This window comes from Schistocerca piceifrons, chromosome 3, assembly GCF_021461385.2.
Source record: "Schistocerca piceifrons isolate TAMUIC-IGC-003096 chromosome 3, iqSchPice1.1, whole genome shotgun sequence".
Classification (NCBI taxonomy): domain Eukaryota; kingdom Metazoa; phylum Arthropoda; class Insecta; order Orthoptera; family Acrididae; genus Schistocerca; species Schistocerca piceifrons.
In genome coordinates, this window is record NC_060140.1 from 627,491,390 (window position 1) to 627,563,478 (window position 72,089).

The following is a 72,089-nucleotide window of genomic DNA, read 5'->3' on the forward strand; positions in this document are numbered from 1 at the left end:
ATTTTATGTGGTTTTATGTATGTACATATTCCTTGAATACTATGTGGAACAGAAAAGTAACATTTAAACATTACATTGTGCACAAATAATCTCTACCAGACTGCACATGGTCATGCTCACATACCATAGAGCTGACTCCTTACCACATCACATACATGATGTAATGAGGGTGGCGGATGTGGTGCATGAAAGGCGCCATGGATAGCATGTGACACACGGGTCTTTTTTCTCATCTTTGAGTTATACAGGCGGCACATTTATTCGATTGCTGAGTCTAGTGGGCTACTAAGAACAGTAATTTGAGTTGCGATTGCCTATAATATTGAAGGAGGAAATATGTGAAGCATCAGCAGATTTCTAAGTGCTAAATTCTCCAAGTTCATGTGTGCAGGACACTGTTAGTCAGAGGTCTACTGGAAAAAATTGGCAAGGACGAGATGTAATACCAGGAATAAACAAATAATATATAAACATCTCATTAACGTCTCTAAGAGAAACGGTTACGACTTTGTTAGCTGCGCAACTTAGTTATACACTACTGGCCATTAAAATTGCTACACCAAGAAGAAATGTAGATGATAAACGGGTATTCATTGGACAAATACATTATACTAGAAATGACATGTCATTGCATTTTCACGCAATTTGGGTGCATAGATGTTGAGAAATCAGTATCCAGAACAACCACCTGTGGCCGTAATTACGGCCTTGATACGTCTGGGCATTGAGTCAAACAGAGCTTGGATGGCGTGTATAGGTACAGCTGGCCATGCAGCTTCAACACGATACCACAGTTCATCAAGAGTAGTGACTGACGTATTGTGACGAGCCAGTTTCTCGGTCACCATTGACCAGACGTTTTCAATTCATGAGAGATCCGGAGGATATGCTGGCCAGGGCAGCAGTGGTGACTTTTCTGTATATAGAAAGGCCTCTACAGGACTTGCAACGTGCGGTCGTGCATTATCCTGCTGAAATGTTGGGTTTCGTGGGGATCGAATGGAGGGTAGAGCCACGGATCGTAACACATCTGAAACGTAACGTCCACTGTTCAAAGTGCCGTCAGTGCGAACAAGAGGTGACCGAGACGTTTAACCAATGGCACCCCATACCATCACGCTGGGTGATACGCCAGTATGGCGATCACGAATACACGCTTCCAATGTGCGTTCACCGCGATGTCGCCAAACACGGATGCGACCATCATGATGCTGTAAACAGAACCTGGATTCATCATAAAAAATGATGGTTTGCCATTCGTGCACCCAGGTTCGTCATTGAGTACACCATCGCAGGCGCTCCTGTCTGTGATGCAGCGTCGAAGGTAACCGCAGCCGTGGTCTCCGAGTTGATAGTCCATGCTGCTGCAAACGTCGTCGAACTGTTCGTGCAGATGGTTGTTGTCTTGCAAACGTCCCCATCTGTTAAATCAGGGATCGAGACGTGGCTGCACGATCCGCTACAGCCATGCAGATAAAATTCCTGTCATTTCGACTGCTAGTCATATGATGCCGTTGGGATCCAGCACGGCGTTCCGTATTACCCCTCCTGAACACACCGATTCCATATTCTGCTACCAGTCATTGGATCTCGACGAAAGCGAGCAGCAGTGTCGCGATACGATAAACCGCAATCGCGAGAGGCTACAATCCGACCTTTATCAAAGTCGGAAACGTGATAATATGCATTTCTGCTCCTTACACGAGGCATCAAAACAATGTTTCACCAGCCAATGGCGATCAATTGATGTTTGTGTATGAGAAATTGGTTGGAAACTTTCCTCATGTCAGCACGTTGTAGGTGTCGTCACCGGCGCCAACCTTGTGTGAATGCTCTCAAAAGCTAATCATTTGCATATCACAGCATCTCCTTTCTGTCGGTTAAATTTCGCGTCTGTAGCACGTCATCTTCGTGATGTGGCAATTTTAACGGCCAGCAGTGCAGAAGATCGGAACCTACAGTTATAACTACAGAATGGATGCTTGTATTGTATTTAACATAGTTCTACGATCTGAGTACTTGGTCAATACGAATACATAAAAGTTGATATGAGTACAAATAATCCTCCAGACAATCAAGACCGAGGAAAGATGGTAGCGTTTTGTCTGAATGAAGTAACTGTTAACAGAGGCTCCAACAACAACACGAGTTTGATGTAAAAAACAGCCAAAGTTGCAAGAGTCAGGTTTTTATTTATTTGATGACAAGTTTAATTAATGACTTGTATGTTTGTCCTGCATCTCCTTCCAGATCTAATCGGCAGTTGAAATTTGGATGTTGACTGCGTGAAATATGAAAGTATGGACTGGCATTTGGGGTGCGTTCCTATAGCTTCAATGGCTAAGAGAATGCAAATGACAAGGGAGAAATCCGGGTTCGAGTCTCACTATAACCCAAATTTTCATTCATCAGCCACAAAATGATGAAGCGAATGCATTTCCACAATATGTGAATCCATTTTATATGTGAAATTTTGATTACTTTTCTTTTAGTTTCTTGTGAATTTTTTGAGTGTTTCCTTTCATTTACAAGTTTCAACTTACACACCAGAACTCAATGTAGTCGATCAAAGTAAACTAATACTAACACTTACGAAATTTTTTAGAAAAATAGTAATTAGAGTTTGTATTAAAATTGTAGGCTTGACTTCCAGTAATGAAAAAGCTAGCAATAGACACCTGACGTCATTCAGTGGTTGGGTCGCCTGACAAAACGCCTCCAACTTTTTTGAAACGTCCAAGACATTATGTTCGTGACTCAATTATCGTAAAGGTAATAATAGGTTAACTATTTGGCTGATATAATACAGTTCTCAATTAAACACAACGATATTAGTCATAAGAATAGTATAATGTGGTGAACTTACATCTGTAGCGATTGGTGTGGAGAAAGGAAAGAATAAGTAACAAAATACAATCGAACAACGTTAATTCTTTTTTTACACACAAAATTATTACGTGAAAAGATGGCTGACATGAGAACATTGTATTTTCGACATGTTGCTTTCTTACAACTGGTTAAAGTAAGTAACTTTACAATGGTTTAAATGAAAATGACATCACGTTCAGAATACATTGAATAATAATCAGTACAAGCAGCTCATAAACAGGAATTTGTGTAATGATACTATTCATTAAAGTATCTACACCAGACAGGGGGGGGGGGGTGAGGGGAGATTTTGATAAAACATACGATTCAACGTGCAGAAAGTGTTGGATCATTTGACATTTGCTACATCAGACGATACTCGAAAAATATATTTATACGCATCCAGTCCCATATGGATTTCCATGAAAAGTGTGTGGTGGACTCAACATTGAGCATCTAATAACTGGAAAATCTTTTTGAATATTTCGAACTGATATTTTAACTACATATAACAGTCATATGGTAGAATAACTAAAATTCTATATGCTACAATATGGGAAAGAGTCTGCAGCGTTTATGAGTTCACATAACAAAATAGTGACGTTTTCGTGACACCACCGCTATCTCTCTGTGACACTGGTTGACAGAAAGAAATCGAGCAGCTGCCATTTTGATGTGTCTTTAGAAGCCCATGTGTCATACTGGGTGCTATTATTTGAAATACTTGTGTATTACTGAAATACGGAGTTCAGTTGATGGAATGCGTTAAAATTCTCAGAAAAACACGTCATTTTCAATATTGTAGGGGCAGAGACGCCGACCATTATGGTTTGTCGTGATAAAGTGTTGGGAAATATGATGCTGGCATTTCATATTGCAAATTAGGTCCCATACCATATAGTAGTCATTTCTGAAAAGGAGAGGAGATACATTCTGTAATCGTTGTAGAGAACCCTGGCACCACTGTTGAAAACGGTACTTGTCGCAGCCTTGCTCAGTATGGCAACCACGAATTGCAGCTGTTCAGACATAATACTGTGTCAGAACTTTATGGAGTTCCAGGATGTATGGAACTTTTATGAATGCCAGATATAGTTTTCTAGTGTAGAACACAACCTGATATGTTGTTTTGTGGGGGGTATAATTACTGAACAAGCCTTAAAAACCCTGAAGTGAATTGTACACACAGTTCCTTGAATATTATATGGAATAACACATGCAGTCCCCGCATCACAGAGATTACTGTCACCAATAGTCACTGTCTCTTCGTTATAGCAGTGCTAAACTACAGTATGTAGTAAGTAAACTAAGCGATCACAAATACTTTCAGATATAGCAATGCAAATAGTACTTACTGATTTCAAGGATGAGATTGTTTTAACTTCAAATATATTTTATCTCAGAATTTCAAAACACGAAATAACGCTACTATCAGTTTGCGACACCCACAAGGTCAACAGATACATGCTTATGTGCATACTGCACGTAATTGATAACTGAGAATATAAAAAAAAGCCAAAAGAAGTTGATAACAATCGTTGTGTCACTTGTACTTCAGCCTAATTATGCAATTATTTTGATAACGGAGCGTACAACGTATAATTTGATCAAAGATATATACCGTTTACAATGCAGTGGAAATTACTATTGTCGGTAAAGGATGATAAACACTTCATACTAAATGATAAAGTGAGTAAAGCAGCTTGGGGATAGGAGTTTTGCGTGAGCCTCCAAATCTAGACGGCCACCATTCATCAACTTTTACAGCGTAAATTTCCTTGGTACATAGAACGAAGTATGAGAACAAGATGGCAGGGCAGGGAGTCACAGACCGAACTACCATGGTAGTATACTTGGGCGTCTGAGATCGTGTATGATAAAAGTGGTAGAGCAGATGATTGGAGACAGAACTGTCAAAACCGAGATGGTGTGCACAGGGTGAGAGATTGGATTATCAGAGCATGATGGTGACTTGGAAGTAGACTATAAACTACGAAAATAAAGGTAGTGTAGCATGGGTCAGAGATCGAAGTTCTGCGATTTTGGTGGTAGGTGGCGTATATAGAGCGAACTACGAGAAAAAAGATGGTGGAGCACATGTAAGAGATCGAAATAACAGAGCAAGATGGTGACTATGGGACAGATACAGACTGGCTTGCTGTAGAACTTTATGTTGTGATGTTGGGTGGGTATGTGCAGAATGTTGGTGCAAGCGTGCGTGTGTGTGTGTGTGTGTGTGTGTGTGTGTGTGTGTGTGTGTGTGTGTGTGTTTGTGTGTGTGGTGTGTGTGTGTACGTGTGTGTGTGTGTGTGTGTGTGTGTGTTAGGGCCAGCTCCCATCCCACTGCTGTACATGCCACCTCCTGCGATAGACTAAGGAACAACAGAAGCGCATTCTTCGTCTTCCACTGTTGGATGTATTCTTAGCATTTGAAATTGTATTAGGTAACTGAAGGTAAACAAGAAAACTTCTTTTAACGAACAAAGGTAATTTATAAAAACTATGATATACTCCTTCTCTATTGCCTCCATAGAAGGCAGGATGTCAAATAGTAGTCATCCTTCTTTAAAGAAGATACTTACTGTAAATATGGGCTAATACTCATTACCTTTTTTAATTGTGTAGGAGTTCCAAGTAGTTGTCTTCCGACTTTTAGTGGAAAATCACGGTATTTGTTACTTTTCAATGGGAGGGAATGATGTTGGGATCACGTATTTACTACACACTTAGTACAGCTTTAGTAGGCCATTAAAACAACATAATGTGCGGGTAGGAAAGTGCACTGCTCTGGTAATTCAGAGGCAAATGCAACGGAAGTTTTACGTGGATATTAGGCATAAAAAAGTCTGTGTGAAGGGAAGCATAACAAGAACGTATTGTAGTCACGTGGAAAGCGTTCGCTCGTGATAAGGAATAATAGAATAATAAACACACATGATGAAATTTGACACACGAACAATCAAAGAAACCAATCTGAAGGAGGAGTGGGAAAAGGAACCAGCTGACTCTTGGGAAAAATTTCGAACAAAAATTACAAAGAAGGCAAAAGAACTGATCCCATTGACAAAGAACACAAAACACCCCTGGTGGGACTCTGGATGTGAAAAAGCGCTGGAAGGAAGAAAGAAAGCTTTTCTGAAGTATGTTGTTGTTGTTGTGGTCTTCAGTCCTGAGACTGGTTTGATGCAGCTCTCCATGCTACTCTATCCTGTGCAAGCTTTTTCATCTCCCAGTACCTACTGCAACCTACATCCTTCTGAATCTGCTTAGTGTATTCGTCTCTTGGTCTCCCTCTACGATTTTTACCCTCCACGCTGCCCTCCAATACTAAATTGGTGATCCCTTGATGCCTCAGAACATGTCCTACCAACCGATCCCTTCTTCTGGGCAGGTTGTGCCACAAACTTCTCTTCTCCCCAATCCCATTCAATACTTCCTCATTAGTTATGTGATCTACCCATCTAATCTTCAGCATTCTTCTGTAGCACCACATTTCGAAAGCTTCTATTCTCTTCTTGTCCAAACTATTTATCGTCCATGTTTCACTTCCATACATGGCTACACTCCATACGAATACTTTCAGAAATGACTTCCTGACACTTAAATCAATACTGGATGTTAACAAATTTCTCTTCTTCAGAAACGCTTTCCTTGCCATTGCCAGCCTACATTTTATATCCTCTCTACTTCGACCATCATCAGTTATTTTGCTCCCCAAATAGCAAAACTCCTTTACTACTTTAAGTGCCTCATTTCCTAATCCAATTCCCTCAGCAACACCCGACTTAATTAGACTACATTCCATTATCCTTGTTTTACTTTTGTTTAACAGTAAAAAATCCCCAGAAAATCTAGATAACTTCCACAACACCAGAAGACAAGTAGCAAAAACAATCAGACAAGTCAAGAGGAAGTACCTCAAGGAACAGTGTGAGTCTATTGAAGAAAATTTCCGAAACTATAATGTACGAGACTTCTATAAGACCTTTGCTGGGAGAATCAATGGATACGGCTCACGAAATCTATGTTTCAGAAAACCAGATGGAAAACTAGCGCTCACAAATCGAGAAAATTGTGAGGAGCTGGCAAGATACTTTTCCGGACTCCTCAATTGCCCTGAACCTTCTTCAAGATTCCCTCAAGAAACTGCTATCTACACAAATCCAGAATCCCCACCACCTACACTAGAGGAGATCCAAAGACATATTCATAGACTGAAAAACAACAAGGCATCCGGAGAAGATAATATCACTGCAGAACTACTTAAAAATCTTGGACCAAATTCCCTCAAAGAACTCACTCAAATCATCACAGACATTTGGCAGACAGAAAAGCTACCAGAAGATTGGAAATGCGCCCTAATTCATCCACTGCATAAAAAGGGAGACATGGCAGATATACACAACTATCGAGGAATCTCCACTCTCCAAGTCACTTATAAAATCCTCTCAGCTTGTCTTCTTCAACGAACACAAGAACAACTCGAACACAGTATTGGTGAATACCAAGCTGGCTTTCGCCCTCACCGATCCTGTGCAGAACAAATTTTCAATTTGAAGACAACACTAAAATACAAAGCAGTCAGAAACAGTACGATCATTTGTTCCTTTGTTGATTTCGCAAAGGCTTATGATTCAATCGATAGGCAATCTCTCTTTATTATCCTTGAGGAGCTAGGACTCGATCCGAAAACCCTAAACCTTATCAAAGAAACGTTCACAAACACAACTTCTAAGATAAAATTCCTGGGTGAAATATCAGAGCCCTTCCTGATCAAAACCGGCGTCAGACAAGGTGACGGCTTGTCTCCACTCCTCTTCAACCTTGTCTTAGACAAAGTCATCGGAGAATGGGAAAAAGAACTGAAGAATCAAAATTACTGGAAGCCTATATAACTAGGAAGATCTAAAGATGGTATTAAAATTTCATGCTTGGCATTTGCAGATGACCTGGCCATTCAAGCAGAAAACGAGGCCACAGCAATTAAACAGATAGACATTCTCAAAGAATGCGCCGAAAAAGTTGGGCTACAAATTTCCTTCCAAAAAACCAAATTCATCTGCTCAAAATTTGAAACTCAAAAACTGGCTACAAAATATGGACAAATTGAGAGAGTTCCATTCTTTAAATACTTAGGCGAGGCCCTAGAACCCACAGGGGGAGAGAAAACTGCACAAAACGTTCGACTGCAAAAACTGAAAAGAGCATACTGGAAAACCCACAACATCTACAATAAAAAGTCTCTCTCCATTCACTCAAAAATACGACACTACAATACAGTAATCAAGCCCGAAGCACTATATGCCAGCGAAACACTCACACTCCATAGAAAAGGCGACCTGGAAGGCATCCTGAAAGAGGAACGCAAAATTATCAGCAAGATTCTTGGCCCAAAAAGAACGGAAGATGGGTACAGGTTAAAGTCTCGGAAAACTACAGAAAAATTATCTAACCTCGCCGCAGACATCCGGAAAAGAAGACTAAAATTTTACGGTCATCTCCACAGACTCCCAACACCCAGACTCTCCCACAAAATTTTAATATACATTGAAAAATTGAAAACCATGCCCTGGATACAAGAAACCAAAACAGATCTAGCAAATGCACAAATAAATTCTTCAGAAGTTATAAACAGAAATGTATACAGGCAAAATATCAATAGTTGGAATGTATAACCCGAGAATGAAGTTTGCAAGAGACAGGGGACAAAATGGACAGAGGAAAGAAAGAGAATTCACGGGGAAAGAATGAGAGAAGTTTGGAGAATTAAAAAATTGAATCGGAAAAGCTTTGCGTGATCCGTATGGGTCCAATCGCACATAATAATAATAATAATAAATGAAGCGAAGGTTCAAACCCCGCGAACACAAAATTTTCATCACTGGTAATATTATTTAATTTATATGGCATAAAAACCACGTCTATTTGCATGATGTTTCAGTTAATGTTTTCCATGTCTGTATGACAAATAACATACTGCAACGCGTATGTCAAGAGCACATGCGACGAGTAATTGTACATTACTCTTGTACTCTTGGCTTGCTATACTACTGTTTGTGAACAGTGTCATTCGTATCACTATTTTACAAGGTTTGACTTGGGTTTTCCAAGCCCGTCCATCATCCTTGAATATTAAATAGTCAAATAACATGTGAAATTCACTGATACTATTTATGAATACACGAAAGGGTATTTTTCATAGTATCACCTCTCAAGTGTCATATAAATTAAATAACGTGGCCAGTGGTGAAAAAATACAGATAAAAGAAATGGACTGCCCAAATCTGAGGTCAATGGAGAATTGTGAGTGTGGTACAGGTGATGTGATAAAATGATGCAAAATGGACTGCCCGAATCTGAATAATAGGCAGCAAAAATATGTAGTGATTTTTCTAAATATTATTGTGTGTTTTTTTTAGTAAGTAAGGAAATGGACTGCCATTCAATGCAAGCAGCAACAAATTGTCTTATAGTGTATATAGATATTTGTGTTTGCTTTTGTAGTTAAGTGTTTGTGTTCCAGATTTTGAAATAATTTCTTTGAGAAATTTAGTAAAAATGAGTAATTTGCTATTTAAATCATGTTGTGATAGGAGGTTGGGCTGTGCCAAAGGCACTTAAGCCAACGATAGGTAAGTGTTCTTGATATATTAAAAAATTATAGACCTATATAATGTGAGTGAAAGGAAGTTTGTGGTATAATTTTTTTTGGGACATTCACACAAAGATTCAGAACCACTGTATGAATATAAAAATTAGTGTTCCCATCAAATTTGCACTTAGTGAAATTTACTGGAAACAGGGGCATGTGTAACAACAACAACTGTACATATAATAATTTTTTCTTCCGATTTTCGATAAATTAGTGTAAGCGATGTTCTGATCTCATTTCTTTTCGCTTTTCATGTCATTATGTTAAAGAAACTGTAAACAAATTTCGATGTGCATATTAATATTTACGTCAAATTTCAAGCAATGTTATAACAGAATTGAAATGTAAGAAACGTTGAAACTATTGTAAGATGTCAAAGTTGTAATTGTTCGTCTGGTCCATACGTAGACAATGTATTAGGATATGTAGAATGCAAAACCATTGGTGAATACCCTGTCTGTAGGGGAGCGGTAAAAGGTGGATGGCAGGCGAGCGCGGGAAAATACACACAGGCGTGGCGCGGCATAACGGGCTCAGTAGTAGTAGTCGGAGTTGGGCAGCGGTCAGAGTAACAACGTTCTGGATCGAGGAGGCTCTCCTGGAAAACGTGATTTCGTTGAGCCTCGGATGTGCCCTTTCCGACGCCTATACAGCATGGCAAAATTCCATAGGCACTAAATGGAAAAATATTGCGACGCTATGAAGAAGTAAGGTGCCGATACATCAAGAGCCATAGCTGTGATTGTATGTGTGCTCTGCGCTTCGCCATCTCGCCGCCCGCCAACCGCCGCATCGATACGAACAGGTTGAATCTTTTAGCACTGTATTCGTGTGGACCAGTGTTACTTTTGTTCCTTACGATTCAATAACAACTTTACTTTTACCAGAGCTGTCCTATCATTTAATTATCCTCATCACTAACCTAGACAGGATCCTTTCCACATGTTGTGCAATCCGAGTGTCCCGAGGTGAAGATTTAAAGTTTATGTTAATAATAATTTCCTGCAGACCTATCTAAGTTAGAATGATGTTTAAAGAACTTTGTTGTTAATGAATATATAGGCAAATAATATAGGCCTGACAAAGTTGGAAGATAATGTTGAAACTGGTTTAGTAATAAAGTTTAATTGAGTTGAGACAAAATTAATGATAGTTAAATGAGCAAGAAATAAGACAAAAAGAGTAGTAACTCTTGAGTGCTTGGAATTGGAAATCTTTAGTGCTTAACGACTTCGATAATCAAAAATTTCAGTACAGTTATCATAACAGTTTCAGGATCCCCCCCCTCTATTTTCTTTTCTATTCATTCTAATTCTGAAGTGTACTGAACTGATTTGACCAGCAAAGCTAAAGTCAATATAAAACCAAAATTTATTAGTGTTTTACCTTTTTCAAAATTGACATTGTATATACATTTCGAAAGTACTATTTCTAGGGTAACCTATGCCCGATTTTAATCAGATCAGTAGACAATACGAAGTTTGTAGTGAACATTATAGTGTATTGTTGTGTATTTATGGCTTGTTCATGTTAGTACAGGAAGTGGAATTATTAGTTTAGTAGATTTTCGGGTTCTAAAATTTACCATAATATGCAGTGTTATTACGTGTTGTTTTGTGTGAACGTACATCAACTTGTACTGGGAAGAAACTCAGTTAATGCCTAATCAGGCTGGCGACCGTATTATTTACAATTTGGTAGCATCTGCTGTGGTGTTTCTTGTCCGTCCTAACGTGTAGTTGCACTTCAGACTTGCTAGACGTATCATTGTTGTTACTGAGTGGGTGAAAGTCTGACATTGCCTCCATTCAGATACACGCGGTCAACATATATACCAAAATACTTTTTTTATAAGGTGAAGCCCATCAACTTACCATAGTACAGGCTTTAATAAGTATCATGCACAGTAGTGTAGAAAGAATATTTTCTTAATTTTTCAGAAAAAAGTCTTAGTGATTCATCTGAAAAAGTTGTTGAAGGTTTAGTAAAAATATATTCAGATGAATCAGTAATTCATGCTGACGAATTAGCGTGGAATAAAATTACCATAGTCAAGAAACTGGAATTGATCAAATACCAGAAAATGAAGTTAGTCACATTATAATTAATTATCCAAAAGGAAATCATTACTTTTTGCGATTTTGAATAATTCACCATATATATTTTGGGAAAGTGAAAATTATGAAAGAAGTTTAATTAATACTTTAATTAACCATACTGGAAGAAGTATTAGCTAGAAGAGACCTAGGAACTAATCCATTAGTTGAAGCATGTGAGGAATATGATGTTTCTTATTGAGATAATAAAGAATTAGGAAAAAGATATGAAGCTGATAAAAAACTCCAATTAGCTGCAAAAGAGAAAGTATATGCAAATGATTCTTCATTAGGAGAAAAAATAACTACTACTGCCATTAGAGGAATAAGGTATGGAAAAAGAAAATTAGGAATAGGTTAAAATTTTGATAAAAGACAATGGGGCTTATATCGTTTCAATCTATATACATGAATATCTTTTTGATTGATTATACTTTCATACCCCATTGAAAAACTAAATTAAAATCAATTGAATTTAAACTTAATAATGAATAATTAAATAAGGTTTAATGATTTTAACTGTAGTTGAAAAAGAAAGACAAAAAACTGGTGGAAATTAACTAGTTTCATTAACTATTATTATTGTTGAAAATATTGTTGAACATTTAAGGAACCAAAATGAAACAGAACATGAAGGTGAATTTTTATTATCATTGTTAGTTACATTACATTAATTAGCAACAGTTAATTCGCTTGCTGCTGGAACTGCAGCAGGTCCTGCAGAAAGTGTCATCACTTCTGTCTCTATGCTGTTCATTTTTGGAACACAACCTACGACCAGTTTAGAGACAGAAATAATGTCACTTTCTGCAGGACCTGACCATCATTTTGCAGAAAAATGCTCAAGCACGTACAGTGCAAGCTGTTACTGATTTTTTTTTACTGATGGAGCTGCTAAGTGCTATATCACCTACTGCACTCCCCTGATTTAGGCCCTCGTGAGTTCAACTCGATTTCCAAACTGAAGTAATCATTTCACAACATTCACTTCAGAACAGTTACAAATTCGTCGGGCAACAGACTGCTCCTCTCAAACTGTCAACACAACTGGCACTGCGACTTCCACTTCGATGGTAGCGGGTTATACATAGTGCTGGTGATTACTTTGATGGTTATTAAAACTTTGAAACACGTATCTTTATGTATGAGCTGTATATAAATAGTTGCCACTGTTAAAGTTTCAACCCTCATATAAGGATTGTTAATAGTAGCGACCCACTTGATGACTTGGATGCAGGTAGTAAAAGTTCTTCAGAAAAAAGACTTTTACAACCGAAACAATAATATGTAAATGTGTTAAAGAGTTTTATAGTTATTATTCCAAGAAAGATACTGAGAAAGTTTTATCAAAATATTTCTCAAATCAGATTTAACTCCATACTTAAACACTTTAAGTAATCTTGAAGAAAAAGTATGTGATAAAAAATTATTGAATTTCTTTTTATGACTGGAGTTGAACAGAAAATGTAAAAATTCAATGAATAGGATTTTATACTTAAACATTATCACCCCTGGGAGCTCAGTATTCATTTGTTGGGTATGGGCTTGGCGACCCTGGGTTCTTGAGCTGCGGCCTGGGAAGTGCCGCCAGCCCCTGTCACCGTAAGCTCTGGGTCTGCTTCAACGACCACCATGCGGCTCTGCGGTGGAACGTTGTGTCTCTCAGGGAATGGGGATCTTGGCTTGACCGCCTGGATCGCTAGGATGGAATAAACCTATATAAAAAACGCCCAATCTCAAGGTGTGCTGTGCACTGATGAGATGCATAGTCATTGAGGTGGAACAGTCGATACTGGGCAACCTCTGGGGAACTTGCGGCACCTCAGTTGTATAAGGCTTACACAGGCAAGTGGGGCTCTGTCTGAGCTGACTCTTACTGTCCTAACTGCTCGTGGAACCGAAATGGATCGTTGGAAATCCTTTTTTCCTCCTCCCAGCGGAAAGGGTGGGCCACTAGAGGGTTTTAACAACAAGTCTCTCAAGAGCGCTCGTGTAGTCAGTCCGGCTGACTCCAGCACTTCTTTAACGATTCCACTCTTTACTAACAGAACGCACTCTTGTACTCAGAATGTGTTTCTCATAGTGAAGGAGGGTAGTTTCGAAAAGCTTTCGCCTTTCTGTATACAAAAGGGTATGGAGGGAATCCATGGCTTTTTAAAATTGGTGAAGCACTTGCACAATGGGACTTTGGCAGTGGAAACTTTCAATTCCAGCAGGCAGTTAACCTCCAAACTGCTAAATGCCTTCGGGAATATACCATAGACACTGAACTGCACAACACCTGGAGTTGTAGCAAACGTGTTGTGACACGCCAGGATCTAGTCTACATTCCCAAGGAGGAAGGTATACTTGACATGCAACGTATCATGAAGAGGGCAGACGGTAGTATTATAAAATTTGACTCCTTCATTCTGACCTTCAGTAGCACGAAAGTTCCTGAGCATGTTAAGACTGGCTTCCTTCGACTTAGTGTGACACCTCATTTCCTAACGCCAACATTCTGTTTTAGAAGCCAGTGTTTTGGGCATAGTGTGTAGAGGGTGTAGGGTGTAAAGGCGAAGCGACTTCTGGCAACTGTCGTAAGGATACTCATGAATGATTTGGCAGCTCGTCTCCAGCCAAATGTATCAATTGCTCTGGGAGTAGTGACTGCCGAATATTGTTAGAGGAATGCAAAATCCTGGAAATAAAAATTGCCAAGCGTATCCCCTATGGTGAAGCCTGAAAGATCTACAAGTCGATGCAGCCTCCCACATTTACTACATCCTTTGCGTCAATGGTTCAGAAGCCTACTCCAAAAGTGGATGCCTCTACGCTGATGGAGTGGTGACTGTTGCCAATACCAGTAGCAGATGTCAGTGCACTTGAAAGGCAGCAAGTGTTTTAGAGTCAGTAGCCTCTATTTGAATGGCAGACAAAGGTACAGTGGCCAACTTCTGCCAGCCCCTGGCGCTTCCCACAATTGAGGCTCTTCAGAAGCCCAATACTGCCATTACTCCTCCCACGTCGGCTCCGCCAAAGCCCACCAAACCAAAAAAAGTTCCTATAAAGCAGCAGCAGCAGGTCAAATCAAGCGGTAAACCATCTGACCGTGTCGTTGTCATTTTACTTGATGCTTCATCCGACTCTTCCCCAAAGCTGATGGAGTATGACGTATGTGTGTAGTGTAGTCTCCACACCCCGTCGGAAAGACAGGATAAAGGTGTTACCCCCGTCATAGATTGCTCCCATACTTAAGTGGAACTTCCACGGGTTCAGGAGGCACGTAGAGGAACTTTGTCTACTCTCTCAGGGTCAAAAACGGTGCCTGTGTCTCCAGGAGACTAACTTCCATCCACCGTAAACCCCAGAACTTCGAGGCTACGCACTCCACGAAATGGACGACCTGCGTGGAGAGAGAGCTAGAGGAGGCATAGGTAATTTCTTCAGGATGGACAATCACTACTCGCCTCTCCCACTTACAACTATCTTACAAGCTGTTGCTGGGTCTGTGCATGTGCGTCATCCATTTACTACGTGTTCCCTTTACCTCCCCCCATATGATGCACGTGCTGAAGAAGCCCTCAACCGACCTTGTTACACATCTTCCAGAGCCTTTCATTATCTGTGGTGATTTTAAAGCCCACATTGTGATTAGGGGCACAGCAATTATCTGTCCCAGGTCTACAGCAATTTAGAGGCTTCTCCTGTCATTGTGTGCTTAATTGCTAAATGTGGGACAGAGCACTCACTTCGTTATCTGCCATTGATCTTTTTTTTTTTTGCTCTCCAGCTCTTGCCCATAGTGCTCAATGGGATGTGGTCGGTGACTTGCATAGAAGTGATCACTTCCGGGTCTGGATTCACCTGCCAGATGGCGTTTGTTCCGAAAGGAGACTGCTGCAATGGGTGCTCAGTAGAACAAGACTGGACACGTTATCGCCAGTTGGCCCAGTTCGAACACTGTGCACATGTAAAGGCATGGTTGGATCATATTACCAAAGTGGTCCACCACGCCACTGCGGCATCCATTCCACAGTCCACGGGCCACCAGATGAGGCAACCTGTCCCTTGGTGGAGTGTCGAATGCCACTCTGCGATAAGGACCAGGCGTGCAGCTCTGCGTAGGTTCCAGTGTCGGCTAACGTCTGAGAATCTTGCAGCCTTTCTAATGGCAAGGGCAAAATGTCGTCGAATTATTCGAGAGAGCAAGAAGAGGTCGTGGTAACAGCTCCTGAACATCATTAATCGTTCCACCAAAAGTTCCATTGTGTGTGAGACCATCAGGAGAATTTCTGGGAGAGGAGGGAGGTGCCCTATGGCTGCTGTAGTCAATAACGACACTCTTCACAAGGATCCACGAGACACTGTCCACACTTTTTTATTTGGTCATCAGTCTACTGACTGGTTTGATGCGGACTGCTACGAATTCCTTTCCTGTGCTAACCTCTTCATCTCAGAGTAGCACTTGCAACCTACGTCCTCAATTATTTGCTTGACGTATTCCAATCTCTGTCTTCCTCTACAGTTTTTGCCCTATACAGTTCCCTCTATTACCATGGAAGTCGTTCCCTCATGTCTTAGCAGATGTCCTATCATCCTGTCTCTTCTCCTTATCAGTGTTTTCCACATATTCCTCTCCTCTCCGATTCTGCGCAAAACCTCCTTATTCCTTACCTTATCAGTCCACCTAATTTTCAACATTCGTCTATAGCACCATATCTCTAATGCTTCGATTCTCTTCTGTTCCGGTTTTCCCGCAGTCCATGTTTCACTACCATTCAATGATGTACTCTAGACGTACATCCTTAGAAATTTCTTCCTCAAATTAAGGCCGGTATTTGATATTAGTAGACTTCTCTTGGCCAGAAATGCCTTTTTTGCTATAGCGAGTCTGCTTTTGATGTCCAGATTATGGCAGCGAAATTTGCCAGAGTTACTGCAAGAGCCCGTCAGGATCTGGGTTTCTAGCGCCTTTGAGCGGTTGCTGAGAGGTATAGTTTGGAATTATAGTCCACCTTTAATGAAGTTTACAACCGCCCATTCTCCATGTGGGAACTGGATTCAGCATTGTCTGCGGCTCTTGACAGATCCCCTGGTCACAACAGGATCCATTACAGCATGCTACAGCGCATTACAAGGCGCAAAAAAGATATCCTCCTCGCTCATTTTAATGCCATTTGGGCGTCAGGTCGCTTTCCTGACTCGTGGAGTGAGGCTGTTTTAATTCCGCTTTTAAAACCTGGAAAAGACCGCACATGCCAAAGTAGTTACCGTGCCCTCACTTATTGCATAGCTTATACCTTGGAGTAGATGTTCAGCCGCCGCCTTGTCTGGATCTTAGAATCCTGGCAACATCTTAGTCGTTGTCAGTGTAAGTTCAGGCAGTTTCGTTCCACTTTTGATAATCTTTCCCTACTGGAGGCAGCTATACAACAAGCTTTCCTACGCCGTCATCACCTTCTGGTTGTATTTTTTGATATAGAGAAGGCCTACGATACTACTTGGAGGTGTCTCACTCTGGAGCAGCTTCACAGATGGGGCTGGAGAACGGTGTCCTCCAACGCAGTGCCTTAAGTGTTGCTGTCTTTGCCACAGCTATTAATAGTATTACATCAGAGTGCAAAGTCCTGTCAACTGTTCTTTGTTTGTGGATGACTTCTCTGTGATTATCTCCTCTTCCAGCATTGCCACGACAACATGTCAGTTGCAACTCACTTTTTGACGTTTGGATGAATGGGCTTTTAAGTTTTCCACCGAGAAGTCCGTGTGTGTTGTTTTTGACCGTGCTCATTTGATTTTAAACTCTCCTGAGTTGAGGATGATGGACACTGTCCTTACTTTTAATAACACAATGAGATTTATGAGGATATTTTTGACTCCAAGCTTACTTGGTTACCACATCTTAGAGAGCTGAAACAAGAGTCACTTAAGGCTTTAAATATGTTAAATGTCTTAGACACACTACATGGGGAGCAGACAGTACTTAACAGGGCATTTGTGTGATATCGGCTCGATTATGGGTGCATGGTGTATGGATCTGTAAGACCTACTTATCTAAAGATGTTGGATGTTGTGCACCATGAAGGGATTAGGTTGTCCACTGGGGCATCCAGAACAAGCCCACACCAAGCCTCTGTGCAGAGGATAGTGATCCACCCCTTCATATGCAGCGATGGCTACACATGGGGGGGGGGGGGAGGCATATAAGACAATGTCCACACCATACACACCTGCATACCATACCATTGCTCAGCTTCCTCTGGCATGGCTTTTTCATATCTGGCAATGAGCAACAAGGTGCAATGGGATTCGCTCACAGGACGGCCTGTATATGGCTGGTCTTAATGCTTTACGTCATCGTTGGAGCAGATTTCCACCTTGGCTCCTCCAGGAACCCAGACTATTTTAGATTTCACTAATTTGAAGAAAGATAGTAAACCAGACTTTACATTCCAATATCTGTCTTTTAACATTTTAGATGTGCATCACATTTTTACCATCATATACACTATTGGCTCCAAACAAGGGAATTTCCTTGACTGTTCTCTAGTGTTCCGTGATCATGTGACCAGGATTAGCCTGTCTGTTCTATATACCGTTATCGCACCGGAGCTCCACTCAATGGAGCAGATGAATCGTATTGGGGCAGTCGGTTTCTCATCAGCTGCGTTTCGCATAGTGCCTTACAATCGTCGCTCACTCTGTACCCAGCCGAGGAGTTGGCCCAAGTGTACTTGCCCCAACGGTGGGGAAAGCAGGTGTTATTCTGCTGGGTGCCACGTCATGTCGGAATATCGGGCAATGAAAAGGCCTTTGGGCTGCAAAGTAAGACTGCAGAGAGAAGGATGTGGCACAGTGTCCTATTGCGTTGCAGCCTGTCATTCAGCACTCCACAGGAAGTACATGCAGTTGTTGGAGGAGGAATGGCTGGCGCTGTCGGCGAATAACCTGCGATTGGTGAACTCAACATCTCACCTGTGGGGTTCCTCCTGCCAGTTGCTCAGGCGGGAAGTATTGACCCTCACATGTCCTCAGATTTTGCACTGTCCTCTAAAACATAGCTTTCTTTTATGGCGGGAGGATCCCCTGTTTTGTGCTTCTGGTGGGCGCACTCTGTTCGCCACATACTGACAGAATGAATATTATACCGTGATGCAAGGGCAGAAGGAAAAATTGGTGGGCATCTGCACTCTATTTAACTGATGATGAGACAAGTGTAACTAGGGTTTGAAGTTTTCATAAGTGTGTGAACTCTGGCCTAAGCTTTTAGGCTGGAGGTTTTGGTGTAATGCAGAGTGGCTGACTCCTCCATTTCTTTCATTGTGGTCTACCAGCCACTACCATCTGCTATATTGTTTTAGCTTCTTCTACCACTTTCTTCCTGTGATGTCCATGTTTTACTGCTGACACCATGCTTCATCCTGTGATGTTGGTGTAAACATAAATAGAGATTTCACATTTGAAGATTCCCATATTTCTATGAGCATTGTTGAGAAACGTTACAAAATAACTGGAGATCCATTCAGTGAAAATAGTTTGTAAACCAAAATCTGTAGTTGTTACATTAAAAGATTCTGTTAAGACTCTTCCAGTTGATGTAAATAAAACTGTATATGGAGAAATAATTGAAGTATTTTGTATTCATTATAAATGAAGTATGAGACTCATATTTACTGTTAAACATGCAAAAAGTCTACTGAAACAATTCATACAAAGAGATTAATGATTAAAATTTAGAAAACAAAAAAATAGAGGGAATTAAATAAATTTTTAAACCTAAAAAGAGTATATGCATTAAAACATTTTGTAGGTAAAGGTCTAAATATAAGTGAAGAAAATATTAATGAATTACATAAACCAGTTGAAAAAATTTTGAAAGTAACAATGTAGTTTTTTGGGAATTGTTGATTTATGGCAATATGAGTTAGTCGAAATGGATTCTGGAAAGTTTAAAGAATTTCGAAAATAAACCGAATGTAACAGCATCATCGAATGTAACAGGAAGAGGTACAAGACACCATATTATGACTTATCTGAGCATCCCAAGTGTGGCAGCTCTCCTGCAAGGCAGGGCATGCCACACCACATGTACAGCAGATGGGGTGCTACCGTTCCAGTCCATGTTGAGTCGGTGATTGGACTCTCTGAGGCCAATGTGGGGCATCCAAGTGTGGCAGCTCTCCTGGACAGCGAGGGTGTGTCACAGCGTTTGCTACACACAGCAGCAGATGGAGCACCAGCATTCCAGTCCTCAACAGGTCGCTGGCTGGATTCTCTGAGGCCGACTTCGGGTATCTGTAGCCATCCAGCAGCATGCAACGCCACGGCTCGCTAGTACGGGTAGTTGGCTTGGTCCCCATCATGCACTGCCGACAACCAGGGAGAGAGCCACAGATTCAGATGCCAGATCGCGGGCGCTCGTTGTCGCCCTGTTCTTAGCCACACCACCGAGAGAGCACACCATGGGTTGCCTTGCAGCGGGCTGCACTGAGGCGGCAGAGGCAAAGGCTGCTGATTAAGCCACCAGTGTATCCTGATGACGAAACAACTCTGCAGTCGTACAAGGCCGTCACACCACAGGGCGTTGCAGGGGGCACTGAGGCAGCCATTCTGTGTCAAGCTGGTGCCTTCTACCACTTCCCACTACATTTGGTGTTGCTGTTACAGTCGGTGTCAGAAGCTGCCACTGCATTTGGTAGAGGTACTTGGAGCAGAATGGCTGCCTCAGCAACCTGTGCCCACACTGCCGTGTGTCGGCCTTGTACAGCCACAACATCAGGATGTGCTGACAGTCAACTCAGCGGTCTTTCCTCCTGCTGATCCAATGCCACTCTCCGGGAGGCTCAGGTGGCCTACTGCACGATTCTTCACCGTCATTCAGATCAAGGGCGACAACAAGCACCTGACATCTGACGTCAAATTGTTTATATTAATTTTTTACAAACTGTTTCTGCTCCTTTACTATATAAATCAGCAATATTATCTTTATTGACCTTTAAATAAAAACATATTTTCCTGGGTATTATAATGACTTCTAATTATGCTTCAAAATCCATATATTCATAAGGATAAACTGCATCAATACTTTACTGTCAACTGCTAATAATTTATTAGACATATGAACATAGCAATTTGTTAAATTCTGAATAAGACTGGAGGAAAAGTTGCATTTTTATTATTAATATTGCAATCTAAATGAACAACACCTCGATATTTACCTGTTAAGTGCCAATGATCCCTTACTTTCTTTTTACTAAGAGTAAATTCCTTTTCCCAAATATGAAGAGTGTCTGAAGATTTATAACTGATTACATCCTCTTAAGTCTGTTGTGTTGTGCATATATTATAGCTGCTTGTCTTGATTCTTGTCTTAACATTCCAGATTGATCTTAATCTGTAAAAGAAAGCAGATTTTTTATTTCCATTACAATATTTAACATAATAAATGAATGAAATGGGTAAATATTTTTGAAAATTGTTAATATAATTTTATCAGGGATTGGGTGCCGAATTTGAATTCTGCGTAAGTTACAAGTGAAACTTGAGTGAATTACTATAATTTCTAAATTCAAAGATAAATAATTCCATTAATCAAGAATGATTTTTCTCCAACGGTAGTATAAATTATTTTATTTCAAATTAAAAGAAGAGAACTTGTTTTAGGAGACTATGTTGTTTGGCAAAGAGGCTATACAATAATATTTCCTTTTCTACGTTTTTTCATATGCATCAACATCAGTTGAATATATTTCATTATAGTTTTGGAAAATTTGTTAACTGAACAGGAAAATATTTCCTTTTTTTTATAAATTTCATCCAATTCTAGTACAATATTTTTATATTTACTAATTAATTTTGCACCACACTCTGTAGGATATAATGCTCATTTTATTGAGTAAAGAAAACATTTTTGATCTACATTTTTAGATTAACTACTGCATTTCTATCTTTAATTAACTCTGGTAAATCAATATAAAGAGAAGCAAAAACTGGATTTTTTCTAAAATTTAATTCTACATCATCCACATAAAGTAAAGACGACCAGATTTTTTCCTTTGCCATTCTTTAATATCAATTAATAGTTTTTTCATTGGCTTTCGAAATTTATTTTCTACATCAATAGTTCTTAATAACATTTGATTAGTTGTTTTAAATATAAATCTTGCATTTCTATTTGTCATTGAAAATTACAGTAACAGTTCATGTTAACTTCAGTTGCTCTTCTCTGAATTGAAATACTTCTACCATTTGATTAAAAAGTTCTCGTGATACACCTATATTACATTTATTATTAGTTCCATAAGTTATTATTCTTGTTTTGAAAGTAGAATATTTCTGCAAATTCATTTCATTAATTTGAAGATATCTTCATTATCTAGAAAATTTAATCATGGTAAATTTTCCTGGTAAAATTTTTGCTTAATTTCTTGATATTTGTCCAATACTAGTTTTTGAAAACAATTCTCTTTGTAATTATTATTAATATATTCTCATTAACATTATTATTAATTCTGTTCTCAGATCTATTGAGAAAATTGATTAGTTGTTGTTTATAGACCATGGAAAATTTGATATAGTTTCTGTTTTATATATTTTATGAATATCACTTAAGGATTTTTTACTCAAATCATTGTCACTGTTAAATTTACCTTTAGATGTTGTGGCAAAATCTGTTAACTATGGTTTTCTAAGTTTAGAAATATATTTAATTTTCGTTCTACAGATTTGATGAAGTTCTTTTAAAGGCTTTTTATTCAATTCATGGCCATTACCATTTTCATTAATATTCTCATTTGGATTGGTAATAAGATTGGTTATTTTTTTGGAATGATTCTCCAGATTTTCTGTTCTTGCAATTGATCCAAGTTCTTTCAAAATTTTGTATTTTAGTTTTATCTCGTTTATTTCTTTATTCATTCCTTTCCTACTAAAATGATCAGTAAATTACAACAGGCCTGTTCTACTTCCATTTGAATAAGAATTTTTGATGCAATAATTTTCTAAATCTCTGTACCCAGTCCACACTACCATTAAGTATAATCTTCTAAGTTTCTAAACAGTTCATGCTTGTTTGTCATTTTTGTTCTCACTGTATCTATATACAATGAAATTTGCTTCTTTTATTTTTTTAATCGTTTTTGGTTTAAATGTACCATAAGGATTTTAGATTTGATAGTCCTTAATTAGAAACAACAAAGGTAGGAGACGAGATACTGTCAGAAGTAGAGCTGTGAGTACTGGTTGTGGGTTGTGCTTCGATAGCTCAGATGGTAGAACACTTGCCCACGAAAGACAAAGGTCCCGAGTTCGAGTCTCAGTCAAGCACACGGTTTTAATCTGCCAGGAAGTTTCATATCAGCGCACACTCCACTGCAGAGTGGGAATCTCATTCTGGAAAATTTATTTTATTTGAAAATTCATAAATGAGAAAATGAGTAACTACTATTTTTCTGTATAGGCAAATGAGATTCGATGGTTCTTATTTATATAAATTAAAATTTACCATATTTGAAAAACTTTTGAATGAGAAAATGAGAATTTGGTAGTTTCTATATAGGCAAATGAGATCCTTCATTTGGGGAAAACTGCAGCGTTAGATTCTGGTTCTGCAACTTGGAATTTTTACTCCAAAATTCTCTTTCTGCCAGATGTATCATAATTATACTACTCTGAAAGTTTTATAGTTTACATGTTTCTGGTCATGTATAAGTTGTGTTTGTCATAATTGGTGTCACTGTTATTTCGATTTAGGGATGATCATTTAGTTTCTGTTTGAAGACCCTCTAACTGCTAGCATAAATGTTAATACTTACATACTTGCACTGTGGTTGCAACAGGTCGCTTGTATGCTGCAGCTATGCACTCAAACTGAAACTTTCTGATTCTTGCTTATACAGGGTGTAATGAGTGTAAGTGCAAGTCTTTCTGTTGGTGACTGAGGACAGTGTGCTGAACAACATTACCACATTACATCGTTATCTATGTCATTTGCAGACAAAGAACTATAGCTATTACAAGATATATGCAATTAGGGTTGTTAGTACCTCCAAATACATGTAAAAAGAGGAAGGTTTTACTGCTTATTTGTAATTGGGTAGATGATGAAGTGTGGATGGGTACACACAAAATGTTTTAATCTATGCTGACAGGCGTAGTACAGTTAGTTACACAGTTATGGCAATGTAGAGGTCATACAGTTTCTGATGTATGTGTGCAAGACGATCCAAGACTGAGAGAGGAATACCAATACAATGATGTGTATGTATATAGAATTGCTGTATGTAAAAATATCCGCTGTTAAACTCATTATATCTGTACATTCTTTCCTCTACATCATTTCCTGTTACGATAATTTTCGCTTTTGCTGCTTGTTGTCTAATCACTTTTCCAACTTTCGTACTGCTGGACAATTCAGTGTTAGTGTTGTTAAATATTCATCATTCGCATCAATTCTGTGTTTGCTGTTAAAACTACAGGATGCCAGTTCTGCCATTTATATAAAAACTGTTTCTCTTTGTTACCCAAACATTTTTCATTACCTCTGTGCTGTCTTCAGTGACTTTTGTTTATTGAAAACCTTCAAAAAGTGAAATTATTTTAGGTTGTAATCTAACAAAATGAGGTCCAAAGTTGAGTTCTGTTCGTTTCTGTTTTTACCTTGAGTTTACATCATATTGTTTTTGCCAATCTGTCTGTATGGTGTTCAGCACTGATAATGTGTCATCTGCAAGACAGACAATGTAAAAGTGAATTTTATCAGAGAATCAACATGTCCATTTTTTTAAAAACATGATTTTGGTGTAGCAGAAAGTTTTGAGCATATATGTAGAATAAAAGATGGATTTTTAAAAAAATAGTGTGAATTTCCTTATTTTCCATGACTTATTTTGAGTGATCCTTCTTTCGTGATATGAAGGCACTGCAATCGAATGTTGGGTGTACTTTGTGTAATTAGAGCTTTACAAACGCTTTTTTGCTTCGCATAACGCCATGTGCACAGTGTTCTTTGTGTCCTAGCCTTGTCGGCGTTCATTTGTTCACAAGTGAGCTTCGCGCAAAATTTGAATTTTGTTAACTTTCATCACTCTTCATGTGTGTGTGTGTGTGTGTGTGTGTGTGTGTGTGTGTGTGTGTGTGTGTGTGTGTGTGTGTGCATTTATGTTACTTTAGCTTTCTGTATCCTTTAATGTGTTTAACAATGTGTCTTTACTGAGTTTAGTTCATTCATTTAAAGCTTGTTGGCATTCTGCTATTTTTTCTATATGTGTAAGTTCTCTTCTATAGTAAGTTTGTCATATACACTGTGGGTGGATTTTCAGTATTTGTAAATCCGTTGCTAATGTAGTTTGGTGGTGGTTACAGTCTATAAGATGGTCAGCAAATGTGCTATTAGTTCTCTTACTTTTTGGAGCTCCAATGTGTTCTGAGTATGTTGTGTTAAAGTTCCTGCACATATATCCTATTTATAGTAATTGGCTGGTGCTGCATAAGAGTTCATATATTCTTGATGTGTTGAAGTTATCCCTGAGTGCCTCCTGTGTTCTGAGTATTTTTCTTTGTTGTGTTGTCCGATGTGTATCCTCATTGAAGTCACATTTCTTCAACATGTTGCCTATTCTGTGACCGATTTTTTATTGCAAGTGAGTTTATTCCATTTTGGTTTGTACATGTATTGTTGCACTGTTGTGTCTTGGATTTAGTCATTTTTTGTGTGTTGTGTTCTTCTATATTGTGTAAGGTTTTGTATGTATGTTGTGCATTCATTTCTTTTCCATTTACCAACTTGTTGGTTTAATTTCTCCATGAAACGGAGCTTGTAACCATTTTCCTCTGCTATTTGTTTCACTGTGTTTAGTTCCTTTGGGTAACAGTGTTTGCTTCTGGGTGTTCTTTTCCATCTGTGGTGCATGAATCTGATACTTGCTTTCTTATGTGCCACAGGGCAATAGATTATGAATGGCAAGGTTCATGGTTCTCAGTTTCCTGAAACTATGGAATCATGAGTGTTGTCTGTTCCTCGTATGGAGATACCCAGAAAAATTTTTATATTGTCTGTTTCTATTTCTAATGTGAAGTGAATTTCGTTTCTGTAAATTGTTCATATCATTGTGTACCTGTTCTATGTGTATGTGTGGTTCAACAATCAGGTATATTATGTCATCACTCTTGAACTTCAGAAATGGTCCATCTTACCACCTAGCCCAACATACACACAAATTGCTGAAGGAAGTATACACTTTTGAAAACAATGTGAACCTAGAATAGTAAGTGGCACTAGTAGAGATTGACAACTACACAGACTTACCAGATGCATTTGAAGTCACATTAATATAAACTTGCGTTCAAATAAATGAAACAATCAGCATCATCATATAAAGACTAAAATCACAATGAAACATACCAGACATACAAAAATGAAATACAAATTATATTCATAATAATAATAGCACAGAACAACTTGTTGTTCAACTAAGAACTTTATTCTGACCATGAGGGGCAACCAATGTGATAATCAATTAGTGGCCTTTTGACCAATATCTTCATGGACAGCATGCAGACAAGATCTTCACACACATATTGAAACCAAAACGAAGCAAAGTTCTATACTGGTATTGTTATGTTGAAGACATAATATCTGTAACTGATGAGAAACACGCACACATAGAACAGCTACACAATGAAATAACCAAAGAAATTAACTTTTATTAGAAACATAGGCAGACAACTCACTAAATTTTCTGGATCTCACCATACAACAAGAAACAACATCCATAGGTCCATAATATTCAGAAAACTGACAATGTTGAGCAGTACCATTCACAATGTATCGAACTATTTGGTGGTGCAGAAACGAGCAAGCTTTAGATCCATACTCCGCAGATTCAGCAGAGCACCGATAAGGGAATACAATCAGACACAGAAGCTAAACAAAATACAAAATTTGCTGCGGAATATGTCCACAGGCCCCATTTTACAGAAAATTAAACCAGCGAATTTATAAATGGACAGGAAACGAATGCTCAATACAAATCAAAAAATATTACACAGCACTTACGAACACAATACACAATCAGTGACCACATGCAAGACAGCAAATATAAACAACACAATAGCAGAAAACAAAATAGCACATACTCACCAAACTGTCCCAGAAATAGGCAACACATTAATGAAACAGGGGTTTGAAGTGCTATATGCGACAGACAACGCAACAAAGGAAAAACTCTGAACACTGGAAAATTTAGTCATGGGTAATTGGAGATCGAGAGTAGGAAAATCGAAAGATGGAAATATAGTAGGTGAATATGGATTGGGGGTGAGAAAAGAAAGAGGAAGCTGTCTGGTAGAATTTTGCACAGAGCATAACTTAATCATAGCTAACACTTCATTCAAGAATAATAAAAGAAGACTGTATACATGGAAGTATCCTGGGCATACTAGAAAGCATTAGATAGATTATATAATGGTAAAACAGAGATGTAGGAACCAGGGTTTAAATTGTAAGACATTTCCAGCTGCAGATGTGGACTCTGACCGCAATCTATTGGTTATGAATTGTACATTAAAACTGAAGAAACTGCAAAAAGGTGGGAATTTAATGAGATGGAACCTGGATAAACTGACTTATCCAGAGGTTGTACAGAGTTTCAGGGACATCATAAGGGAACCATTGACAGGAATCGGGGAGAGAAATACAGTATGAGAAGAAAGGGTAGCTCTGAGGGATGAATTAGTGAAGGCAACTGAGGATCAAGTAGGTAAAACGAGGAGGGCTAGTAGAAATCCTTGGGTAAGTGAAGAAATATTGAATTTCATTGATGAAAGAGAAAATATAAACTTGCTTTAAACGAAGCAGGCAAAAAGGAATACAAACGACTCAAAAACGTGATCGACAGGAAGTACAAAATGGGTAAGTAGGGATGGCTAGAGGACAAATGTAAGGATGTAGAGGCCTATCTCACTAGGGTACGGTAGATACAGACTACTGGAAAATTAGAGATACCTTTGGATTGAAGAGCACCACTTGTATAAATATCAAGAACTCAGATGGAAACCCAGTCCTAAGCAAAGAAGGGAAAGCAGAAAGGTGGAAGGAGCATATAGCGGCTCTATACAAGGGCAATGTACTTGACTACATTATTATGGAAATGGAAGACAATGTAGATGAATAAGAAATGGGAGATACGAAACTGCGTGAGGAGTTTGACAGAGCATTGAAAGACCTGAATCGGAACAAGGTCCCGGGAATAGGCAACGTTCCATTAGAACTACCGACAGCCTTGGGAGAGCCAGTCCTGACAAAACTCTACCATCTGGTGAAGATGATGCATGAGACATGCGAAATACCCTCAGACTTCACCTACCTCAAGAAGAATATAACAAATCCAATCCCAAAGAAAGCAGGTGTTGACAGGTGTGAAACTGTCAGTTTAATAAGTCACTGCTGCAAAATACTAACACGAATTCTTTACAGATGAATGGAAAAACTGGTCGAAGTTGACCTCGGGGAAGATCTCTTTGGATTATGTAGAAAAACAGGTGAGGCAATACTGACGTTATGACTTATCTTAGAAGAATGATTAAGGAAAGGCAAACCTACGTTTCTAGCATTTGTAGACTTAGAGAAAGCTTTCGACAATGTTGGCTGGAATACTCTCTTTCAAATTCTACAGGTAGCAGGGGTGAAATACAGGGAGCGAAAAGCTATTTACAATTTGTACAGAAACCAGATGGCAGTTATAGCAGTCGAGGGGTATGAAAGGAAAGCAGTGGTTGGGAAGGGAGTGAGACAGGTTTGTAGACTATCCCCGATGATAATCAATCTGAACATTCAGCAAGCAGTAAAGCAAACAAAAGAAAAGTTAGGAGTAGGTATTAAAACCCATGGAGAAGAAATAAAGTCTTTGAGGTTCGCCAATGACATTGTAATTCTGTCAGAGACAGAATAGGACTTGGAAGAGCAGTTGAATGGAATGGACAGTGTCTTGAAAGGAGGATATAAGATGAACATCAACAAAAGCAAAACGAGGATAATGGAATGTAGTCGAATTAAGCCGGGTGATGCTGAAGGAATTAGATTAGGAAATGAGACACTTAAAGTAGTAAAGGTGTTTTGCTATTTTGGGAGCAAAATAACTGATGATGGTCGAGGTAGAGAAGATATAAAATGTAGACTGGCAATGGCACGGAAAGCGTTTCTAAGGAAGAGAAATTTGTTAACATCGAGTATAGATTTAAGTGTCAGGAAGTCGTTCTTAAAGGTATTGGTATAGAGTGTAGCCAGGTATGGGAGTGAAACATGGACGCTAAATAATTTAGACAAGAAGAGAATAGAAGCTTTCGAAAAGTGGTGCTACAGAAGAATGCTGAAGATTAGATGGGTAGATCACATAACTAATGAAGAGGTATTGAATAGAACTGGTTAGAAGAGGAGTTTGTGGCACAACTTGACAAGAAGAAGGGACCGGTTGGTAGGACATGCTCTGAGGCATCAAGGGATCAGAAATTTTGCATTAGAGGGCAGTGTGGAGGGTAAAAATCATAGAATGAGACGAAGAGATGAATACACTAAGCAGACTCGGAAGGTTGTAGGTTGCAGTAGTGTAGGCGCCCCTGAGGTCCCGGTCGCTTACGGTGGACTGGATGGCCGAGCGGAGACCTCTCCATTTGTCAGGAAGCTAGGAGAGTGATGTAGAAGCGTCAGGAACGCCAAAGAAACATTATTAGTTCTTAACAACTTTATTCCTGCCGAGTACAATGTGGCTTGGTTATATCAACGACCTTCCCCGAGTCCTCGCTGACTCGTAGCGATGATACGAGATCCGGGCCGTGCAGTCTTGCTAGCGCAGCGCCGCGTGCTGTGACGTAGCGGAGAATGCCCTTATTTCAGCCGCGCTTGGCTGGCGGCGCCCGGCTGACTTGTCGATTCGGCTGCGGACAGCAAGCTGCTGCGCGTAGGTGGCTCCGGGTTGGAGTCCCGGTGCTGTCGGCACGAGAGGCGTTCTCGTAGTGCGGAATTTACTCTATCCCAACCCGTCTTCTTCCCTGCTCCTCCCGGCGCCTTGTCCGCGGTGGATGCGCGGAACGGGCTGCAGTCCCCCAGCGTCGACGGCTCACCCGGTTGTGACGGCGGATGAACAGGGTCCAGGCCCCGCACGATCTCGACGACGGCTCACTGATGTCAGCATTGGCGGCGAGCGAGTCTGCCGCGATGTCTCCTATTCCTGGGTCGATGATTGACAGCGGCGGCAGAGAGGACCAGAGCTGGTACTGTCCCCTCACGTTGCTGCTAGATGGGCCGCCATTACTGCAACATCTCCTTCATAAAGATTAACTTGATCACCGAGCGGAGCGCTACGCAGCGACCCAGTACACATCTAACTGCAAGTCTAACTGCGAGTGCGAGTGCGAGTCCCTAGTTGCTACCAAAGCTGGCGTATTTAAAGGAAGCACGAGCGACGTCCTGACGTCATGCTCGTTTGTAATGACCGCATTCGTTCCACTTATAATGCTGATTCATCTGTCGTACTCGCCCCTTAGGTGTTCTTGCGACAGAGTTACGTGTTGTTGCGGCAGACTTACGCGAAGTTGTGAAACGCAGTACAGCTAACGCTGTACTACTGTCTTGCACTCTACGAAAGTCTCCGTCTAACACAAACCCGCATGCTAAGCAATTTTCCCTCGCTGTTGTGTGTAACCAGGCCATTGCCCCTGCGTGACGACACATTCCAATATATGAACAATCCTCTTACCTCTTGGCTAACGTACTGCCTCTGGCTCTCGGTATAGGCAACGAAACTTTGACAATATTCCACGTTTACAACTCTTCACTATTCCGCGACTCTACAGTAGGTACTGAGAGATGGTTGCACAGGATAGGGTAGCATGGAGAGCTGCATCAAACCAGTCTCAGGACTAAAGACCACAACAACAATACAATTCCTGGCGGTGTTTTCTTTCCGTCATTACAACTATACAAAAACGCGTCATTTTCTGTCCCCACACATGTTTAGTTTTACTGAAGGAAAGTTTCACCAGTGGTGGTGATTTCTGCTGATGGTGCTTTACCTGAATAAAGCGAAACGCTTCTAGTGAATAGATTAGGCATTTCCTTGTAATTGCAACGATGGGACGAAAGTAGATTTAGGTATTGTAAAGCAGCTACGAACAACAACGCCACACAAATGAAGAAAGCACTACGGTCTCTAATGACACATTATTTAACACATTAAAAGAACCACACACACACGCGCGCGCACGCGCGCGCGCGCACGCGGAAAAGTAGAAATAAAAGTGAACAAAACTTTCGGTGCCAAGCACGCACGTGAACAAATGAACGACAACGATGTTACAGCATACAACAACATCGTGCGCATCGCTGGGTGAAAGGCATTTGTAAAGCCGAAGTTCCACAAAGTACATTAAATGTGTGAGTGCAGCGCACTAAGAACGTGGACTAAGAATGGCCAGTCACAACAAAACCTAATAACAAAAACATACGCACAACATTTTTCCACACCAAAATTACTTTAAAAAAAAATAAAAAATGTAGTAACTCACTGATAAAATTGAGATTGACCCCGTTTGGTTTGCAGATGACAAGCTAACAGTGCTGCACACCATACAAATCGTCCTTCAAAAGCATATAGCCTAAAATCACGGTACGAACAGTATCTTAGATCAGTTACAACCTAAAATAAGTTCATTTTTTACCATTTTTCAATAAGCAAAACCAACTGCAGCGAAAAATATTTGGGTAATAAGGAAAAACAGTGTTTGCATAAATGGCGGAACCGATACACAATAATTTGTTTCAGTGTTATAACCTGTGAATTACTTTTCCACCTACTTCCCTTTTGCATCTAATTAATTCCACAAAAACGGTCGCACATTTGATTTTTTGAAGGGATATGCCGCGTTGCCACATTAAATATATGACAAAACATCTGCAGGATATCCTCGCTGTTTGCTATTAAAATTGCGCTGTCAGTACAACAAATTATTTTTATTTCTTCCCCCCTCCCTATCCCCCACAGCCGACACCTTCTTCATAATCTCGTCCGTGAATATATTAAAAAGTAATGACCTCTCACATCTTATCACTATTAACTGCTATAGAGGTAGTTGAGCAGCAATCATTTTTCGGCTGGATGTTGTTGAAATAAGTGGCTTCAGTTGTTTTTATTAAGTTGGTAGGTATGCCCCGAATGTATAGCAGGTTTATCCTGTCTCTTTAACTAAATACTATCAAAGAATTTCCTTAAGAAAAAAATTTCCCTAAGCTTCCCGAGGAAGCTTCTCGGAGCGCAAGGTCTGGGCGTTCACAGCAGGTGGTTTTGCTGGTAGGTGGGAGCTCCAGCGCTGGGGACGTAATGTGGCCCCTTAGGAAAATGGCTGCCGAGGTGGGGAAGGAAGCCAATGTGCACTCCACGTGCATATGGGGGGCAGTCACTTCGGATGTGGAAAGGGTGCTTCCGGAAACCATGGAGAGTGCATGGTGCAGCCAACTTCTGGTGGTCGCCCATGTCGGTACCAATGACGTGTGTCGCTTTGGATCGGAGGAGATTCTCTCCGATTTCAGGTGGCTAGCAGAAATGGTAAAGTCTGCCAGTTAAGCTTGCGAGATTGAGGCGGAACTCACCATCTGTAGCATGGTCGATAGAAGTGACTGTGCTCCTATGGTGCAGAGCCGAAAGGAGGGTCTGAATCAGAGGCTCAGGCAGTTCTGTGACCGTGTAGGCTGCAGATTGCTTGGCTTGTGCCATCGGGTAGTGGGTTTCCGGGTTCCGGTTAATAGATCAGGAGTCCACTACACACAGGTGGCGGCTACCTGAATAGTGGGTGCTGAGTGGAAGATACTGGGCGTTTTTTTTAGCTTAGAGGGTCTCAGGGAACCACAGAAAAGGGCGTCCATCTAAAAGGGGATAGGTAAAACACAGTAAGTTAGTTGTAAAAACGATCGGTATTGTAGATGTAAATTATCGTGACTGTGTTGGGAAAGAACCAGAGCTCCAAGCCCAAATAGAAAGTACTGAAGCTCAACGAGCTTAGGTAAAGAAAGCTTGCTTAAGCCGGAAATAAGTTCATCCAAAATTTTTTCAAACGATCAAATAGTGTCCAGAAATGATAGATTAAATTCAGTTGGTGGTGGAGTATTTATTGCTATCAGAAGTAGTTTACCTTGTAGTGAAACTGAAGTAGATAGTTTGTGCGAAACAATATGGGTAGAGGATATATCTGAAAAAGGACTAAATTACTAGTTGGATTGTTTCCCGACTCCACGACTCGCAAAATATAGTTGCTGAACAGTTCAAAGAAAATTGAGTCTCACTTCAAATAGGTACCAACTTAATAAAGCTATAGTCGGTGGTGACTTCAATATACCCTCAATATGCTGGAAAAACTATACCTTTAAAGCTGGCAGTAGGCATAAAACGTTATCCGAAACTGTACTGAATGCTTTTTCAGAAAATTATTTTGAGCTCTTACTCATGAGCCCAGTCGAAGCGTGAATGGTTCCGAAAGCATACTTGAGCTCTTCGAAACAATACTCCTGGATGAATAGTGACGATCGTGAAGAATACAGGGATTAGCAGCCACAAGTTAGTTGCTGCTAGGCTGAAAGCCGTAACATCTACAACCATCAAAAAGTAACACAAGGTACGTTTATTTAAGAAAGACACTAAAAATGCTCCTAACGCTTGTAAGTAGGCTGTTTATGTTTTCTTATTGACACGTTACGTAGCGCTCTGTATGAAAATCACTGGCTGTGCTGTGTGCATTCTGTGGCCAGTTGGCATTGTTGTTTGCCATTGTAGTATTGGGCAGCTGGATGTGAACAGTGCGTAGCGTTGCGCAGTTGGAGGTGAGCCGCCAGCAGTGGTGGATGTGGAGAGAGAGATGGCGGAGTTTTGAAATTTGTAAGAATGGATGTCATGAACTGCTATATTTATTATGACTATTAAGGTAAATACATCATTTGTTCTCTATCAAAATCTCTCATTTGCTAACTATGCCTATCAGTAGTTAGTGCCTTCAGTAGTTAGAATCTTTTATTTAGCTGGCAGTAGTGGCGCTCGCTATATTGCAGTAGTTCGAGTAACGAAGATTTTTGCCAGGTAAGTGATTTGTGAAAGGTATAGGTTAATGTTACTCAGGGCCATTCTTTTGTAGGGATTATTGAAAGTCAGATTGTGTTGCGCTAAAAACATTGTGTGTCAGTTTAAGCCCAGTCACGTGTATAATTTTTCAAAAGGGGACGTATCATATGTCGACCCTTAGCCGACGATACCTCACTGAAATCTTCTGATTTTTTTCTTGTAGTTCGTGTAATTAGTGTAGCTTTTGTTTATTGCTAGCGCGTAATTATAGAGAGAATTTCTTTTGTAGTTGTAGTTTATCAGTCTTGCACAGTAAAACAGTTGTGGCATGCATGTAGATTTGCACCAAGTATTTCGCAGCTGCGCATGTAATTAACTAGATATTATTTTCAGTGCTATGTTAATGTGTTCTCTTATTTTTGCTCTTCAAATTGTGTTTTTCTGTGTTGTCGTGTGAAGTGTTGTGACAATAATGGCGTGTGAAAAACGTAATACTAGGCTCCAAAGTAAACTGCGAAATGACAGTGAAGACTTAAGCAGTGTGTTAGCGCCACAGTGTAATGAATTAACTAATGTCCAACATAGTAATTTTGTAATTGTGCATAGGGAAATGGAGCGGGCGGCAAACAATGGCGTAGGCAGTGAAACAATTAGTGAACAGGGAAGCATTACCTATCTATCGCTCGGCAACAGCTCGCCTCAGGAATCCGAAATGACGGGACACAATTTTGCAAATACTGTAGATCCAGGTTTTGCGTCCTCACCGTTTTCTCAAATAAGTGAAGACACATTTTCTGCTTGTCAAAATGTGAATGATGCCGGTGCAAATGCACTGCCGAAAAGCGTAGAGGAACAGATTCCAGACACTAATGCATTGTTATAACAGCTAATACAACAAATGGAACAAAATCAGAGACAAACACAGCAAAATCTTCAAAAGTTAGACACAATGGAACAAAATCTTCAAACGTCGGACACAATGGAACAACACCAGAGACAAACACAGCAACAGTTAGACACAATGGAACAAAATCTTCAAAAGTTAGACACCACACTTGAACAAACACGTGAAGATTTAACTACTGAGTTGCATTAAATCGAATCGAAATGTCAAAAAGTCTGTAATGACGTAAAAACACAAATTTGTGAGCATTTCCAACCTATTTTTTTGCGTCATGAAAATGCATTACAGAATCACGAAGCAGCCATAAAAGAACTGCAAACTATTGTTCATGAAAATCACGACACCTTGCAAGCTAAAATTGACTCTGTTGCATCTACCGATTCGATTATGCAACTTGCAAAAACTCAGGAAAACTTAAAGGATACAGTAGATACGATTTCAACACAAATGGACACTCTGAAACTTGGTTCAGAAAAACACACAGAGGAAATAATTTCACTAACGGACAAAGTAACTTATCTACAAAATCAGAATCAAATTAATACGCAACACCAAAGAGAAATCCAGGAAGTACAAGATCAGTTGGCACAAGTAATACAAAAATTACATATTTTAGATTACACTCGCGCTCCAACACGGGAAGAGGGACTTAGAAATACGGAACAACCACAAAATAATAACACAGGACACTTCGGAAATTATGAAAGAAATTGGTAAGGCACACCGAATTTTGAGATGGAACCGCCGAAACGACGTAACAATGACCGACATGTGACTCGCCGACATGATGATGTTGACTATAAGCTGTTCATAACTACACGTAAATTCAAAACATTTAAGAGTTCGGGCTACGACATTCATCCACAAGCATGGCTCCATCAATTCTCTCATTGCTTTCCTCCCAACTGGTTGTTAGAGCACAGATTAGAATTTATGTGTGGCTACTTAGAGAATGAACCAGCTGAAAGAATGCGATTGGTCATTCACGATTGTCACAGTGAAGGAGAATTTTACCATGCGTTCCTCTCAGCATATTGGTCTCAAGCGACACAAGACCGAGTAAAACATAGCATCATGATGATGAAACACTTTGAACAATCTGAATTTTTCAGCCTTGTCAAATACTTTGAAGACATGTTGCACAAGAATCAGTACCTGTCAAACCCATACAGCCCCTCAGAACTCATCTGCATTTGCTTAATCAAATAACCTGAACATTTGCGACATTATATTTTGGCTGGACGTTGCAAAGACGACATTGAAGCTTTTCAGGGGCTCTTACAAGAACTGGAAATTGACACTGACAATCGCGGAACGCGAAAACAGGAGCACAACAATTATAGGTCACATCCGTCACAATTCTGCGATGACAGAAATGATAACTGGACACGACAAGGCTATTCTTGCAACGTAAATCGTGACCAAAACAGACACACCCATATGACAAACACTGGCAGAGTAATAGTTACAGAGAAAGATCACATTTTCGTAGTAATGACTGTGACGGAGACAACCATAGAAACAGACAATATGGGAACCAAAATAATTATTATCAAGGGAGACAGAATAGCTTCAGACGCAACGGTCCACCACGCAGTTACGATTCTGGGAGAAATTCTCCACCACATGACTGACAAGAAACAAACTATGAAATCTACCAACATGACGACAGATGATATGATGCATCAGAACTGGCGGGATTGAAACAGGGCAGGGCCCTCTCGACAAGGTGAATTTGTAGAAGTTAGGTCTCCAAACCCCAATAACGACGCGCGCCAAAAAAGAGACAATAGGCAATGACTCATACCGCTGGCAGCCACAAAACGTACGTATGAAACTAACGACGCAGCTGCCGTAGCTAGTAATTACGTTAAAAATGGAAGACATTAGGGACATCTTACTCCAAGAACACGAGGTAAAACATAACAACATTGCATATCCTGTGATTCACATTACAGTAAATGACGTAAAATTTACGGCAGTACTTGACTCTGGCAGTCCCATTTCAGTAAATATTGAAACAGCCTTTAGCAAATGCAACAAATCGAACGATTGCCCCACACTTCCGTTACGTAAGATTAAATTACAACGTGCAATCTTAGGAAAAAGTGTAGATGTACGCCAACAAACCAACTTACAATTCTTTCGTCAAAGCCACAGCTTCTCTATGAACTTTCTTATTGTTCCATTATTGTCGACGGAAATTATACTGGGAGTAGACTTTTTGAATGAATACAAAGCAAACCTTTCACGATGCTGAAATAAGTTTAAAAAAAGAAGGTAAGTCAGTAGCTTTGAAATTTGAAGATTGGCTCCCAAACCATGACGAAGAAGTTAATCGGCTTTACCTCCTGTTAGACAACAGTTCGGAATTTTCGACGGAACTTGACACTAACAATCACTCTGCAAGTACTGACAGGGATGATATCGTCGGCGCATTTGATACTAATGAGTTAATTCAGCATAAAATTCAAACAATTGAGAATTGTAATGACACTGATAGGGAGGATCTTTTTGAGATTTTACAAGCACATTCCACAGTTTTTACTCACAAAACAGGAACAATCAAGGGATTTCAATACCAATTTCGAGTTCGTGAGCATACTAAATTTTGTGTTAGACCATACGTGATTCCGGCGCATTATAGGGACCGTGTTAGATCAGAAGTACAATCTATGCTTGACGAGGGCATTATTGAGCCTGCAGTGGGCCCATACAACAATCCATTACATGTTGATGAGAAGAAAAATGGATCGATCAGGCTTGTCCTAGATTCGAGACAAATCAATACTATTATCATTCCTGAAACAGGCAGGCCGCAAACGTTGGAAGAACTTCTTCAAAATTTTAATGGTGTAAAAGTGTTGTCTTCCATTGATCTCAGATCCAGCTTTTATCAGATCGAACTTCATCCAGAATGTAGAAAATTCACAGCTTTCCTTTGTTTTGGCATTTGTTATCACTTTCGGAAACATCCTTTTGGTTTGAACATTTCTTTGGCAGCATTCATTCGCGGGCTAAATTCCATATTACCTGAGTTCTTAAAACGTCACATCACCTTATATGTGGACGATATTCTAATAGCAGAAGCTTCATGGGAACATCATAATCGCATCCCAACAGTTTGTTACGTATTTTTGCAGAAGCTGGAATTATGGTTAACTTGGAAAAGTCTGAATTCGGTAGGTCAAAGGTGAGGTTTTTGGGACATATTATTTCTTCTGAAGGCATTCAGCCGGATCCAGAAAAGTTAGAAGCAATCAGAGCCATTCCAGTTCCATCCACAAAAAGACAAGTCCACAGTTTTCTAGGTCTCGTAAATTTTTACCGTCGTTTTCTGAATATGCAAATTCTAGTTACACCAAAACTTTGTTCTCTCACTGGAAAAAATTCTATTTGGAACTGGGACGAAGAAGCACAGTTGGAATTCAATTCATTGAAAGAATCTCCTCTTAATGCGCCAATACTAGCTCATCCAGATCTGTCACAAGATATCTGCCTTAGCATGGATTCTTCTAAAGTCGGTCTTGGTGCCCATTTATTTCAGGAAGCCACAGAAAATGACACTACTGTTCAGAAAACCATTGCTTTTGCTAGCTGAGTGCTAACAAAATCTGAAAAAAAATTATTCCGTTACTGAATTAGAAGCTTTAGCCATCGTTTGGGCATTTAACAAATTCCGTTTCTTTCTTTCTGGTAAGCACGTAAAAGTATACAGTTATCATCGTGCATTACAATTTCTTCTGTCTTCAAAATTAAATCATGACATGTTATAACGTTGGGCATTGTTTCTGCAAGAATTCCACTTCACAATAGTCTACGTTCCCGGCAAGGAGAATATTGTTGCGGACGCACTGTCACGCGCACCGGCTAGAGTTGAGAAAAGTAACACAGAAGGCAACCTCAACAAAAATTTCAGTGTCCTGTACATTCAGAAAGTCGCCTTTCAAAACTTCATCACCACATCTTTAAGGGACATTGCTCATGAACAAGACAAAGATCCGATTTGGAAAGACATCAAAAGTAAATGGCATGAAAAGCCGCACACTCAGATTCGGCATTATTATCTGGTTAGAAACAACATACTGTTCAAACGCTGCACTGTTGATGACAAGCTATGGGTACTTTGCATTCCTGACGATTTTCTTAATAAGCTCATATGGTTCATTCATTTCAGCTATGCACATTATGGTCCACGAAAATGTTATCATATTCTTCGGACGACTTGTTATTTTAACAAATGGAAAAGAGAATTCGAAGAGCCTTGTCTATTTGTAAACTTTGTCAAAAGGCGAAACCATCTACTATCTCACATCGTGCTCCGTTGTTTCCTATTATTTCTTCTAAATTAAAAGAATTTGCTGCTGTTCATCTCTTGGGACCCATTGTCAGAACATCGAATGGATTTTCATACGTTCTAGTCGCTGTTGAACTTACTTCAAAAAATTTGTTTCTTTCACTCCATTACGTAAAGCCATTGGATGGTCTGTATCCAACGCCTTTATTAAAAATGTCTTACGTGAAGTTGGCCTCGTTGCTAAAGTCATTTCAGATAGCGGACCGCAATTCAGATCTGCTGTTTGGTCACGCATGCTTTGGAATCATAAAATCAAACCTGTTTTTATTTCATTGTACTCACCATATTGTAACCCGACTGAAAGGATCATGAAAGAAATCAATAAGCTTTGCAGACTTTATTGTCACAGATAGCATCAACATTGGGACAGATATTTACACTTATTTCAAAACGCGCTGAATGAAATGCCTCATGATTCCACTGCTTTACCACCTACTCTTGTACTGAAGAATGAAGAACCACCAAACAGAATCAGAGAGCTTGTACCTTTCCCGAATACACGTAAACGTCGACACAAGGACATAATTGATTTGGCTATTAAAAATATAAAGTCTGCAGCAAACAAAAGGAGAAAACTACACGGTAAAGCAAATGCAAAGAAATTATACATTGGTCAGAAAGTTCTCATTAAAGCTCATTCATTATGACATAAGAAGAAACACTGGAGTCACAAATTCTTTCTAGTTTACAGTGGCCCTTACAGAATCCGACGTATACCACAAGATAATTGCGTTGAAGTTGAAACTCTGCGTACTAGGAAGTGTAAAGGATTACACCACATTTCACATGTAAAACCGTTTATTGTAAGATAATCTGCTTTTTAACTTTGTCTTTGCCATAAAACATCTCACTTCACATTTGTAGTATGCATTGTCAGACTTAGATACTGTTAACATGCAACAATGTTTGAAGTTAAATATCCAATCAAGAACCAAGAGAACTTATTTAAACAGAAATTACGAATGCATTGTTACAGTGAACAGACATCACAATCACAGTGTTATTGTGTGTGTACATTCTTGCTTGTTAGTTGCACGATAACATAACGATAAAAGGCTTACATACTTAGAACATATACTGGTACAGCTAATGAGATTTTAATGCAACATTTTGGTTTACTTGAAAATACATTCTGGATTTAAAGTACTTTCTGTGATATACCAGATGACACAGTGGTTAGTTTATATGACAGCTACACGATTTTATCACGACGCTACTAATGAGTGACAATATAAAATGTTGCCTTGGCAGTGTTTCTGTTTTATATCTGCACAGTTTTTCTGTATTATTCTGGAAAGTAAAACATGTTTTAGTAGTAACTTTTGTGGTTTAACAACAATGAGACAGCCTTTTTCGTGGCACAACAATACGTTACTGTACAGTACTTTCTTCATCACGCCGATAAGAATAATAACTACGATATCTATACGCAAAGCATTTCACTTTTGTTTATCATGAGGTAAGTACATTGCCTTCTGCAGAACTTAGCATTCGGAGGACGATAACTACGACACTTCCACAGAGATTATGTTGCAACATGATGCACAGTTTAGCGCTACAGTACACGTATTTGAGTGATTAATTTTGTACTTAAAACATTTATTTTTTAAGGATATTTGAAATACAAAATACAAAGGTTTTCTGTGATACATTTCATTCCATTGCTGTAATCTGTAACACCTGAGGGTATAATTACATTAATCCGCAGGGGGGTACATGCCTACTTTGTGTACCATGTGTCTGGCAAGCACAAGGAGCCCTAGCTAATATGGTATTTGCTTATACAGCTTTACACATCGGTACCATATTTCTCTAACACACAAATTACACAGCTATCTGATCATTTAACTGAGAGATAAACATTTTTTTTACTACGTTAGTGGCACATGTATATGCAATTACACAGTTGGGTAACTTCACACTTACGAAACTGTATTTTGTCTGTACTTTGTGAACTGTTCATATTTTTTCAGACCCATTGTGATATTATGAGAGCTTTGAATGATATATTTGGTATGGAATCACGATTTTTAAAGTACGTTTGAGGTATATGACACTTTTGACATGAGCAGAGAATTTTTTTTAGGTTTAGAAATTATTGGAGGAAGCTACAACGATTTTGAGATTTGACTGAGGTGTTATGATGTTATTTTCACGATGATGATGTGTATTATGCTGTTGAGGTATGTTTATGATCAATAAGCTGATGCTAAATGAGTTATTTGATTATGCTACATATCTGTTATGATGAAATATTGAAGAAGTGTCGACGAATATATATATGTGTAAAAAGGTAAGGAATAATGAGTAGTGGTTAGGGACTCTGGTTTGTGAAAAAGGTTGTTGGAAACCAAGAATCGTACTTTAAGAGTTATGAAATGTATGTAAATGCGTGAATGTAATACAATGCCGACGAACATTTTTTGGACACTGTTATATCAATAGGATTTGGTTTCTACACATTTGCAACGCAAATTCTCAACCTGTGGAATTTTTTTATATGAGACTGCCACTGTAGCAGAAACTGCTGTCGTAAATATTTCAGTGAGAAAGGTAAGTGAACTTGATGTAATGCGTTTTATGTTCCCAGCTGAGAGGTAGTCGTCTGACAAATGAAAGCCATTAGGTGGAGAAAAAAAAGAGACCATTATCCTCACTATTGACATTCCTTTGTAGAAAGCATCGCAAATACGACACGCTCAAACTTGAAAACATGTGATTGTACTGTGGAGCTCTTAATTTATGATATTTACTAAAATGCCTAATGAAATGATGAGAAACATTTCACAGCTATTGTCATTCTAGTTGAGAGAAATGTAATATGGCTTGCTTTATGTATTTATTTACTCATTTTGTTTCATATCTAGTTTATAGCTGCACTGCAGCATTGGTTAAAATAAAATTTAATAGATGTACTAATATAAATATTTTATGCCTACAGATCCAGTAAATAACCATTTTATAATCTACTTCAAAAAAACGAGGGAGCACAAAAAGACATTTCCCTTCACAGGAATTGCATACATAATTTTTGTCAATGACTGGGTAACTTATTTAGTAGTGTAAGTTAAGGTGATGCATCACCCTAGTGTTAAGATATGACATAGGTATTAAACATGGCCATTTTTACTGTAATATTTTTTCTCCTTGAGCTTTGTCATGTTTAGATATAAGTTATTTCATTTGGTGCTGCTCTTTGCCAGGCATAATGTTACTGAATTTGACTTTGTATTACGCTGTTAAGCCAGTTTTACTACAGATTTATTTTTCTTGTTTGCTGCACAGTGCCTTATATTAGTTGTAATATTGCAATTGCTTTGCCAATTTGAATTTTTTGTCATTGATGTTTGTGTTAATTGTTTTGTGCTGCTGCATTGCCTCGTCCCTTAGTTTAGCATCTGAGCTCAGTAGATTTAAGTTAGCTTAAGAGGGGGTACACTATATAAGAGAATGAGTTGTGATGAATTGGAAGAAATGCATTGAGAAGTTATAAGAAAATAGTTTGGCCAAAAAAGTATTTTGAAAGCGGATATGAACAAAAAAGTAGGGTTTAGGGACAACAGGTTTAGGTAGGATTTTCTTAGAAATAAATGATGAGGTAAGATAATTGTAAATAAATAATGAGGTAAGAAATATGTGAACAGAATACAGAAAGCAAGCTTGGATAGAATTTTTTTGGTGGAAACAATTCTTGAAATAAGAGGAAAGACATATGGAATGAGGTTTTGGGATGGACAGCAGTACCAAATGTTACACTGAAAACAAACCCTGCACTTTCCTCTTGTGCTATTCTGCTATGTGTTTGTGTACCCTTGTTTATTTAAGTTCTTCCTGTCTTTATATGTTTATCTGATAAGACTTATGTTGTAGAATTTTTCTAATACTCAGCTACATGAACTATGATGAGGAATACTGTTATCCTCAAATATAATTTGCATTAATAATATGTTATTTACTTTGTAAAGATGTTAGACATTATTAATTCTGTTCTGTTTTAATGCTCATGTGTGAAGTTGATGTTTCAATAATTATTCTGATCTTTTATGTATTTACTTATGTCATAATTCCTGTAACACTGATGTATATGTTTATTTCTATTCTTTTGTAAAGCCCCTATTACTACAAATGTTATCTGTATTGTTATGTTCTTTAATGATGTATTTTGTACTTTTGTAATTGTATTCTTATGTTATAAAATTGTAATTGACACCAATTCATCATATTATTAACTTGTAAGTTCCATTTCACTGCACACGTTTCTGTTGGTCATAGTATATGGACAATATGTGTGAGAAGTAGGGACTGTTAGTGTTTGCGCATGTGCTAATAATTCAGCAAGGAACTGGATAACAGCATCGCTGGTTCTAAGGACAATTCGAGAAACTTTGTGAGTGCACAAGTGGTGGTTATTGACTTGCTATATTATCTGCAGGACTCTTCAATGGTGATTGTGCACCTACACAGTCACACCAGATGGCTGCTGGCCATCTCTACAAGGACTACAGTGGGTCTGCATCTTTGATGACCCACCAATACCATTATTTCTACAAGGACTACAGTGGGTCTACACCTTTGCTGACTCACCAGTACCATTATTTCTACAAGGACTGCAGTGGGTTTGCACCTCTGGTGGCCCACCAATACCATAATCTCTACCAGGACTACAGTGGGTCTGCTCTGTGACGACCTACCTGTCAATATTCTTCAAAACTTCGACTGATTCTGTCGTGGGTTTGCTCTGTTGTGGACCATTACCTGTCTGCACGTCGAGATTCAGTACTGTATTTCCGTTGGAAGGACAACACAACTTCTTCAAGACTCCATGGAAATCCACTACTTCCGTGTGCATTTTCTTTTACGGCTCAGCCTTTGAGAAAAACACTGCAATTTTACTGTGATGATTGATTAGGACTGTCTTTATGGACTGTGAGAAAATTTTAGCTTTAGACCAACATTGTATCAATAAGTGTGTGCATTTGATATCTGTGTTATTGTAATTATGAAAAATTTTATCAAATCATTATTGGCCACTGCCCAAAACAATTTGTAAAATTTTTTGTTGGGGAGCATGGGGGCTATGTAAGTAGGCTGTTTATGTTTTCTTATTGGCAACGTTACGTAGCGCTCTGTATGAAAATCACTGGCTGTGCTGTGTGCAGTCTGTGGCCAGTTGGCATTGTTGTTTGCCATTGTAGTGTTGGGCAGCTGGATGTGAACAGTGCGTAGCGTTGCGCAGTTGGAGGTGAGCCGCCAGCAGTGGTGGATGTGGGGAGAGAGATGGCGGAGTTTTGAAATTTGTTAGACTGGATGTCATGAACTGCTATATATATATTATGACTATTAAGGTAAATACATCATTTGTTCTCTATCAAAATCTTTCATTTGCTAACTATGCCTATCAGTAGTTAGTGCCTTCAGTAGTTAGAATCTTTTATTTAGCTGGCAGCAGTGGCGCTCGCCATATTGCAGTAGTTCGAGTAACGAAGATTTTTGTGAGGTAAGTGATTTGTGAAAGGTATAGGTTAATGTTACTCAGGTCCATTCTTTTGTAGGGATTATTGAAAGTCAGATCGCGTTGCGCTAAAAACATTGTGTGTCAGTTTAAGCCCAGTCACGTGTATAATTTTTCAGAAGGGGACGTTTCACGCTTCTTTAAGAGACAGTCTTCACTCCTTCCGATATGGTCGTGTAAGCATAGAAAAGTTGTGGAATGATTTCAAAGAGGTAGTATCGACAGCATTTAAGAGATGTAAACCACATAAATTATTATCTGGTGGTAATGATCCCCCATGGTTCGGTAAGATGTCTGTTGCAGAAGCAGCGAAAAAGCATGCCAAATTTAAAAGAACGCAAAATCCCAAAGACTGGCAAAGTTCTACAGAAGTTCAAAATATAGCGCTTACTTCAATGCGAGATGCTTTTAATAACATCCATAACGAAATTCTGTTTCGAAAACTGGCAAAAAACCCAAAGAGATTCTAGTCACACATAAAGCACACCAGTGTCAAGATGCAATTAATACCTTCACTGCGCGACAACAACGGTGAAGTCACTGTTGACAGTGGTACTAAAGCAGCGTTATTAAACACAGTTTTCGGAAAATTCTTCCCCAAAGAAGACGAAGTAAATATTTCTGAATTCCAGTCAAGAACTACTGCCAATATGAGAAACATATAAGCAGAAATCCTCGGTGTCGCAAAGCAGCTTCAGTCACTTAATAAAGTCAAGGCTTCTGGTCCAGATTGTATACCTGCCAGGTTCCTCTCAGAGTATGCTGATACAATAGCTCCATATTTAACAATGATATACAACCGCTCACTCACAGAAAGATCCGTACCTAAAGTCACACCAATACCCAAAAAGGAAAGTTGGAGTAATCCTTTGAATTACAGGCCCATATCTGTAGCGTCTATTTGAAGTAAGGTTTTGGAACAGCTACTGTATTCGAACGTTATGAAGTACCTTGAAGAAAACGATTTTTGACACACAGTCAACACGGATTCAGGAAATATGGTTCTTGCGGAACACAACTAGCTCTTTATGCTCATGAGGTAATGAGTGCTCTTGACAGGGGTGTCAAATTGATTCCATATTTTTAGATTTCCAGAAGGTTTTCCACACCGTTGCTCACAAGTGTCTTCTAACCAAACTGCGTGCCTATGGAATATTGCTTCAGATGTGCGACTAGATTCGTGATTTCCTGTCAGAAAGGTCACAGTTCGTAGTAACAGGCGGAAAGGCATCGAGTAAAACTGAAGTAATATCCGGCGTTCCCCAAGGAAGTGTAATAGGCCCTCTGTTGGTCCTGACCTATATTAACGTATAGGACACAATCTTAGTTGTCGTCTTAGAGTATATTATATTAGATTAGATTACTACTTGTTACATGAATCATGAATACGATATACAAGATACAGGCCCATACAAGATACTACATTACACTAAGAATTACATGACACTTAATTTTTTTGCGGGGTTGGGGATATTACCCACTTACTACATCAAAAAATTAATCTAATGAGTAGGAGGAGTTGCCATTAAGAAGTTCTTTTAATTTCCTGTTAAATGATTTATGCCTATCTGTCGGACTTTTGATGCTATTAGGTAAGTGACCAGAGACTTTTGTGGCAGCATAATTTACCCCCTTCTGAGCCAAAGTTAGATTTAACCTTGAGTAGTGAAAATCATCCTTTATCCTAATGTTGTAGTCATGTACACTGCTATTACTTCTGAATTCGTTCGGATTGTTAATAACAAATATCGTAAGTGAATATATATATATTGCGAGGCTACATGAAGATCTCTAGCTCTTTAAATAAGTGTCTGCAGGATGATCTTGGATGAGCTCCAGCAATTATTCTGATTACACGCTTTTGTGCAATGAACACTCTTTAACTCAATGATGAGTTACCCCAAAATACGATGCCATACGAAAGCACAGAATGAAAATAGGCGTGGTAAGCTAATTTATTCAGATGCATATCGCCAAAATTTGCAATGACCCTAATAGCATAAGTAGCTGAACTCAAATGTTTCAGCAGATCCTCAGTGTGTTTCTTCCAGTTCAACCCCTGATCAATGCATACACCTAGCAATTTTGAATATTCTACCTTAGCTACCGATTTCGGATCGAAATGTATATTTATTAATGGTGTCATTCCATTTACTGTCTGGAACGGTATATACTGTGGTATGTCAAAGTTAATGAGAGCCCATTTGCAGAGAACCACTTAATGATTTTCTGAAAAACACCGTTTACAATTTCACCAGTTAATTCTTGTCTGTTGGGTGTGATAGCTATACTTGTATCATCGGCAAAAAAGTACCAGCATCCTTGTGAATATAGAATGGCAAGTCATTGATATATATTGTCATTAATACATATTGTTTGCAGATGATGCTGTCATTTGTCGCCTTGTAAAGGCATCATATGCCAAAAACTAACTGCAAAATAATTTACATAAGGTATCTGTATGGTGCGAAAAGTGCTAATTTTCCCTGAATAAAGTAAGGTGTGAAGTTATTCACATAAGTACTAAAAGAAATCCACTAAATTTCGATTACACAAGTCACACAAATCTGAATGCTGCAAATTCAACTAAATACTTAGGGATTACAATTACAAATATCCGAAATAGGAAGAATCACATAGTGGGTCTACTAAAGATACTACTTACACCATACTTGCCGCCCTATTTTGGAGCACTATTCTGCAGTGTGCGATCACTGACGGAAGACATCGAAAAGTACAAAGACGGGTGGCTGGTTTTGCATTATCGCAAAATAGGGGAGATAGTGCCACATACATGATACAAGAATTGGAGTGGCGATAATTAAAACAAAGACGTATTTCATTGCGGCGGTACTTTTTCATGAAATTTCAGTCACACGTTACCTCCTCCGATTGGGAAAACATTCGGTTGGTACCCACCCACATAGAGAGAAATGATCATCACGAGATAATAAGTGAACTCAGGGCTCGTACAGGAAAATTTAAGTGCTCGTTTTTCCCGCTCACCGTTCGAGATTGGAACGGTAGACAGACAGCTTGAAGGTTATTCATTGATTCCTCTGCCAGGCATTTTATTGTGAATAGCATAGTTATAATGTAGATGAAGATGTAGATGTGGCTGGCCTGTTGTTTTCGGTGGACTTCCCTACAACCTGTTGAAGAAGGAATACCGCATATGTGGAAAAACAGAAGGATCCAATGCCACAGTGTTCCTCTGAAAAGATTGTAACTTTTTTAGTATTCCTTTAACTTTTGTTATGAGTTTTTGTAATGAGCCCCCCCATGAACCATGGACCTTGCCGTTGGTGGGGCGGCTTGCGTGCCTCAGCGATACAGATGGCCGTACTGTAGGTACAACCACAACAGAGTGATATCTGTTGAGAGCCCAGACAAACGTGTGGTTCCTGAAGAGGGGCAGCAGCCTTTTCAGTAGTTGCAGGGACAACAGTCTGGATGATTGACTGATCTGGCCTTGTAACAATAACCAGAACGGCCTTGCTGTGCTGGTACTGCAAACGGCTGAAAGCTAGGGGAAACTACAGCCGTCCTTTTCCCCGAGGGCATGCAGCTTTACTGTATGATTAAATGATGATGGCGTCCTCTTTGGTAAAATATTCCGGAGGTAAAATAGTGCCCCATTCTGATCTCCGGGTGGGGACTACTCAAGAGGATGTCGTTATCAGGAGTAAGAAAACTGGCGTTCTATGGATCGGAGTGTGGAATGTCAGAACCCTTAATCGGGCAGGTAGGTTAGAAAATTTAAAAAGGGAAATGGATAGGTTAAAGTTAGATATAGTGGGAATTAGTGAAGTTTGGTGGCAGGAGTTACAAGAGTTCTGGTCAGGTGACTACAGGTTTATAAACGCAAAATCAAATAGGGGTATTGCAGGAGTAGGTTTAATATTGATTAGGAAAATAGGAATGCGGGTAAGCTATTACAAACAGCACAGTAAACGCATTGTTGTGGCCAAGATAGATACGAAGCCCACACCTACTACAGTAGTACAAGTTTATATGCCAACTAGCTCTGCAGATGACGAAGAAATTGAAGATATGTATGATGAAATAAAAGAAATTATTCAGATAGTGAAGGGAGACGAAAATTTAATAGTCATGGGTGACTGGAATTCGAGTGTAGGAAAAGGGAGAGAAGGAAACGTAGTAAGTGAATATGGATTGGGGCTAAGAAATGAAAGAGGTAGCCGCCTGGCAGAATTTTGCACAGATCTAACACTTGGTTTAAGAATCATGAAAGAAGGTTGTACACATGGAAGAACCCTGGAGACACTAAAAGGTATCAGCTAGATTATATAATGGTAAGACAGAGATTTAGGAACCAGGTTTCAAATTGTAAGACATTAACAGGGGCAGATGTGGACTCTGGCCACAATCTATTGGTTATGAGCTGTAGATTAAAACTGAGGGAACTGCAAAACGGTGGGAATTTAAGGAGATGGGACCTGGATAAACTGAAAGAACCAGAGCTTGCACAGAGTTTCAGGGAGAGCATAAGGGAACAATTGACAGGAATGGGGGAAAGAAATACAGTAGAAGAAGAATGGGTAGCTCTGAGGGACGAAGTAGTGAAGGCATCTGAGGATCAAGTAGGTAAAAAGACGAGGGCTAGTAGAAATCCTTATGTAACAGAAGAAATATTGAATTTAATTGATGAAAGGAGAAAATATAAAAATGCAGTAAATGAAGCAGGCAAAAAGGAATACAAACGTCTCAAAAATGAGATCGACAGGAGGTGCTAAATGGCTAAGCAGGGATGGCTAGAGGACAAATGTAAGGATGTAGAGGCTTATCTAACTAGGGGTAAGACAGATACTGGCTACAGGGAAATTAAAGAGACGTTTGGAGATGAGACAACCAATTGTACGAACATCAAGAGCTCAGATGGAAACCCTGTTCTAAGCAAAGAAGGGAAAGCAGAAAGGTGGAAGGAGTATATAGAGGGTCTATACAAGAGCGATGTAATTGAGGACAATATTATGGAAATGGGAGACGATGTAGATGAATATAAAATGGGAGATACGTTACTGCGTGAAGAGTTTGACAGAGCACTGAAAGATCTGAGTCGGAACAAGGGCCCCGGAGTAGACAACATTCCATTGGAACTACTGACGGCCTTGGGAGAGCCAGTCCTCTCAAAACTCTACCATCTGATGAGCAAGATGTATGAAACAGGCGAAATACCATCAGACTTTAAGAAGAATATAATATTTCCAATCCCAAAGAAAGCAGGTGTTGACAGATGTGAAAATTACCGAACAATTAGTTTAATAAGCCACAGCTGCAAAATACTAGCACGAATTCTTTACAGACGAATGGAAAAAATAGTAGAAGCTGACCTCGGGGAAGATCAGTTTGGATTCCGTAGAAACACTGGAACACGTGAGGCAATACTGACCTTACGACTTATCTTAGAAGATAGATTAAGGAAAGGCAAACCTACGTTTCTAGCATTTTTAGACTTAGAGAAAGCTTTTGACAATGTTGACTGGAATACACTCTTTCAAATTCTAAAGGTGGCAGGGGTGAAATACAGGAAGCGAAAGGCTAATTACAATTTATACAGAAACCAGATGGCAGTTATAAGGGTCGAGGGGCATGAAAGGGAAGCAGTGGTTGGGAAAGGAGTGAGACAGGGTCGTAGCATCTCCCCGATGTTATTCAATCTGTATATTGAGCCAGCAGTAAAGGAAACAAAAGAAAAATTCGGAGTAGGTATTAAAACCCATGGAGAAGAAATAAAAACTTTGAGGTTCGCCGATGACATTGAAATTCTGTCAGAGACAGCAAAGGACTTGGAGGAGCAGTTGAATGGAATGGACAGTGTCTTGAAAGGAGGATATAAGATGAACAGCAACAAAAGCAAAACGAGGATAATGGAATGTGGTCGACTTAAATCGGGTGATGCTGAGGGAATTAGATTAGGAGATGAGACACTTGGAGTGATAAAGGAGTTTCGCTATTTGGGGAGCGAAATAACTGATGATGGTCGAAGTAGAGAGGATATAAAATGTAGACAGGCAATGGCAAGGAAAGTGTTTCTGAAGAAGAGAAATTCGTTTACATTGAGTATAGATTTAAGTGTCAGGAAGTCATTTCTGAAAGTATTTGTGTGGAATGTGGGCATGTATGGAAGTGAAACATGGACGATAAATAGTTTAGACAAGAAAAGAATGGAGGCTTTCGAAATGTGGTGCAACAGAAGAATGCTGAAGATTAGACAGGTAGATCACATAACTAATGAGGAAGTATTGAATAGGATTGGGGAGAAGAGAAGTTTGTGGCACAACTTGACCAGAAGAAGGGATCGGTTGTTAGGACATGTTCTGAAGCATCTAGGGATCACCAGTTTAGTATTGGAGGGCAGCGTGGAGGGTAATAATCGTAGAGGGAGACCAAGAGATGAATACACTAAGCTGATTCAGAAGGATGTAGGTTGCAGTAGGTACTGGGAGATGAAGAAGCTTGCACAGGATAGAGTAGCATGAATAGCTGCATCAAACCAGTCTCAGGACTGAAGACCACAACAACAACATGAGTTTAAGAAATTATCTCAACAGATAGGTCCCTTGGAATTTAATTATGAGTTTTAACATTGTTAACTCACTTCATTAATTGTTCAGTTAGTGGAAATCCCCTATCCTCTAGCAGTTCGTTGGATTTCGTAAAAAAAATTGTTCAAATGGCTCTAAGCACTATGGGACTTAACATCTCAGGTCATCAGTCCCCTAGAACGTAGAACTGCTTAAACCTAACTAACGTAAGGACATGAGACACATCCATGCTCGAGGCAGGATTCGAACTTCCGACCGTAGCGGTCGCGCGATTCTAGACTGAAGCGCCTAGATTCCGTCCTATGTTTTAGCAGACGTGCAGCTGCTACTGCCTATGCAGATGAAACAGTTACACCGTTCAGTTTATTGATGTACATCATATTAGATTGAGGAGTGACTTCAGCTGATGGTATACAGGGTGTTACAAAAAGGTACTGCCGAACTTTGAGGAAACATTCCTCACACACAAAGAAAGAAAATATGTTATGTGGACATGAGTCCGGAAACGCTTACTTTCCATGTTAGAGCTCATTTTATTACTTCTCTTCAAATCACATTAATCATGGAATGGAAACACACAGCAACAGAACGTACCAGTGTGACTAACACTTTGATTCAGGAAATGTTCAAAATGTTCCACGTTAGCGAGGATACATGCATCCACCCTCCGTCGCATGGAATCCCTGATGCGCCGATACAGCCCTGGAGAATGGCGTATTGTATCACAGCCGTCCACAATACGAGCACGAAGGGTGTCTACATTTGGTACCGGGGTTGCGTAGACAAGAGCTTTGAAATGCCCCCATAAATAAAAGTCAAGAGGGTTGAGGTCAGGAGAGCGTGGAGGCCATGGAATTAGTCCGCCTCTACCAATCCATCGGTCACCGAATCTGTGATTGAGAAGCGTACGAACACTTCGACTGAAATGTGCCGGAGCTCCATCGTGCATGAACCACGTGTTATATGGTACTTGTAAAGGCACATGTGCTAGCAGCACAGGTAGAGTATCCCGTATGAAATCATGATAACGTGCTCCATTGAGCGTAGGTGGAAGAACATGGGACCCAATCAAGACATCACCAACAAATGCCTGCCCAAACGTATACAGAAAATCTGTGTTGATGACGTGATTGCACAATTGCGTGCGGATTCTCGTCAGCCCACACATGTTGATTGTGAAAGTTTACAATTTGACCACGTTGGAATGAAGCCTGATACGTAAAAAGAACATTTGCACTGAAATGAGGATAGACACATTGTTGGATGAACTATTCGCAAAATGTACCCGTGGATGCCAATCAGCTGCTGATAGTGCCTGCACACGCTGTACATGGTACGGAAACAACTGGTTCTCCCGTAGCACTCTCCTGAGTGACGTGGTCAACGTTACCTTGTACAGCAGCAACTTCTCTGACGCTGACATTAGGGTTATCGTCAACTGCACGAAGAATTGCCTCGTCCATTACAGGTGTTTTCGTCGTTCTAGGTCTTCTTCAGTGGCGAGTCATAGGCTGGAATGTCCCGTGCTCCCTAAGACGCTGAGCAATTGCTTCGAACGTCTTCCTGTCGGGACACCTTCGTTCTGGAAATCTGTCTCGATACAAACATACCGCGCCACGGCTGTTACCCCGTGCTAATCCATACATCAAATGGGCATCTGCCAACTCCGCATTTGTAAACATTGCACTGACTGCAAAACCACGTCGGTGATGAACACTAACCTGTTGATGCTACGTACTGATGCGCTTGATGCCAGTACTGTAGAGCAATGAGTCGCATGTCAACACAAGCACCGAAGTCAACATTACCTCCTTCAATTGGGCCAACTGGCGGTGAATCGATACAGTACATACTGACGAAACTAAAATGAGCTCTAACATGGAAATTAAGCGTTTCCGGACACATGCCCACATCACATCTTTTCTTTATTTGTGGGTAAGGAATGTGTCCTGAAAGTTTGGCCGTACCCTTTTGTAACACCCTGTATATGAGAAGTAGTACCACCTCAGCTGTATCTTGAGAATGTCTTCACTGAATAACACGGCTAGTTCCGGTGAGGATTAGACTTCCTCGGCTATAGTGCACCAAGGAAATATAATAGTGATGGGGCCTGAGGATGGCGGTAATGTGCAGCCGAAATTTGTCGTGTGACACATTAAAGACATTCTAAAGATACAGCTGTGGTGGTACTTTTTCTCATATAGTTACACTGATATATGCTGATTTTTACCTTTAAACAACACTGTTACATATTTACCCCGTGATTCCTAATTTATCTCACTATAAAAAATTCGTTTAATTCTTTCGTCTGTCGCCGTATAAATCTCCATATTTGTTTCTGCAGCCCATGTAAGTCATGTTATATTTTTAGAAAGGATTTCCCGGTATTACTTCTTAAAAACGATTCACTATCGATTTGGTATGATTATGAGCTCTATTGTAACCCTCGTAAGACTGTTGAATTAGGATACAGGCATACCGCTTTTTTGCAAACATTTCTTTAACATCTTTGCGCCACCATTGTGTTCTATTTCTTTTTATCTGACGCTTTACAAAACGTGTACATAATGCTTCCTGAGCTGCTGCTTCAGTGCTCTCTTTGGTTACCCCAACCACGATCCACAATAGCATCTGAATTAACGCTTCTGTACTGTTCACTTTTCATATACAAATGTACTGTTCAGGTTAATATGACTGAACATAACAGAATGCTGATAAAACTTTTACTCACATGTACTTTTCGTGCAGTTGTAAGCTATAAATACTGTTGTTATATTACACTATATTGTTAACGATCATAGAAATAATAATAATAATGACAATAATAAAATAACAATACACAGAACATCACTGAAGAAAATTTATTATTTTAATAATCATGCACGGTTTATTAGGAACAAAAGACATTTCCATCAAAAAGTCATTCTCAACAACCATCAGTCCATCTGCCAAGTCACTTTCATTTCTTCTTACTCACTGCTGTTTGGACACAAGTAGGTGACGTGTGTTTTGCATACATGTTTATTACACTTTCCACACAACAAGCTAGTTTTAGTGTCATTGTTTGACGGACAGAACTTACAGTGTGCACGTTTAGTAGTTTCTTGTTGTTACTGATTTAGCCACATTTACCACTGCTTCAGGGTCTAGAAACTCCTAACAATGCTCAAAGAATCTTCTGTCCTAGAAAACTGCTTCCTTCATTGGATGTACTATGCAACCACTGACTTTCCAATTTCCTGTAAAGATATTTTCCTTCTAGTTAATTATCTTGCATCCCAGCTGAGGCCAATGAAAGTCCACAAGGCATATGCATTATAAGCAGAAACATCAAGAATATTGTATAAAACTATCATGACCCATGTATTTGTATTTCATTTGCATGTACATGTACCTATTACCTGATTGAGTGTGCCTACAGCACCTCTGATTCGGTTACAACCTAACATAATTTTTGGCTTCTTAAAAGCCCTGTCACTTATTTCCCTACCATGGTGTAGAGTTCTCATTAGTACAACATTCTTATTTCCCTTAGGAATATAATTGACAACTGTAGTGTCATTTGTGAAGTAAAATGAAGACTATGAATCACTTTGTTGGAATATTTTCTGGAAAAAAATGGGAACTAAATACAGTAGAAGAAGAATGGGTAGCTTTGAGACATGAAATAGTGAATGCAGCAGAGGACCAAGTGGGTAAAAGGACGAGGGCTAGTAGAAATCCTTGGGTAACAGAACAGATACTAAATTTAATTGACACAAGGGCAAAATGGAATAGGAAGTAGATAAAGATGAAAAGGGAGATATGACACTGCCTGCGGAGTTTGACAGAGCACTGAGAGACGTAAGTCGAAACAAGGCTCAGGGAGTAGACAACATTCCACTAGAACTACTGATAGCCTTGGCAGACCCTGCCATGACAAAACTGTGCCATCTCGTGAGCAAGATGTGTGAGACAGGCGAAATGCCCTCAGACTTTAAGAAGAATACATTAATTTCAATCCCAAGGAAAGCTGGTGTCGACCGGTCTGAATATTACCGAACTAACAGTTTAATAAGTCACAGCTGCAAAACATTAATAAAAATTGTGTACATAAGAGTGGAAAAGCGCTTAGTAGCTGACTTTCCCGAAGATCAGATTGGGTTCCATAGAAATGTTGGAACACGTGAGGCAGTACTGACCCTACAACTAATCACAGAAGATAGGTTAAGGGGAGGCAAACACACGCTTCCGACATTTGTCGAATTATAAAAAGCCTTTGACAATGTTGACGGGAATCCTCCTTCCAAATTGTGAATGTGGCAGGGCTGAAATACAGGGAGCGAAACACTATTTAAAATTTGTACAGATACCAGATGGGAGTTATAAGAGTCGAGGGGCATGAATGGGAAGCAGTTGTTGGGAATGGATTGAGAAAGGACTGTAGCCTATCCACGATGTTACTCAAGATATATACTGGGCAAGCAGTAAAAGAAACTTATGAAAAATTGGGGAATTTAAATCCATGGAGATAAAATAAAAACTTTGAGGTTTGCCGATAACATTGTAATTCTGTCAGAGACAGCAAAGGGCCTGAAAGAGCAGAACGGAATGGACAGTGTCTTGAAAGGAAGATACAAGATGAATATCAACAAAACCAAAATGAGGATGGTAGAATGTAGTCGAATTAAATCAGGTGATGCTGAGGGAATTAGGTTAGGAAATGAGACACTTAACGTAGTAATTGAGTTTTGTTATTTGGAGAGCAAAAAACTGGTGATTGTCGAAGAAGAGAGGATATAAAATGTAGACTGGCAATGGCAAGGAAAGCGATTCCGAAGAAGAGAAGTTTGTTAACATCGAGTATAGATTTCAGTGTCAGGATGTCTTTTCTGAAAGTATTTGTAAAGAATGTAGCCAGGAATGTGAGTGAAACATGGACGATAAATAGTTTGGACAAGAAGAGAATAGAAGCTTTCGAAAAATGGTGCTACAGAAGAATGCCTAAGATTGGATGAGTAGATCACGTAAGTTATGAGACGGTACTGAATAGAATTGGGAAGCAGAGGAGTTTGTGACACAGCTTGACTAGAAGAAGGAGTAGGTTGGTAGGATGTGTTCTGACGTATCAGGGGATAACTAATTTAGTATTGGAGAGCAGCGTGGAGGGTAAAAGTCGTAGAGGGAGTCCAAGAGATGAATAAACTGATTCAGAAGGATGTAGATTGCAGTATGTACTGGGAGATGAAGAAACTTGCACAGGATTGCATGGAGAACTGCCTTAAACCAGTCTCGCGGCTGAAGACCACCACCACCACAACAACAACAACTACAAAAACAACAAGGATGTGTGAAAAATAACATCATCAGAGATTGTCCATTGTGTGCCACAAACTTGATGCCCCTGAGTACTTTATACTGTGGTGCTGTAGAAAATAGTACATCACATGAACATTTTACGTTATTTATTCTGCTGCTTGCATGCCTGGGGTACTCCTGGTGGCGTTCGCAGCACGTAGGCAGCGTTGTTGCGCTAGTGGCTGCAACTACCATTCTATGTTCCTGTTTTTCGAAATAGAGGTCTGTAAACTACTTTGTACAGACTGTGGACTGTCGCAGATGTCACCAGAACACTTGCTTTCAGGTGCATTACTGACGTGATATTCGAACTCGGAATGTGATCTTTTGTCTGTTGAGCTATTTACTAATTCTTCCAACTCAGCTTCAGTCAGTGACGTAAGTGCTATGACGTCACAATTCAGATTGATCACAAACGAGAAGAAATACAGATAATTCATCTACATTTACATGGATACTCTGCAAATCACATTTAAGTGCTTGGCACAGGGTTCATCCGACCACCTTCACAATTCTCTATTATTCCAATCTGTTATAGCGCGCGGAAAGAATGAACACGTATATCTTTCCGTACGAGCTCTGATTTCCCTTGTTTTATCGTGGTGATCCTTCCGCCCTATGTAGGTCGGTGTCAACAAAATATTTTAGCATTCTGAGGAGAAAGTTGGTGATTGGAATTTCGTGGGAATTTCCGTCGCAACGAAAAACGCCTTTCTTTTAATGATTTCCAGCCCAAATCCTGTATCATTTCTGTGACACTCTCTCCCATACTTTGCGATAGTAGAAAACGTGCTGACTTTCTTTGAACTTTTTTTATGTTCTCCGTCAGTCCTACATGGTAAGGATCCCACAACGCGCAACAGTATTCTAAAAGAGGACGGACAAGCGTAGTGTAGGCAGTCTCCTTAGTAGGTCTGTCTCATTTTCTAAGGGTCTTGCCAATAAAACACAGTCTTTGGTTATCCTTCCCCACAACATTTTCTATGTGTTCTTTACAACTTAAATTGTTCGTAATTGTAATACCTAGGTATTTAGTTGAATTTACGGCTTTTAGATTAGATTGATTAATCGTGTAACCGAAGTTTAAGGAGTTCCTTTTAGCACTCATGTGGATAACCTCACACTTTTCGTTATTTAGGGTCAATTACCACTTTTCGCAGCATTCAGATATCTTTTCTAAATCGTTTTGCAGGTTGTTTTGATCTTCTGATGATTTTATTAGTCGATAAACGACAGCGTCATCAGCAAACAACCGAAGACGGCTGCTCAGATTGTCTCCCAAATCGTTTATATAGATAAGGAACAGCAAAGGGCCTATAACACTACTTTGGGGAACCCCTGAAATAAGTTCAATTTTACCCGATGACTTTCCGTCAGTTACTACGAACTGTGACCTCTCTGACAAGAAATCGCCAATCCAGTCACATAACTGAGACCATATTCTATCAGCACGCAATTTTACCACGAGCTGCTTTTGTGGTAGTGTCAAAAGCCATCCTGAAATCCAGGAATACGGAATCGATCTGAAATCCCTTGTCAATATCACCCAACACTTCATAGGAATAAAAGAGTTTCACAGGAACGATGTTTTCTAAACCCATGTTGACTGTGTGTCAATAGATCGTTTTCGTCGAGGTAATTCATAATGTTCTGACACAATATATGTTCCAGAATCCTGCTACATAACGACGTTAACGATCTGAGCCTGTAATCTGGTGGATTACTCCTACTACCTTTCTTGAATATTGGTGTAACCTGTGCAACTTTCCAGTCTTTGGCTACGGATCTTTCGTCGAGCGAACGGTTGTATACGATTGTTAAGTATGGAGCAAATGCATCAGCATACTCCGAGACGAACCTAACTGGTATAAAGTCTGGACCACAAGACTTGTTTAATTAAGTGATTTGAGTTACTTCACTACTATGAGGATATTTACTTCTACGTTACTCATGTTGGCAGTTGTTCTCGATTCGAATTCTGGAATATTTACTTCTCCTTCTTTGTTAAGGCATTTCGGAAGGCTGTGTTTAGTAAATCTGCTTCGGCAGCACCGTCTTTGATAGTATCTACATTGTTATCGCGCAGACAAGGCATTGATTGTTTCTTGCCGCTAACATACTTCACATACGACCAGAATCCCTTTGGATTTTCTGCGAGGTTTAGAGACAAAGTTTCGTTGTGGAAACTGTTATAGGCGTCTTGCGTTGAACTCCGAGCTAAGTTTCGAGCTTCGATAAAGGATCGCCAATCTTGGGGATTTTCCATTTGTTTAAATTTGGCATGTTTGTTTCGTTGTTTCTGCCACAGTGTTCCAACCAGTTTTGTGTACGAAGGAGTATCAGCTCCGTCGCTTGTTAGTTTATTTGGTATAAACCTCTCAATTGCTGCCGATACTATTTCTTTGAATTTAAGCCATATCTGGTCTACACTTATATTATTAATTAGGAATTGGTGGAGATTGTCTCTCAGGAAGGTGTCAAGTGAATTTTTATCTGCTTTTTTTAATAGGTATATTTTTGACGAGTATTTGGGGATTACAATATTCTACGACAACCCTGTCTTCACTAATCCCTATATCGGTTTTGATGCTCATTAACTCAGGATTATTTATTGCTAAGTGGTCAAGTGTGTTTTCACAACCGTTTACTATTCGCGTGGGCTCATGAACTAACTGCTCGAAATAATTTTCAGAGAATGCGTTTAGTACCATTTCGGATGATATTTTATGCGTACCCCCGGAATTAAACATGTATTTTCGCCAACATTTGGAGGGTAAATTAAGGTCACCAACAACTATTGTCGTATGAGTCGGGTACGTGTTTGGAATCAAACTCAAGTTAACATTTTACAAGCCGTAATGACAAGTCCATTATTGCAAATGCAGCGCCTTTGTTATTTGTTGAGTGTTGAGAGTAAGGCGTAACAATGGAGCCAGTAATACTATAAATTATGAGACAACCAGAAAGTATTTGTCTTTAGAGAAATCACAATAATGTCAGGTCACACTGACCCGAATATTACGTATGTAACCGTACGGTTTATGTGTAGATGACTTAAACTACTTTAAAACTTTTTTAACCGCATACTGCCCTTGCATTTTCAGACAAAGTCACGAAATTTCAGAAAGTTATTCTGATATTTAAATAATATGAAACGAAATTTACAGTCATTTCGTGTCATATAGACCCGAACAGAAAAGCAGGTTTAATGGTGTTCTCTTTCCGTTCCTAATCGTTTCTAACAGGAAATTTCTGTAGATTTAGTCACTAGTTGCTCTACATTAAAGTTTTCATCTTTTAAGGTACGCTATGCAGCATTCTTGTTGTTTCTTAAAGGCAATATGATTTTTGCCTTGAGTAAGCTGTGATCATTGCCAATGTGGGCAGAGTAAAGTTCAGTTGTAGTTGTCAGATTGATAAGTTCTAGTAGTCACTCATAAAGGCCTCTCTGTCTCATCTAGATTACAGTTCTCAAGGCTGTACAGGGAGATAATGCCATACTTTTGGTGAGCCTGTAGCAGTCACAGTACCTCTGCTACATTTCGTTAATGTTACTGTCCTTGCGGTTGTATGGAAATGGCGTCAGTAACCTCGACAAGACACACTAACTCTCTTCAAAATTTACTAAATAAGGCTGCCAGAAATTCACTGAAATTGTGGTAAGAATCAGCTAATCTAATGTATCACGTCGTTGCATTGACTTTCCAGTTGCTTAAAAATACCTGTGCTTTATGTTTCGGAGTACAATATGTAGTAGGCACGTTTGAACTGTTACATGAAAGCAACGTAATGCAATTCTTGGATCGGGTTCACCTTGTGAAACTTGTATGTATGTACCAATAGTGACATAAAAAATCGTACACGGTGTAGCGCTCAGCACAAGTCAACATTTCTCTGGTACAGTAGTACGGACTTTTTTTCTCTAAGTGTGTTTGTCTAACGTGGTTTGCTGCAAGGAGGGGTATCTGTTGAGAGACCAGACAAACCTGTGGTTCCTGAAGAGGGGCAGCAGCCTTTTCAGTAGTTGCAACGGCAACAGTCTGGATGATTGATTGATCTGGCCTTGTAACACTAACCAAAATGGCCTTGCTGTGCTGGTACTGCGAACGCCTGAAAGCAAGGGGAAACTACGGCCGTAATTTTTCCCGAGGGCATCCATCTCTAATGTATGGTTAAATGATGATGGCGTCATTTTGGGTAAAATATTCCGGAGGTAAAATAGTCCCACATTCGAACCTCTGGGTGGGGACTACTCAAGAGGATGTCATTATCAGGATAAAGAAAACTGGAATTCTACAGATCGAGCGTGGAATGTCCGATCACTTAATCGGGCAGGTAGGTTAGAAAATTTAAAAGGAAATGGATAGGTTTAAGTTAGATATAGTGGGAACTATTGAAGCTCGGTGGCAGGAGGAACAAGACTTCCGATCAGGTGAATACAGGGTTATAAATACAAAACCAAATAGCGGTAATCTAGGAGTAGGTTTAATAGTGAATAGGAAAATAGGAATGCGGGTAAGCTACTACAAACAGCATTATTTTGGCAAAGATAGATACGAAGCCCACGCCTACTACAGTAGTACAAGTTTATCTGCCAACTAGCTCTGCAGATGACGAAGAAATTGAAGAAAAGTTTGATGAAATAAAAGAAATTATTCAGATAGTGAAGGGTGACGAAAATTTATTAGTCATGGGTGACTGGAATTCGGTAGTAGGAAAAGGGAGAGAAAGAAATGTAGTAGGTGAATATGGATTGGGGCGAAGAAATGAAAGAGGAGCATAAGTTAATCATAGCTAACACCTGATTCAAGAACCATAAAAGAAGGTTGTATACATGGAAGAATCCTGGAGATACTAAAAGGTATCAGATAGATTATATAATGGTAAGACAGAGATTTAGGAAACAGGTTTTAAATTGTAAGACATTTCCAGGGGCAGATGTGGACTCTGACCACAATCTATTGGCTATGACCTGTAGATTAAAGCTGAAGAACCAGGATAAACTGACTAAACTAGAGATTGTACAGAGTTTCAGGGAGAGCATAAGGGAGCAATTGACAGGAATGGGGGAAAGAAATATAGTAGAAGTAGAATGGGTAGCTCTGAGGGATGAAGTAGTGAAGGCAGCAGAGGATCAAGTAGGTAAACAGACGAGGGCTAGTAGAAATCCTTGGGTAACAGAAAATATACTGAATTTAATTGATGAAAGGAGAAAATATAATAATGCAGTAAATGAAGCAGGCAAAAAGGAATACAAACGTCTCAAAAATGAGATCGACAGGAAGTGCAAAATTGCTCAGCAGGGATGGCTAGAGGACTAATGTAAGGATGTAGAAGCGAGTATCACTAGGGGTAAGATAAATACTGCCTACAGGAAAATTAAAGAGACCGTTGGAGATAAGAGAACCACTTCCATGAATATCAAGAGCTCAGATGGAAACCCAGTTCTAAGCAAAGAAGGGAAAGCAGAAAGGTGGAAGGAGTATATAGAGGGTCTATACAAGGGCGATGTTCTTGAGAACAATATTATGGAAATGGGAGAGGATGTAGATGAAGGTGAAATGGGAGATACGATACTGCGTGAAGAGTTTGATAGATCACTGAAAGACCTGAGTCGAAACAAGGCCCCCGGAGTAGACAACTTTCCATTAGAACTACTGACGGCCTTGGGAGAGCCAGTCCTGACAAAACTCTACCATCTGGTGAGCAAGATGTATGAAACAGGCGAAATACCCTCAGACGTCAAGAAGAATATATTAATTCCAATCCCAAAGAAAGCATGTGTTGACAGATGTGAAAATTACCGAACTATTAGTTTAATAAGTGAAAGCTGCAAAATACTAGCACAAATTCTTTACAGACGAATGGAAAAACTAGTAGAAGCCGACCTCGGGGAAAATCAGTTTGGACTTCGTAGAAATGTTGGAACACGTGAGGCAATACTGACCCTACGACTTATCTTAGAAGCTAGATTAACGAAGGGCAAACCTACGTTTCTAGCGTTTGTAGATTTAGAGAAATCTTTTGACATTGTTGACTGGAATACTCTCTTTCAAATTCTGAAGGTGGCAGGGCTAAAATACAGGCAGCCAAAGGCTATTTTCAATTTGTACAGAAACCAGATGGCAGTTATAATGGTCCAGGGGTATGAAAAGGAAGCAGTGGTTGGGAAGGGAGTGAGACAGGTTTGTACTCTCTCCCCGATGATATTCAATCTGTATATTGAGCAAGCAGTAAAGGAAACAAAAGAAAAATTCGAAGTAAGAATTAAAATCCATGGAGAAGAAATAAAAACTTTGAGGGTCGCCGATGACATTGTAATTCTGTCAGAGACAGCAAAGGACTTGGAAGAGCAGTTGAACGGAATTGATAGTGTCTTGAAAGGAGGATATAAGATGAACATAAACAAAAGCAAAACAAGGATAATGGATTGTAGTCGAATAAAGTCGGGTGATGCTGAGGGAATTAGATTAGGAAATGAGGCACTTAAAGTAGTAAAGGAGTTTTGCTATTTGGGGAGCAAAATAACTGATGAGGGTCGAAGTAGAGAGGATGTAAACTGTAGACTGGCAATGGCATGGAAAGCATTTCTGAAGAAGAGAAATTTGTTAACATCGAGTATAGATTTAAGTGTCAGGAAGTCATTTTTGAATGTATTTGTATGGAGTGTAGCCATGTATGAAAGCGAAACATGGAAGATAAATAGTCTTTACAAGAACAGAATAGAGGCTTTTGAAATGTGGTGCTACAGAAGAATGCTGAAGATTAGATCGGTAGATCACATAACTAATGAGGAAGCATTGAATAGGATTGGGGAGAGGAGAAGATTGTTGCACAACTTGACTATAAGAAGAGATCGATTGGCAGGACATGTTCTGAGGCATCAGGGGATCACCAATTTAGTATTGGAGGGCAGCGTGGAGGGTAATAATCGTAGATGGAGACCAAGAGATAAATACACTAAGCAGATTCAGAAGGTTGTAGGCTGCGGTAGGTACTGGGAGATGAAGAAGCTTGCACGGGATAGAGTAGCATGGAGAGCTGCATCAAACCAGTCTCAGGACTAAAGACCACAACAACAACAACGACAACTACTCTCTTTCTTCTGAAACACTGAAGTCCAGCGGTTACTGAAGGGCTTTTACTTCAGACATATTTAAGCTCACAACGTAGGAAGCACTCGGTGGAAGCAATATTTTCAGAAAGTTTCTAATTAATAACTTACAAATTAATAGAAATTAATGAGCAACCCTTTAATTAACTTTATAATAAAGGAACTACATACTAACCCTTCGTATTATTTTCTTGCAGGAAAAATTGTTCTTCAGATTAGTAAACCTAAAACATAATATGTTATTGGAATCTGTTCGCGTGCAAATGGCTGTAATGAGAAACACTCCTATCAGTAGTATAAAAACACGTTGAACCTACAGCAACGACCTCTCAAGAGGGGATTTTAATTTTTGGTAGCATTTCTTCATGTTATTCCTGGTTTTAACTTTGCGACCTGCGTATTAGAAATATTTGTAAAACGCAAACCAAAGACTTTTCTACAGGATTTACATGCCTCTTCAACAGTCCTCTTACGGTTTTGCTCGATTGATGACCAAAACTACACGACCATAGGACGAATACTACAGCGTATTGTTCACTGAACTGTGATTTCAGAAACATGAAAACTAACGATTTGGCATAGTAAATACATGTAAGTAATACCAAGGCGCAATTTTCAATTCTGAGTTTTTGGTCTAAGGAGCTCTCACTGAAGATGTAAGACTGACGTATAATTCTTCCCTATGGTAATGTATAGTGAATCAAACATTTGTTTCTTAAGTAGTGTTATTACTCATTTAGGTTATGCTTAAAAAAATTATAAATATTTGAAACCTATACCCAAATTTAGTTATCAAAGACAATGTAATCCATTTAGCTATACCTACTTTTTTAAACTGGACTTCATATTAAGCCTAATTAAAGTGCCGTTTTTCCTTTCTGTGCGGTTGTTGATAATATTAGAAAATATCCTGCACATAACTTTACTAAGTTGACAAATAAACGTTTTTTCCATCTTTTGCGTCCTTCTCCTGTAGTCAATCATACTCATCTTTTATCAGTTTTGAGGGAATTATCCTATACTGCACATATTTAGTAAGTCCTTTCGATGATGTTTCAGAAGAGTTTCGTTTGTCCGTATACTCCCTTAATGACTTGCACGAAACTGCCGCCGTCTCTTCAGTAGTTACCGCCTTCCGTTACGTTTCCCTTATTTTTATTATTATTGTTTCAGCAACATCTTTCGAAGTTTTCATAAGTGCCATTGTTAAATACACTGACGGAAAAAAAAACGCGACACCATAATATAACACAGACTAATGAAATTTCGGAATACGCCTAGGTAATATGTTTAAGTGATTAACAATTGCAAGTGCAATTGCAAATGTGAAGTACTGGTAAATTAATAACGTGTAACGGCAAGAATGTTGAATGCAAGCATGCAAACGTGCATGTATTATGTTATTCAGGTCCCAGGTGTCAGTGTCATGGAGTTATATACCTGTTGCACTTGGTCAGTAATTTGAAGGATGGTTAATGGTGTTTCTAGAAACAATATGTCGACACTCTGTAGAGCCGTTGTCCTACAGCAGCGGTACGTCGGCGAGCTTCATCTGTTGGACAATACTCCTCGGATTGCTGTTCATGAATGGCAGCACAACATGTCCAATCATCAGATTCACGTACAACTTTGCGGTCAGGGTGCGTGCTATAACCACGAGAGTGTTCCTGTTCTTTTACGAAATCGCACTCCATGTGTAGGTCCAGTGCAATTAGCACGCAGACTGGTTGGTTGGAGGCCCTAAATCGGCCTCCTTCTAATCTACACGCGGGTTTGTCTGGCACAGAGGCAGAACGAGTTCCCGTCATAAAACACAACAGACCTCCACCCTGTCCTCGCATGAGATCTCGCTTGAGGCTGGATTCCACTGAAGCCGCTAACAGCAGTGGTTTGTGGTCAGTATCACTTCGTTATTGTTGTACAAAATATACTTACGAACTTCCAGCATGCTGGAATAATTGTGCATCGGCAACTTCTGCTAATCAGTACCTACAATTATAAACCAGCCAAAGACGCAAATGTAACATTTTTTTATCCACTCCATTGCTAGTTTCGGGACGGAACCAATCGTTTGATTTGAAATGGATCCCGGTCCCAAAACTAGTCGTCTAGTGAATGAAAAAGGGAAATTTGCAGCTTTGTTGGTCTTTCGTTGTACAAAATATAGTTAGGTTCAAATCTAGTTCCACCTGGTCTTCGTTCGTCTATTGTCTAATTGCGTTAATGTGGTCGAACGTACTAACATCGTAAAAAGAAAGTTTCAGGAAATACTATTAACTTATGACTTCAATAATATCCAATGTCTTACTCGCAACCTCTGCGCAACTCCTATAGTTTATTCTCTTGTTTCTTTATTTTCGCTTTGAGATCTTTCTTTACCTGGTGATTTAATTTTTTAATTGTGTGTCCCACCTAATTATTAAATGAGAGCAAAAGAATTTTCCCGAAATGAAAATAATTGTAAACTAAACAAAATTTAATTATCGTGAGAAAAGACATGAATATTCAGTAAAACACAGAAATTTCTGTAACTCTGTAAGGATCATTGACGTATACTTTATAGCTGAAAACGACGTTGCTCCACACGTCAGGAAATCAGGTGATGGTGCTCCTTACTGCTACGACGATACTTGCCGAATGTGGGCTACGAACACGACCAGTGATTATTTCAATGAGCACCTTCCTATCATCTTCGTACATGCACTGTAATTTGATCCTCATCTAAGGTCTGGTTTTGTGTGGATTCGAAATGGCAAATTGGTACATGAACAACCGTTATATTCATTAATGAGAAATCTTTCAGTCGATGTCTTTTGTTGCTGTCCACAAAGTGTAGGATTTAAATCAGGAATATATTCAGGGTCTGAGATACATTATAGGAATAAATCACGCACAATAACCGCTACAGACGTTTCTAAGCAAAACATTAAAAATCTTTATCTCATTACATACGATAAATTACGTGTTTGTATAGGTCAGTGCTTCGTGTATACGTATGCACTTCGTAATCGAAAGTATCCTGACATTAGTGGGCATTTATATGGGATGTACCCACTGTTCGCATTTATAACGGCATGAGATCTGCTGAGGAGAATTTCAACGAGGTGTCTAAATATCTGTCTAGGAATGACATTCTTTTGTTCCGTAACAGCCGAAAACAAAGTAGCTAGCGATGTTTGATGCTGTGATGTTCTAACTCACCGAAAGTGTGCCCAGCTGGGATCAGGACCAGTTTTTCGGCAGCCCAGGCCATATCAGGAATGGTATTGTCCACAAATATTGCCTCACACAATCGACGTCTCCGAACACTTTCTCTGCTGTACCCAGTACACAGTGCTGTTCAATGTATTCATAATTTTAGGCGTTCTGTTATGCACAATAAGGGGACCATAGCCTGACCACAGAAAACATCCACATATCGTAACACCACCTCCTCCGGCCTTCTCCATTGGCACTAATAATGGTGGCAGATAACGATCACCAGGCATTCGAAAAACCTAACCTTTGCCACAAGATAGGCTGTGCTTAACCACTCTAAATAACTCAATTTCAGTTATCCACTACCCAGTGGCGACGCGCTTTACACCACCTCAAGCGTACCTTCGCGATGGTTACAGAAATTCGTGGCTTTTTAGGAGCTGGTTGACAACAGTGATTCATTTGAAGTCTCTAGGCACAACAATGATACTAGCTCGGCTTTGAAACTGACGAGTGGTTCCTTCCACCGACTTCATGTGGTATTTTACAACCCACAGCCGCAGTGTTCGACGGTACCTATCCGTCAGGACATGAGGTCTACCTCGTCGAGGTTTCGCTATTTTGCTTCTTCACGTTTCAAATTTTACAGTCACATAATCAAAGGTCAATTAGATCAGCTTCAGCAGCGCTGATATGCCCTTGATGCATTTGTTATTCTGGTGACATCCAGTGAGTAGTCCATGTTCGAAGTCGCTGAGGTCACCTCAAAAACCCAATCTTTTGTTACTGCGTCTGTACTGACAAGACAGTTCTCTCCGCCTCCCTTAATATAGGCGAGACCGTACTCATGACGACTAGCGCTGAATTCCTCACTTCATACATATGTGTGGATACTTTCGATCAGATAATGTACAGTAAATTTACTAGTTCCAATTCCAGGAAGACCGAATTTATATATTCTAAAGCGGTTTTTAAAAATGCACCTTTCTAGTGCAAACATTTCTAGAAAACAATTTAAAACAATATAGCTGATCATTCAAAATGTAGAAATTTTAATCATTCATATCAGCACGGGTGTGGTAGCAAGTGACGGTAACTAAAATATTTGATTATTTTGTTTAAAAATTGAATATTTCAAAAATCATTGCTTGGACATGGAATACCACCATTTTTAGTATGGACAAAGCTAATGTCCTACACAAAAAAATATTTATGATATTTGATTTGCTTATATTGACCTAATTAATAAACTTACAACAGTATGTACGTTTACCTGTTTATTGTAAATCTCAAAACTGTGTTTACAACATCCTTTATTCGTATGTTTAAGAGACAGAGCCAGTTCAGTTCGTGTGCATGTTTGTAGTTGATGTTCGTGATACGCAGTACAAGTCAGTTAAATTTGAAAATATATGAAAATATGACATAGAAAGCGGAGTTTCGTTCAACAGCTTACATAACTACGCGCCACGTTTCGACGGAATTCGATAAAGTACTAGCTACGACAGCTGCAGTAACATGATATGCTAAAAACATTTTTCTTTAACCAAAAGCACTTTTCAGCTCTATGTTCGGCTTGAACAGTAGGGCATATCAGACTGTCCAAACTAAATTAAATTTTTTATTGCGTTCCTCCCAACCAGTTCCCGAAATTAGTTCGACAATTAGAGATAACAGCAAGAAAGACACCCTGTATGTTTTCTGGTAACGGAACGAGTACCACCCAGCGACAAAGTCACATCTATCACCACTGCTGGACCACACCTCTAAACAAGTGGTTTAACAGTTATCAGTTTGTATCAATAACGAATGAATTGTAGCACTATAGACATTGCTATCGCTGTGGGCGTATTATGTCACACATATTACAATTCGTCAGTCGTTGTGAACGAGATAGCGCCATGCTTCTCGTTCGTTGGACTTGTACTTTCCGTTGCTTTAGTTATAACCTTATTATGTTCATTACGCTACTGTGCAGTATGCAGCATAAGTCCCCTTACAGAAACTAAAATTGAACAGTAACTGATTTCTTATATAGTTACTGTTCTGCATGTTACGGGTGAAATATATATAGTTAATGCCCTGCATAACGTGATAGAATTCCGTCATTAAACTATGTAGTGCGATGGAAAATCACGTTGAGATTGTACACGAAAAGATTGTGGGTTTGACTCCGGTCCGAGCATTAAGACGCTGCTAGGCACTACTATGAATGAATAAAATGCTGATACACAAATCGGTCTACTGATTTTAACTCTTCGGCCACGACATGCAACTTCCAGAATTATAAGCTGAAATTACTCCGAAGTCGCTGTCCTCAGGGTATATGAATCTGTGCCCGGTTACTGTGCTTCGGCTACGCTACTGTCTAGGGACCAACCAAACACGTTTGTGCGGCGAAAAATTCGCACACTCGGGCTTCGCAGTGCATTTCCTCACACAGTGGCAATGCAAAAACATCGGTCACAAAATTTCGTCTTGCGCATATTTCGGGCACTAAATGGACGTTAAAGATCGGCAATCTGGCAGCAATGTAATCCCGTGTACGGTAACTACCTCTATCAGAACACAGCAGCAGAGCTGTGCAGTTGGTGCAGTGGATAGCGTTTTCTGTTAGCATGCAGGAGGTCGAGGGTTCGTTTCTTGGTCGTGTATTATTTGTTTTTATTTGCTAAAAGTAGTCTGCGTGGTGCGGTTATCAGGCGTCTTACTCGTTATACAGCGGTTGCCGCGGGTCTCCTACAAAACATTCGCAGTTACATATAACGAACACGGGAATGGAAATATAATAATTTTCGTTGGTCAGCTTTTAAAGAAACATTTTGCATGTCGTGGATGTGATATGCTTCACGCCATTGCATCTACTAGATTCCAAACTTGTTTTTTATGTATCCCTCCCCCTCCCCTAATGGTCTCATCGATGAATAACAACTATTATTCTTGCCACGTTCAGAAAGTTAGACAGGACCACTGGGGGAAGGTAAACAGGAAACAGGTATGGAATCTGGTAACTGCAGTGGCGCGAAACAGTTCGCGTTCGCGACGTACAAAAAGTTTTTCTTTTAAAAGCTGACCAATGAAAACAATTGTACTTCCATTTCTGTGTTCGTAGTACGTAAATGCAAATATTTTGTAGAATAGCCACTATAATCGATGTATGACGATTAAGACGCCAGATAACGTACCACACAAAGTAATTTTAGCTAATTAAAACAAATATTCCTCGACCCAGAATCGAACCCTCAACCTCCTATATGCCAACCCAAAACAGTATCCACTGCACCAACTGCAGAGCATTGTCCTGTGTGGTGAAAGAAGTAGTTGCCGTAATTCTGATTACAGTTTAGCAAAACTGCCAATCTGTAACGTCCATTTAATGCACGAAATTTTTCCTGGACGAAATTTTGTGACAGACATTTTTATACTGCCAGTATGTAAGGAGTCGCACTGCAAAGTCCAGTGCATGAATGTTTAATCGTACATCAACATGTGATAGCTCATTTATTAACAACACGTAGCCTGCCGCGGTGGCCGTGCGGTTCTAGGCGCTCCAGTCCGGAGCCGCGCTGTTGCTACGGTCGCAGGTTCGAATCCTGCCTCAGGCATGGGTGTATGTGATGTCCTTAGGTTAGTTAGGTTTAAGTAGTTTTAAGTTCTAGGGGACTGATGACCACAGCAGCTGAGTCCCATAGTGCTTAGAGCCATTTGAACCACTTGAACAACACATAATGCACCAATTCCTGCTTTACAATTGCAGTATTACATAAATGCTATCATATCTTTGATTTGCAATAATGAACAGTGAATACAATAAATGTCATAAATTATGTTCCTTTAAACCTATGCCATAGACATAGATCTTTATAATTGCATTATTGATAATACATATGTTCAAATGCATGTCTGCTTTGTTGGATGCATTGATGTGAGCGCCTCTCGGTGTTAGCACCGACACCTCTTAACATTTCTGAAAATTCTGAAGCGCATGCATGACGGTGCTGAAACCAGTGCCTCACAGATGATTGAAGTGGGATGTCTTCTAGGAGACGCCCAAGATTCAGCTCATTGTGTAGGAATTACAAACACAGCCGACCAATTAGTGTGGGAGCCAAATAGACTCATACAATCATATGGTCTCCTATAATGCCGCAGCATACGTCGACAACCCACTGAGATTGCATGTGCTGTGGTCGTAACCCGCAAGGATTTGCAGGAGCCCAGTAACGTAGATTGCATCTACTGAAAGTGGCGTTATTGGCCAAGTATCATTCATCTCCCAATAAAATCTGCATTTAATGCTGTTTTATATACGAGACGACTGCAGAACTATACCCGAATTTAGAAATCATTTCGTAATAGTTGTTGGTGTAGGTGCGGCATAAAGGTAAGCCATTTTCGTTTCTCCAGAATCCTTCGTACCGAAGACATGGATATCCCCAAGTCCGCTGCAACCTAAATGCAATATCACAGGAACACTTTCGTTTATACGACACTGTAAGTACGTCATATTTTCATTTAAGCTGTGTTTACCGTGCGGGAGACACTGTACCTGGAAAGCTCTCTGGGTTCTTAAGTTCACCTTTTTTACGTCTAAGAACGTGGCCAGAAGGTACACGTCGTATTGGAGAACGTTGTGAATACAGCCTTCGGGCCTCAGCTGCATTGCACTGAGTGCCCCGTAGATGAGTATCACATCGGCGTAGTTGCCGCTAGAGTACTGCGCCCTATTACCTGCCTGACTGTAAAATCTGACTCACCCTTCAAACAGACGACCACCCGACCTTACCAGAGCGGAACTAGAAGGAATACGCACGCAGATGGCGGCACAGCTCGGTGGAGGTTCGCTTCTACGTGCACTTCCCCTTTGGACTGCAGTGATGAGGCAACCCTTTTTTGTGCTAATTTGTGTTGGAAACATAGAACTATGGATGACGCTTTGCGTGGGCCATGCAGGCAGAAATATACAAAGAAAAATAATGTGCGCAGCTCACTGTGTTTTACGATTTAAATAAAATTTAATTCATTCATTGCCTCTTTAACTTATAATAAACTAAATAATTGTTTATTATTGACTTAAAGTACGACTGTTCATAAGTTTGGACCAAATCTGAGCAGCTTCTATGAGGTAAAAGTCTATGAAGTAAAATTCCAGTAACGTTCTGGGAAACAAAGCAAAGTTGACTCAGCGTCAGTTTTAAGTTAAAGTTTCACATTAGCGAGGCAGTTAATATTACAAGTCTATATAACTCACCAATAGTCACGCAAAATATTCAGATTTGTGTGTAGTTTACCTAAAGTAACAGATTTCAGATAGTTGTCGAAATATTTGAAAAAAAAAAAACTTTCCTCAGTTAATACTGTGTTCGTGCTTTATGTATTGGTTTTTATATTTTATGAAAA